Genomic DNA, 72089 nt, shown 5'->3' with positions numbered 1-72089 from the left:
TTTTACCTTTTGTAAAAATGGGGTTCAAATCATCACTTTGTTTACCAAATTCTTGAATGACAATTAAATCAAGTCCAATTTAATGACCCTGATTTAACCACTTGTAAGATCAACACCATTCACTACTATACAACCACTTGTAGGTTTAGTAATTCAAGCTCTTCAAACCTGTTTTTCAACCAATTACCATCTTTTGGTTGAATTCTCAAGGTGCCGATTCCTACTCCTCGCTTACAAACCTGGGAGTTCCGGCAAGTCCTGCAACTTTTCAAACAGATTTAGAAAGATGCCGATTCATGATCCACAATACCATCTTGGGATCTCCGGCAAGTCAGGTTTTCATTCTTGGAAAAATATATCCACCCAAGCCTGACCTTCCTTGGGTGTAACCTCATCGTTTTCATTGTTTCTTTCAACCGACCTGTAAACCCATCCTTTGGAAGCATAAAAATCCTGAATGCTTTGGGCCTTACCACTGACCATTTTTCCAAAGATGCGTTTTACATTTCCATTAAAAGTTTTTTCAACATCAATTTTCTTCTTGTCAGAATAAAACTGATTTGATATTTCAACTTTTCCGATTTTAGATTTGTAATTTTTAGCACTTAGTGGCGGAAAATTCACATCGTCCACTTTTGAAACTTTCTTTTCAATCTTTTTCTCAACACGTGGCTCCTCTGATTTTATGGAATCAGATTCATCACCAGACTTGTTACCTGAACCTTTTACAACCCATTTCTAATTTGTAGCATTTTCTATTCTTTTGGAAGCACTCTTTGAAGATTCTCCTTTTTCATAAGTCGAATTCTCAAAGCCTGTGAATTTCCGGGTTGACAGTTCAGTCGTTTCAACAACTTTTTCTTTCATTTTTCTTGAGACCTCTTGTTTTGGTCCAAATGTCTTCGGACAATCTTTCGCAACATGACCCACAGCTTTACACTGAAAACAAGATCTCTTTTCAACCTTCTTTGGATCCTTCTTCTTCATATCCTCTTGCTTCTTAGCAAGGAATTCTTGATTCGTCTGATTTCTGAATGATTTCTCTTTGTCAGCTTCTGTTGTTTTTCCTGCAACAAACATTGTTTTTGGTTTATAAACTTTTTCATTTTTATAGTTTTTCTGTGAAATAAAACCGAGACCTTTCTTTTTGTAATTACGATCATGGTTTGGTTTCTTTTGGAAACTATAACCACAATTGTAACCCATTTTCTTGTTGATTCTCTGTTGATCTCTTGAAGTGTATTGTTTAGGCTTTCCATTAAGATTGAAATCGTTTATTTCAGAAATATGAATTTCTGTGATTTTGAAAACCTTTTGAATCATTTCAAATCTGACACTTCTTATTGGAAAACTTTCATCTGAATATAATTTGTCAGAACCTTTCAAAGTATATGCCACTTTGACTGATTCATCATTCAAATTAGATTTCGAAAGTAAAAATTCTTTATCATAAACCCGTTTGTCCTTTTTGACTGTTTGCTTTGACGTACTGGACCCAGACTTTGACTCGGGTTTAGACTTCGGTTTTGATTCCTCATTGTCATCTGTGTCTAACACCTGATCGACCATAATTTTTATCAACTTTGACTCATGATCAGTGTCTGATGACGTATATGTGACATCAATACTTTCTGGTAAGTTATCCGACGACCCAGACTCCCATTTCAAATTGATTGCTTGATTAACTCTTTCTGAATTTGGATTTCGAGGTGAATATCCATTTTCGACCAGGGGCGGACATCTATTGTAGGATACACTCGGTTTCTTACCAGAAGTCTTCAATTTTTCTTCATCTTTTGTCACGGATTTTTCTTCTTCAAATATCTTCACTTCTTCAAAAATCTTCAAATCTTTCACCACTGGATAAATCATGTCAACAACAAAAGTAGAACATGAGTAACTGTCTAATAATTTCTTAACTTTCTCAGTTTCTATCTTTTGTGTTGCCAACTCAAGCTCGAGATCTGCACATTTCTTTATGTTATAGTTTGCCGTATCAAGCTGTCTTAGGTAAGCTATCTTCAAAGTATTCATCGCTTCAGCTTGTTCACCATCAGAATCAGTATATTTGTTGATTTCTCTGTTCATAGTATCATACGATTCTTTCAACTTGTGAATATTGTGCAACAGCTCATTGTTCTGTTTAATCAGCAAATCACAGTTCATGCATTTTTCTTGGACCATGACCGGTTCAGCATCCACTTTAATCTCAAATTCAGGAACTTCTTTCACTGTCCTGCCTGAATTTAAAAAATGAGCTCTTCTCAATTTTTCAGCTTTCGCTTCTTCCTTCAATCTCTCTTCCTCTTCAGCCTCCTCTTGAATCTTTCTTCGTCTCTCTTCAGCAGCTTCCATGACTTTTCTGCACCTTTCTGCACATTTCAAATCATAAGCATTAGCAAAGAAAGCATGAGAAGTATTTTTGGCCATAAAGTCTTGATCTGTACGGAAATCATCCCAAGTAAATCCTTCAGCCAACTTCTCGTCATTTTGTTCAGCTACACACACTTTGCTTTCTTTCGGAAGATACTTTTCCCAGGAGAAATTATCATATTTTCCCTCACTAACAACACAAGACTTTTTATCAACGACATCTCTCCCATGAGCTGTTTGTGCTTGATGCTGCTGTGCTGGTTGAGTGATTTGATGATAAATGGCCTTCTTGTGATAATCATTGTTTCCGAACGGATTCTGGGCACCGGTAGCTTCACGGTTTTTGCATTCTCTCTTGAAATGCCCCTTCTCCCTGCAACGAAAACATGTAACTTTAGATTTGTCAAAACCTAAAGCTGAAACATTTGCATCACGAAAATCATCACGGCCGGTAATTTGTTTAAACTTTTCAGCGCGTCTCATCACACTCGCCATACACCATTTTATATCCATTAATTCCATTTCTTCAGCATCAATTTGATCGTAATCCTCTTTTGTGAGCATTGGATTTCCGATCTTTCCTGCAACAAAACAACTATAAGATTCTAAAATCATCCCTAACAAAGACATTTGATTTTTAGCAATATCTTCAGTGTAGTCTTGATCATTTTCAAGGCTTAACACAATGTTACACTGAAGTTTTCTACCATTCTTTGTTACAGAGATGTTAGGATCAAAAGATGAAAATCTTGTGCTGTTGCTTGATCCTTGAGATGTCTTCTTTTCAACAGAATCTTTAACACTGTAAGCAGTTTCGATCTTAGGAGAGAACTTTGTTGAATCAGTAACACCATGCTTGTAGTATAAACTGATATCCTGCTCTCCATCGTAATTCTTCATCCTAGCGATCTTTCTCTGCTCCATCTCTTGAGCTTCTAAATGCTTGATAAAATCCCCCAAGGTCATAGCTCTGAAATCTTTTCTGTTAGATTTTAGCATCATCAGAAAAGTTCCCCATGTTTCGTGTGGAAGAGCATCTGCAAGTTTTTCAATTAATTCATCAGTATCTTTCTTAACACCTAACTTTGTCATATTTCTCACCAAATTACAGTATCGATCAATAATTTGTTTGGTGGTTTCATTTTTCAATCCCCGAAACAAGTCAAATTCTTTCTTCATGAGAGACATTTTGTTTTTTAACATATCGTCACTTCCCGTAAACTTGGCTTCCAATTCTGTCCAAATTGAATATGCAGTTCCGTCATGTTGAAGCAAGATCAGAATATCTTCTTTTATCGCCTGTTGAAGCAGACTGACCATCAATTTTTCATCTCGATATTTCTTTTTTTGTGCAGTATTCATATCTCTAAGTGTTAGCGGAGTACCATTCACAACATCATCCTTTGTGGGTTTAACATATTGTTCCTCGGTGTGTTCCCACGCATCAAGATGATAAGCTTCAACCCAATTTCCGAATCGTTCTGACCACACATTGTAATCATCAATATCCATGAGTTTCGGTGGTTTCTGAGACGTTCCGGTTTCATTTTCAATCAAAGCACTTTAGGTAATTGAGGCCGGAGTAGCAAAGGCATTATAAAATTCAGAGTCCATTGTTCACAATTTTCAAAACTTGTCAAACTATTCAAATGAGCGAACTATCTTAATTAACGGTCCAGACAATGTCCAAATAAGTGGTTCAAACTAATCCAGATGAGCGGTCCAGACAGTTAATCGTTCGAGCGGTCCAACAATGTCACTAAAAGCGATCCAAAAACTTGTTCGTTCGAGCGGTTTACACAATGTCTGTTCGAGCGGTTCAACTGTTTGAGTTCGAGCGGTCTAACTGTTACAAGCGGTCCAGAAAAACTGTCAAATAAGCGATCCAAGATTATATTTTCGAGCGGTCCAACTAAAACTGTTCCTTGGAGCGGTCCTGACACGTAATTTGGAGCGGTCCAGAGGCTTACGTCACCTCACGAGCGATCCTGAATTAACAAAACACCTAAAATCTTGGTTTCTACTTCGATTTTAGTTCTGAAAACTTCAAGGATTTGTTAATTCATGTTTTCGAGTGATCCGTGTGATTTTGAGCTTGTTTTAACGAAAAAATTTTTGAAAAAGTGAAGAAAGTGTAGAAAAATAGAAGAATAGCAGCTACAATGGCAAGAACTCCTCCTCCTGAGCTCTGATACCACTTGTAGGATCGTTTTCTGACCTCACGAGTCATTTAGAGAAGCTCGTATCCGAATTAAGAGGCGGAAACTAATAATTCGGTGCAATTGAAGCTGTATTCACTTTAATATTGCTGTTGTATTGATTTCTTGCAAGTTTACACGATCACACAGCACTTCGGCAGAGTACCGGAACAATACACCTCTATCTCTATGCTTGGATCGCCCCTACTATATATAGACTAGCTGGGCCGCTTATACGACATGTCCGTATGAGCGGTTCTACATAGAGCCATATAAGCGGTCCACCTATATTACCCTATGAGCGATCCATGACTAATATTGACACAAAAGCGATCCTAGAACTATGTACACATAAGCGATCCATATACACATAACCTATTCTAGGATTCCGTGTCATTTCCAATTCTATTCAATCTTCAAGACTTGATAGAAGACGTAGTCAGCAGACGTAGGTGCACTAACATCTTTGTTGGGATTGTTAGTTTTTATATTTATGTATATTATGGTTGATTTGTGATTTTTCTGTTTCTGTTCTATTTTGGTGCACATGTGACATACTTGCAGGTTTTGGGCTATTGGATCTTGGACCGGAGCACGTGACAGATACAGCTTCGGAAGTCTCGTTGCATCAACATCATCTTGAGGGGAGTATTGTTATCCTTTTCTCTATATTTCGGGTCTCGCATTGGGGACAATGCGAAGTTCAAGTGTGGGGAGGGGGTTAACTTTGTTTGTCCTCATCAAAAAAAAAAATCAGAAAATCAGAAAAATCATTCAAAAATACCTGTATTTTGTTTATATTTTAGTAAATAAACCGGTTGGTTGTGTTTTAGAAAGCTTCGGACTTGATAAAAACTCGACAAGCAAAATATTTTTGAAAAAGGAAACCGGAAAGCGTGACAAACAAAGAAAGACTTACATGATAGTTTTCACACTTTTACCCATTCCATCTGTTACGTGAGCATATTTGAGCCTATTGTTATATATTTGTTCATTTCGGATATAGGAGTGAGCCGGATGTTATGTGTAATTTAGAACTTGTCACTAGTATGCTTGTTAAGACCATGAACTTGTGGATTTGTGTAAAAGTGATAGAGGCACTTAGATTACCCCTTTGTTGTAAACCTTGTTCTTTGTGTTGTGCTCCCCGTTCACCTTATATTACCCTTTAGGATTAACCATGTCGAGTCTTCCCGTTTACCTTTGTTTACCCACATTATCGCCCACTTAGCCAAATTTAGCCTTTGTATGTTTTAACCCTTTTTAGTGTTGAAACTCGGACAAAATAATCGTTTAACTAGCGTTTGTTTCAGTTTATTGTATAATTAATTATGCTAAAAAAAACAGAAAATAAAATACCCTAAAATAGGGCGAAGTTGATAAAAATCGAGCAATTTTGAATGCTTAAATGTTAAAATTTCGTTGATAAGCTCGATTGCGCAATAGTCGCCTTTTTAAGGCATTTGTATGTATAGTTGTATTTTTTTGTTGCTAGTTAAACGCTACTACCGAGTTTTAACCATTTTCGCCACTTTATATGTCCACTTCCATACCCTTCGCCCAAGCCTAATGTTACAACCCATAAAGACCTCTTGATTTACACTTGTTTGCATGTTAGTTGGTGGAGACGAGATCTTATGACAAGCTTATGATATTGCATATTTCATTGACGAGGCATTGAGTGTTTGCACATACACATTTTGTGTATGTTTCATAAATAAAACCGAGTGTGTGTGAACATTGTGAGTCGGGTGGAGATTAACATGTTGAGTCAATTAAATGTGAAGTCATGGCTTTTTGGTTGTCGCTATTATAATTGCATATGCTTGTTGGGTTTGAGTCTTTTGATGTTGTCTTTCGACAAACCGGCTAACCGTTTATAGTAGTTTTTAATAAAATAGTGTTTAAATTATCGTTCTTGTTTGTTTCTGTCTTTTATTGCTTTTTAGTTCAGCTTGCTTGAGGACAAGCAAGGTTCAAGTGTGGGGAGATTTGATATTCGCTAATTTACACATATTTTAGTCCCCCGTTTTACCCCTATTTTATGCGTTTTCGGCCGTAAAACCGTCATTCGGATACTTAATTATCTACACTTTTGTTTACAGGCCTAAAACAACATACCAGACAAGATGATAGCGAAAACGAGGACTTTCCGGACAAAACGATGAAGCTGCGAACCTTCTGTTAGAAAAACCGACCTGGGCGTGTGGAACGGTCGTGCGACCTGATGCACGACCGTGCATATCCGATAACTCATGAAGAGCCCGGCACTGAACGAGGGTGCAACTCCGCGTGCAGGGCATTGAAGGCCAACCCGGAAATGCACGGTCGTTCCAGATCTTGCACCCCGTGCGGATCCGATGATCAAGCCAACCTCGGAACTGAACGACCAGTGCGACCAGGCGTGCAACAGGAACCCGGTGATGAACAACCATGCCATATGAAGAACGGTCGTGCCATATCGAATCCGGTCAACGATCTGATGACATCATGCAGTATGGTGGACCCAATAATTGCTTAAAGTGCACGGTCGTGCGATCCGTGCACGACCGTGCGACATCGAAAAAGCATAAAAACAGAACAGAACCATTCTGTTAGTAACTCTGGAATTTTGGAGAGCTTTGCAGGCGATTTTGGAGGCTCCGAAGGCTTCTGCGGTCACCCGGATTCAAGCCACATTGCCCGGTTTAGCTCGGTTACTATCCGGATTCTCATTCTTATGCTTGTTTATGGTTTGGTTTCTCAAATCTTTCCATAATTTTGTTATGTTTCAAGCATTTAGACTGATTATTATGTATTAATGTAAGCCTTTGGGCAAAAACACAACAATCCCTTGCTTGATTATAGCCATTAGTATGCTAATCTTTGTTTGTAATGACATTTTGAAGTATTTTCTATGATTATCTTTGATGATTAGTTTGCAACCTTGTTATTGATATTGATTTCTTGATTATAAGTAATTGTGTCGGATGATTGGTACTTGGTTAGTTAAGATAGTTGAAAAATGAAGCTTAATTAATCATTTATTAGTAAACTTTTAATTTGGTTAACTAGTTTGACTTGGTTAAAATGTGGGCACCATGATACTAGAAATGGTTAGTGGTTTAATAAAATGTAATTATTGTTAATCAAGAGAGCTTGCCCTCACGGAAGGACTCTAACGGGTTAGATGGTGTTGTTATGAATTCTTGCCATGATTTGTTAGCTTAGTTAGTAGTTTCGGCCAAAATTGCTTTCTTGGTGAATTTATGTGCAAGATTTGTAAAATGAACTCGGTTGTGATTTAATCTAGTTTATGCTTGTCTCGGTGGTTGCATTGTGTTTATCGGTGTCGCTTTCCTTGATTAAGTGAGGTTAGAAAACTCCTAACGGATGATAACTTATTTTTAGGAGATTTTTGTAGACATTAATCAATTGCATGTTAAAGAACAATTTTAGGTGGTTAAAGTGTGTTTATCGTTTTAACTTTCCGAATGATTGTCATGTTAGGATTCCCGAAAGGGATACTAATTGTCTTAAATTGGAAAATTGATCGAATGCTTCTAGTGCCAAAACTGACTTAGTTGACATGCTTTGGTTGTGTATTAAGCAAGGCTATTTATATATAATTTACTATGTTTTATAAGTATTTATTTATGCTTACTTTAGATTAATTAAAACCAAAACAACTTATGTTTTTACCGGTAATTTAGTGACAAAGGTCTAGTATTATTTCCCCGCCCATTTCCGCGGACCGATACTTGGTTCTTACCGATACTCTACTACATATATGACGGGGTACACTTGCCTTTTTCGTGTGTGTTTTGATGTAAAAGTAATAATCACTTTTATAAATTTAAAACCAAATCGTGTGTAATTTCATTGTAAAAATATGTGCAGTCGCGCACACGTCAGTAGGCGACGCCAGGCATAATAGCAACATGGTAGCTTGTAAGGGTAATTAATCGCTTCGCCTCTGTCCTGTTTAACCCTGTTACCCATTGAAACGAAACCTGTTGTGAAAACGGCTGATGGCAAGGCAATGGAAACCTCATATGTTCGTTGGGATGCAAACTCGACCTTGTGGGACAAGTGTTTGACATCGACTTTCCTTCTGCTATCCTTGATGGTCTCGATGCAGTAGTTGGGTAAGCTGGTCGTCTAGATATCGCGTAGATATACCCTGTGGGAAGAAAATTTTGCGTCGTTTTATACTCTGAAGTGTCAGAGTGGTGTAAAGATTAGCATCATATCAGCAATGAAGACCCAGGAGTATCTACGGAAGGATTACCCTGCTATGTTGGCAGTTGTTAATGATGTGACGGTTAAGGAAAGGAGGATCAAGGATCCACCAACTGCCCGTGATTTCTCTCCATGTTCTACCCGTAGAATTTACCGGTCAACTTCCACAATTGTAGAGGAGAATCTCAGTTGATCTCGCGCCAGATGCAACCTGATTACTTGTACTCTTACCGTCTTGCACCAGGAGGGTTGCAAGGATTGTTTACACCAACTGTAACATTTAGTTTGATTGATCAAGCCTCATCATTGTAACCATTTTTTATACCAATATTAGTGGAGCTGTGTAGTTTCCAGCTCCCGTTTTTTTTCCACCGGAGATCAACTTCACGAAGAAGATCAAGGCTTTTCCCTGTGATAAATCTCTTGTGTGTGGCACATTCCTTTAAACTAGTCGTATTCAGGTTCGCAAACTGTTTTCTTAAATCCAGGATCTTGACTGTAAATTCAGGATCTTGAACACAATATTCCTTATTTTCACAAGCATCTTACCTCACTATCTAAATTTGGTTCTAAAGTTTGATTTATCAATTTTTGACCACAACAACTAGGATCCTGAAATTCCTGCAAGAGTATGCCTCCTACAATTTTGACCGTTACATGACCCATTATGTGTGCTCTTTAATGTGTCTCTGGAAAATTAGCATATGTTAAGTCATTAGCCTTTGGGATTTGCCTGTAAGAACAAGCTAATGAGAAAGAAACAATAATCGTTAGTATACAGATACTGGACTAACTCAGGATCTTGGGAAAAGTCGAAATCTAGGAGCCTGAACTAACTCAAGATCCTTCGATACTCAGGATTTTGGACCGTAGAATTTCACCCATAACAGTAGTGATGAAAATAATGAAGGTGGCTCAGAAAGAGGAATGCATAAGTTGCATTCCTTGCCAACTCATTGAGAGTCGTCTGAACATATAGCTCGAGGACCTGAGGAAATCCAGACAGAATATACATTTTTTCCAAATTGGTGTCAATGTTGATGATAATAATCCCTCCTTCTTAGAAGATAGGAACATTAGCAAACAACCTGACAAAACAGAGAGCAAGTTCTCTGGCGAGTTAGCAAGTATTAAAGCACGTGTTACTAAAATACAGTTACCTCGAGATCTTGTTTCAAAAACTGACTTATCAAAATTTGAAAATAAGCTTTTAGCATCAATAACTACCCTTAAGTAGTCTATTAAATATTAAAATCTGAATATTACACAAGCAAAAAGAAAAGAAAAAAAAAGGAAGATTGAGATTTGATGAAAGGGCTCCTGACAAAGATAAAATAAAATGAAGCGGCCATCCAACAAATTCAAGAAAACATCCAGAAGATAAGTCAATATAAGGTACCTAAAGATGATAAAGAAAGAACCTTTCAAAAACAGAAGAGCGAGAAGCTAGAAGAAATGCTCAAGACTCTCTGGAGAAATTGGTTAAAGAAAAGGATGGTCATAAGAAAACTGAAGTAGCCAAAGTTGATAAAAATTGTTGGAAGGATATGCAAAGTAAAGTCTATGTAGTTGAAAAAATTAACAGTAAGTACCTATGGCTCCAAGACAAATGGACCATGTGGGAAAAATCATCCAAGTAGCAGATAGAGCAGTTGAATAATAGGAGACACACGAGAAGATGACTGCTCAACAGGTTGTTGAACCGAAGCAAATGGTAAAAGATACTATTAAGAATTTGTCAACTACAACAGATAACCCTCCATTCAAGGAAACAACCCATGTACAACCAACACATCTCTTTTCAAATAAGGAACAATATAATTTAAGAAAATGACTTAGTGAATGAAAAGACAAAGGAAAAGGAATTGTTAATTCAAAATCAGAAACATAAAAAAGACAACTTCAACAAGAATTTGGAAGCAATTTCATTATTGGTCCTCCTAAACCTAAGGAAATTTATGTTCCCTGAATAGAAGAAGAAGAGCTGGAAGAGCATACACGGCAATCAAGATGACATTTATTGAGGAATAATTGCAAAAGAAACAAAGAGCAAAAATTGGTTTCTCCACCCAACTTAAAGTACCCAAAATAGAAGAATCAACTATGTTCGAGCTTACTCAAACTCAAAACACCTCCCAACCAGACGATTTTCAAAAGAAAACATAAGCTTATCTCTACCAAAGAGATAATGCAACATATCATGAGAGTCCGAACATCATGAGAACTTATCTCTGTTTCGTTAATGAAGATGAATGGAGAAGTCAAAGAGCAACTTTCTGGAGTCTAAGCCCAATGAAGACAATGCTTAGAATCACAAAAAAAGTATTCTTGGAAAACGGTTCAGAAAATGTATAATGTCTATGAGGTACTAAGACATGATGGAAAGATTGATTTCTTCATAGATGAATACCTGGATGATATGCACCATAGAGACCTCATTGATCTAAGGGCACACTTTGAAGACAAACGTTCCATAATGCTCAAACACAGAAGAGCAATCCACAATATTATCGACGCTAGAAAGGGGTATTTTTGAAATTTGCAATACACGATGTGGAACTTGCCATTGAAACAAATGACAAAATTGATAAAATATCAATGACCCCTCCAAGAGATACAATTTTTGAGAATATGAAGAAATCTAGATCTGGGGAGATCTTCAAAGGGTTTGGAGAACATAACGATTCAGATTCAAGGATAAGAAAAGAATAATGTACTTAGAAGAAGAAATCAGAAAATACTCATATATGACACTAAAGTACATAAAAAAGAGAATACTACAGTACATCAAAAACCCTGCGAAGCTAAGGGACAATATTGTCCAAAATATTGATGCATCTATAGCTCACAAAGAAAAACTGAAGGTACTTTAGAAGATATGCCAAAAGACCATACACCTAGGGGCTGTTTGGTAGCCTCTGAATGGTCATTAAGAGGCTACCTTTTAATGGAACCATTAAGAATTTTACCAATGAGAAGGTAGAAGAATGTGACATGTGATGATTTACCATTCAGAGGTTACCTCTTAACCATTCAGACTTGAGGTTACCTCTTATTCATTCAGAGGTTTTAAATCATTAAGATGCAGCATCTGAATGGTCATTCAGAGGCTACCAAACATCCCCCTAGACTTTCAGTTGAAAGTTGACCCAAGAACGTGTACTGAGTCTTAACTTGTAATCCTTATTTTTCTTCTCTATTTGTCATTTAAAGTTCTAGTATATTATTTCTTTTACAACACTTAGGGAGATTGTTAGCCCGTTTTAATGTAAGTGTAGAAAAGAAAACTTCAAGAGGAATGTAAGCAGCTTAGGAGCGACCGATAACAGAACACACCTAAGCTTAGGAACGAAGCATCTGAAGTCCACCCAACAACATCTGAAGTTCTCCAGAAGCATACTGCCAATGTTGAAGAGCTTTATATGAGGTAAAGTAGAAGTGACATCAGACGAACTGAGCCAAAGATTACACGACGAACTGAGCCAAAGATCAGACGACTGAAGCTTATCTTTAAACGTCTAATAACGACTTCAGACGAGGAAGGAAATTATCACGAAGAAAAGCTTCAGAAGACTTTAGTAATTATTAGAAGACATCTGTTGTTGGACTCGTCGTTCAAAAAAAATCTGTTGTTGGACTAAGGTTAAAGTCATCAATCATAATACGAGATTCTTGAAGTATAAACAATCAGTACACTTGGAGCCTACACTTGGAGCCTCACTGATGGAAGACTGTAAGTGTAAGTCTTCTAGAAGCAAAGGAAGTCAGCGTAAGTGGACAATTTGCGCACGAACTCCAAAGGGATAAAAAGCAAGTTGACTAATTGGATAAATAAACAAATAGTTCATTTATGCCACATGCTTGAATCTTTATCCTATAAATAGTAATACAACAAAAGGTAGAAGACAACTGATTTGAAGAGAGCATTTGTACAGTTCAAAATCTTTTCTCTCATCCATCAAAACACCCGAAACATATTTTGTTCCACATGGGTAGAATTTTTGTGTATATTCATTATTGTAAATCTTTTACAGACTGAATAACAACATAAAAATTCTATATCTCCAAGATTATCATGTATTGATTTCAATTTCCGCTTAAAACAAACTGGCTAGAATACTGTTTTATCGGACTAACATGTAGACATCGTTAAAGAGAAATAGAGGATCGCAATCGAAAATTCATAAATTTGAAAAAAAGGTATGTGGGAATCATTAAATCAAAGAAAAATAATTTGGATGTAAAACCATAATATTCGATCGACAACCTACGATAAGATAAGATAAGATTAAACTCGAGAGGATAAAAGTGAGTCAGAAAGTCGCGTTCAAAATAATTGATAAAACCAATTCCAAATTGTCGTTCAAAAAAGAATTGAAAAATGCCTAAATAGGTCAACGTGCCACTCATTTAGAAAACAAAATACGGGTCAACATGAATTTCATAATTCCATTGTTTTAGGTTGATTAGTTATTCGTATGAACAATTAGGATTATATTTACTATATGTTTTCTTGGGCCTGGTGGATGGTGGGCACATTCCGACCCTAGTAAGCATGTGCATCTGCTATTGAATACAAGCATGGTTGTGAAACAGTTAAACACACATATAATGATAAATTTACAACAACGTTAACCTGGTGTAATCGTGAACCGTCCCGTGTCCTCATTATCATCTTTGTATCTCAATGTGTCTCAAACATGTCATATTTCATGTTTAGTACAACTTTCATCATGTTAAAGAGTCATGTCATATTACATCTCCGCTTATTTCCATTTCATCATGGTCATATCACCTTATAGCATAAGCAATTTATCATATAAGCCTTTGTGGCATTAACCAACTATCCTAGATTTGTCTATTTGATCATTGTTTCTTTTTCCATTAAGCATGCAACTCATCACGTGTCCATAAAACTGTGCTTTCTTTTATTCATGGGAAGGGATCATTTTAAATCTTGGTATCATTTCTTTCACTCCTAATCTAAGCGAGATAAAAATATATTGGTTATGTCCATTGAATCCTAAACCACTTACATGTATGTCATTCTTCCATGTCAACGTAAGTTTAGTTAGTCATGTCTAGCTCGAGAATCATTAGCTCGCTCAAAATATATTAATTCACAAATATTTAGACTTCATTACAACATTGGTAAGTCATATTGATTTGTTCAAATAGATTCAAACAAACTTTGAATTCACATGATGTCATTTGTGTATTATCATACCAAATTTTTAATTTTAAAAGGTTAGAGTCATTGTAAAGCCGAGATACTCTAGTTATAGAAAACCCTTCCTTATATTCTTGACAAAGGCGATGTGCCAAAAGTAATAACAATACATATTTGTCAAAAAGTTCGTGTTCCTAACACAAAAGCATTCTTCCTAACATATATTATAAAAAGTTGCTTAATGCCATTTATATCTGTAAACCAAAATTGATCCAAACAGATTTGTAATCATTTTTGGTATGGCTTGTATAAAGCAAACCTCAAAAGCTACATTTACAAGTGTTGTTTAGCATATCAAAGACATGTTTAATAAAACCAATTTTTAAAAAATCATGATAATACCATAGTATTTGTATTTGTCTCTAGTGCCGGTTATATAATCATCTTATACACAACATTCAAAACAAATATCTATACAGTTCTCTAAGTCTACCTGTTAGACTCACTTCCAGGTGATGTTGTAGCCCGGGGCGTGAGAGGGGCCTTAACACCGATCCGTGGTGGCATGAAATATGCGTGAAAGCTGGAGGTGTGATAGGGGTACCGACGTGCAGGAGAAAGTGAAGGAAAAAAAGGAGGTGAATTAATTTCGATGGACCAATAACAAAAAAACAAGTGTCTTACTTTTTGATTTCCACCAATCATATTTTTACACACTTTTTAATTATATAATTTATACATTGTTTTAATGAGGTAGCGAGTAGTTAAAACTTGTGAAATCATTACACACCAAAGATGAAAAAAAGCGAGTGAGAGCTCGTGCTAAATAGCAGTGATGTGACCAATACTTTATGATATAACGGTTAAAAAAGTAAAATCATAACACATAACTTAACACTTTATGATACAAAATTAAAATACAAAATTAAATACAAAATTAAGGGGCTGTTTGGTAGCCTCTGAATGGTCATTAAGAGGCTACCTCTTAATGGAACCATTAAGAATTTTACCAATGAGAAGGTAGAAGAATGTGACATGTGATGATTTAGCATTCAGAGGTTACCTCTTAACCATTCAGATTTGAGGTTTCCTCTTATTCATTTAGAGGTTTTAAACCATTAAGAGGTAGCATCTGAATGGTCATTAAGAGGCTACCAAACAACCCCTAAGAAATACATAAGTTAAGTTCTAAGGGTTAAACATAACATAATAATCTTTATTTACTATGCCGTACAAAGTTTCAACCCTTTTCTCTCTCACTTGATGAGTCGCGTTGGGGTCGAAATACGTTGCTTCTTGCTTCTCGGCGTCGTGCACAAATCCTGACCAAATCAATCAAGGTATTCTCACTACGATCTATCCTTAATCTCCGCTTAATTATCGCTTTAATTCATTCAATTTCAATTTCGCCTAATTCAATTACCGTTTCCTGCAATCAGAATCCCTTGTTTCAACGAACGATTCGATTCGATTCACGTTCTTTATATGCAGATGATTACTGTAGCTAAATTTAGGTTTTCAATTTATATTTGAAATAGTCGAAGAGTTTAGGTTTTTGGAGAATTAGTTTTAGGAATTGTTTGTATATGTGAATCGAAGCTGCAGTTATGATGTTTTTGTGTTTAGGTTTTGAATTTGTAGATGAAATAGTTGATTTGATGCACGTAGAGTTTAGGTTTTTGGAGAATTAGTTTTAGATAGGTGTGAATTGAAGCTGCAGTTGTAAATTTATGATTTTTTGTGTTTAGAGGTTTTGAATTGGTGATTGGATTGTAGGTTTTGTGTTTTGGTTGTGTTGTGAGTTGTGAATGTGGTGTGGAGGTTTGGTTGGAGATAGTTGAGGTTTTGGTCCGGTAGGGTTTGATGTTTGGGATTGTTAGATGTGGATTTGAATGTTGAGTTATTGTAGGTGATTGATTTTGGCCGAAAACGCACGCTTTTGTCATTTATGTTACATGTTTGTAGCATTTGACTTGAAATTTGTTCGATTTTTGAATAATATGATGAAAGATGTATGGTATTGTACACTTGTATATCCACATGCGCTTATCGATGTATAACTTGGAGAGAATTTGAACAAGTCCTTGTATTGACTTTTGAGATGCATCATGCATCCTATTACTTTTTTGATGTCTTGACTGAAAAAGAAATGTGTTGTTAGTGTGATTTTGATTATATTCAACCTTTATTTATTGTTTTTGCTGCTCTGATTTTATTAGCGAAAAGTTAAGCTGAATCTTTATACACCTGGAGTTGTTACATTTTGTTATGAAATATATTGTTGCTAGAAGGCAGGAGGATTTAAATGAATTTACAAGCTCCAATAGCAGGACAGTACTCAAGGCAGGTTTCCAATCAAGGCGGAGCTTCATTGCCTGCCATCCCACAGCAACAGAATATGATGCAGAACTCTGAAGGTGGTCCCCGTGCTCCAGTAACTATGGAGCAAGCAAGGCAGTTTATACGAGATAGAATGTAAGTTATTTTTTACATGTATCTATATGTCTCGTGTATTTTGTGTGTGACTAAAATGTCTGTTTGTTACTATACTAGTGTTTGATGTAGTTATTGTAAGTGTAGAGAAGTAGAGAACTATAGACAATATTTAGTTAGGATTTCCAATTCTCTTAACTTCGTATACTGCCTAGTTTATTCATTGTTTTCTTCACATCTATGCTTGAAGGTATTCCTAAATAAATTGATCGTTTCACTTTCACTCTTAATATTTTCATGATGTTAGTCCTATGTACAATCACAGGAGATATGACTTTCATCTTCTAGGTTACAGACACTTATATTCATCTACATTACTTGTGTACAAATTTTATGAAGTAATTTGCTGTTGTGTTAATAAGTATTTTAGGAAGTCAAAAAAAGCAACACGCATTGAAAATCAATGGTAATAATATTTAATTAATTCCCTTCTCTTGCATAAACATTGTGTCGAGTTTGTTATTCTGTCTTATCTCGTAATCATGTTCACGGCCTTTTGATTCTGTTTGTTTTCATGCTTTCTCTTTATATTTATAGCTCAGAAATTTTTGTAAAGTGCTTCATGAATTAGAGTTATACCATGACTTTTGGTGGATCATATAGATTAAATCCTGATGAAATATCTTAATATTTTTCTAGCTATAAGTTCCTCACGCAGCGACTAACTCGGGAAATGCCTCCAAAGAATTATCTGGATATTGTTAGACGCTTGGAGGAAGGCCTGTTTAAAAGTGCTCAATCAAAGGTTTTTTCTTTTTATATTTACTTTTATCGTACGATATATTTTCACTTGCTGTATACATATTATATTAATTTGTATTGATGGTATTTGGAAAGTTCTATGGACGATAAGTTTTAAAAAAGAAGAAAAAGAAATGGATATTATTTTTAATTTGTTTATATTATGAACCATTAATACATATATACACACATGTCACATAATATGATTTTTTTTCCTATTTAGGAGGAATATTTGAATTTAGATACATTGGAAAACCGTTTGCAAGCTCTGCTCAAACGAAACTCAATGAACAATCAAAATCAACGATATCAGCAACAAAGTAATGCGAATGCCTCAATGGGAACAATGATTCCAACTCCTGGCTTCCCTCAAAACGGGAACTCAGGTAACATGATGTCATCAGTTGTCAATCAGGGAAGCTTTTCCATGACTACCCCTGGGCCTTCTAGAAGCATGCACACTGGTTCATTTGATGGTATTTGTTCTCTTTTTACAATTTTTTGAGTAAAATGCCATTTTCGTCCCTAAGGTTTGGCCAGTTTTGCGACTTTCATCGAGAAGTTTGTATTTCCTCATCAGGATCCAAAAGGTTTGAAATCTTGCCATTTTCGTCCGGCTCGTTAACTCCATTCATTTTTCTCTGTTAAGGCAAGGGTATTTTTGTCTTTTTTGTTAACTTAAGGGTATTTTGTTTTTTTCAATACTTGTACATCTGCTAAATGTTTGTACATAAAGTAAAAAGACCGTATTGCCCTTTAAGTTAACAAAAAAGACAAAAATGCCCCTGCCTTTACAGTGAAAAATGGATGGAGTTAACGAGCCGGATGAAAATGACAAGATTTTAAACCTTTTGGATCCAGATGCGGAAAAACAAACCTTTGGACGAAAGTCGCAAAACTGGCCAAATCTCAGGGACGAAAATGCCATTTTACCTCTTTATTTTTTATACAAGTGTTATCAACTTTTATTAGAAAAATGTTCAACTGGATCTGCTTTTACAGGAGGTTTATCTGATGGATCTCAACAGGCGATGTCTAATTTTTCATTAACGGGTGGACAAAGAATCGGCAGCCAAATGATGCCTACTCCTGGATTAAATAATAGTAATAATATTAATAGCGCGAGTAATCAATCATATGTGAAGCTGGAGCCAACTAATAATGTTTCGGTTATTTCAAATGCTGACTCAGCAATGGTGTCTCAGCCACTGCAACAGAAGCAACAAGTTGGTGGTCAAAACAGCAGGATCTTGCATAGCCTGGGAAGTCATATGGGCGGGGGGATCAGGTCAACTTTGACTCAAAAATCGTATGGGTTTCCAAATGGATCAGTAAACAGTAACTTAGGGATGATGGGTAAAAGTTCACCGATGGTTAATAGTTTGGGTAACTCCGAAGGATATTTGACAGACTCTCATTATGGAAACTCTCCTAAACTAGTATCACAGTATTTTGATCAACATCAAGGACAGATATCCCAGGGTAATTTATTCTGCACACACACATATATGCTTGATTTTTTTTTTGTTTGTGTCTATGTTGTCAAAGACGCAAGGCGCAGGCGAGGAGCATCGGCCTCGCCCGGAGCCTAGGCGCAAGGCGCAAAAAAAGCGTGGGCTTTTTTAAGAAAAGCGCACATAGAGAAAAAAAATATAAAAAATATGTTATGCTTTGAAAATAAATAAGATTCCACATATAAAATAAAAAAAAGCTATTATATATGCCATTTAAGATCATGTAGCTAATAGTTAGTAGCAAAAGTTTAGGACTTATACACACGTAGTGATACCAAAAGTTACTAGGACTTGCACAAACGTTTGCGGTTACTAAAACATTTAAACTTTAAAAAGGAATGGTTTACAGCTGCAAAAAAAAACTTTAAAAAATAACATCAAAACAGAAAAGTGCGCCTGATAGAAAAAAGCCCGCGTTTTTTACTTGTTGCGTCTTGTTCCGGGCGCGCGCCTGAGCACCGTTTTTACAAAATAAAGCCCATATTTGCACCTAAGCTACCACCAGGCGCTATAGCCTCGCTGCGCCCGAGCGCGCTGCGCTTTTGACAACTATGGTTTGTGTGTTGTGTGTGTGTGTGGGGGGGGGGGGTAACTGGTCGAAACAGATATAGGTCAACGGGACAATGGGTCATGTTCGGTTGATCCGGAAACGTTTTTGGCCCATTAATCAAAACATTTTTTTTTGCAATCTCTACTTCGTGTGTTAAAAATATGATTACAGAGAATATTGCTTTAACAACAATAATCCAGTTTGTGAATAATTTGATTTAGTAGGTTGTATGTTAACAAACAATGCACTTCGAATGGCTTTTGGCTCATTTTCCTTTTCTGCTATGATTTATCTTGTTTGATCCTTTAGGGATAAAACATGATCTGAATTAACCCTTTCATTTGGTAAAGTAGTAGTTCTTATGTTTATATGGTTAAATTTTGTAGGTGATGGATCAGGAAACCTCTTTGTTCCAACAACCTCATCTACATCACTAATGAACATGAACCCAAATTTATCGACATTACAAAGAACAAACTCTCCCTTGGTGGTCAATCAGTCAAACTTACACAATTCTGATCAGCCTGCAAACATAAAACCTTCAATAGATCAATCATATGCACAACCTTCTGATCAGCAACAACTCATTCAATCTCAAAGACAACAAAATCAGCAGAATCAATGGTTACCATATGGGCAGTCTCAGCTGATATCTGATATGGGCAATCGAATTAAATCTGAACCACAAGCGTATGAACATTTTCAGTCATCCAGAGGTAGTCAGTTGCATGCTATTTCATCTGGTTCTCAAGACATGTCTTCATCAATGCAACAAACTTCAGTGCAGCAACAGCAGATAGGTGGTCAAGGTCAACCACCTCAAGGTCAATGGCATTCCAGACTACATGAACCATCGAATCATTTAGGTAATTCATCAAATGAGATGAAAACCGAAGAGGGATTTCAAGATCAGATTCAGCGCAACAGTTTATCTTCAGAAGCATCAATGGCTGCCAATGCATCAGCAGACCTACCATCTGGCCGTGAGTTGCAGTTCAAGAATCAACAAAGATGGCTTTTGCTCATGCTGCACGCTCGGAAATGTGGTTATCCACCTGGAAAATGCCCTGAAAGATATTGCATTGTTGTTCAGAAACTTTGGAAACATATTATGTCACATAGTGATGTCACTCAGTGTCAATATCCTCGTTGTCATAGGTCTACGACATTACTTCATCATCATAAGCAATGCAAGGATGAAAGTTGTCCTGTGTGTGTTCCTGTAAAGCTCTTTGTGCAACAAAAGGGGGTCCGCCAAACAAGCTTCCCACAAACAGGAAACGGCTCACATGATTATACTTCAGAAGATTTGCATCCTTCCATTAAACGGTTAAAGATCGAGCAGTCACCCGCTGCTCAAAACCAAGACCAAAGCGAAAACGAAAACCGAAACCAAGACCAAAACCCAAACCCGATCATACCAGTTTCCATCTCTGCTACGTCTGAACGTCTTCCGGAACCTGAGACACGTCATCCGTTAAAATATGATGTTGCTGGAGTGAAACAAGAAGTTCCTACAAGTTCTATGCAAGGAACAATGAAGATCACTAAGGAGAACAATGATGGTGTATCACTCTTGTCAAATGAAGGCACAGGTTTTCCTAAGCAAGAGTTTTTTAAGGCAGAGAAAGAGGTGGGCCCAACTAAACAGGATGATGTGGCACTTGTTGCTGAGACGTCTGCTGCTGGAACCAAATCTGGGAAGCCGAAAATTAAGGGGGTATCGATGATAGAACTGTTCACACCAGAGCAGGTTCAAGAGCATATAACTGGTCTCCGGCAGTGGGTTGGCCAGGTCAGCATCTTAATATAATAGATAATTGTTTCATATAGGTTCTCTTTTAGAATCATCGTCCAAAGGTTATTGTTCAGTAAAATGGCTTGTGATATCTATTCTTTGTTCTGTTACAGAGTAAAGCAAAGGTAGAAAAGAATCAAGCTATGGAGCACTTAATGAACGAGAATTCTTGTCAGTTATGTGCAGTTGAAAAGCTCAATTTTGAACCACCACCAACATATTGCTCTCCTTGTGGGGCCCGAATTAAAAGAAATGCAATGTTTTATACTTGGGGGAGCGGTGAAACGCGTCATTTTTTCTGTATTCCCTGTTATAACGAGTCTCGAGGAGACACCATAAGTGTTGATGGAACTAATATTTTGAAAGCAAGACTAGAGAAAAAGAAAAATGATGAGGAGACTGAAGAACCGGTATTATGCTATATCTGTTCTTTAAATAATTACAAATTTTGTGTAATTATTTAGATGAATTTCTAATTCTTTTCTTTCTTTTTATAGTGGGTTCAATGTGACAAATGTGAAGCTTGGCAACATCAAATTTGTGCATTATTTAATGGTCGTAGAGATGACGGGGGTCAAGCAGAGTACACTTGCCCTAATTGCTATGTGGAAGAAGTTGAAAGAGGAGAGCGGGTCCCACTACCTCAGAGTGCTCTTCTTGGAGCTAAAGATTTACCAAGAACCATACTTAGTGATCACATAGAGAACAGATTGTTTAAGAGACTGAAGCAGGAAAGGTCAGATAGAGCAAGATTCCAAGGGAAAAGTTATGATGAGGTACTATTATCGTAACCTTCCACTAGCTGATCCTTCTTTTTATAATTTAAGAAATTGATCCAAACTAGAATTAAGCCCCCCTGCGTTGCGGCGGGGGCGTAAAACTGTGCCACACCATCGCTAGCGACCACCAACACTGAGTCGATCTAGGTACTGCGCATTGTGACGAACCTGTCAAATGGGAAAAAATAGACGTAAAAACGTTGAACCACACATGCACATTGCACCGTGTTAACTCACAAAATTTTGAACAAAACGTAAAAACTTTGATGCGCTGTGTGAACTCGTAAAATTTAGAACGAAACGTAAAACGGAAATTTGCGAAAGATGAAAAGTATAGGGGACTAAAGTTGAAAGTAAAAAAGTTGTGAGGTTAAATTGCATATAATGAAAAGTTTTGGGTTAAATAAAAAAAGTAACAGATTTGTGGGGTTAAAATTGCAAAAGATGAAAAGCTTTGGGTTAAAAGTAAAAAGTCAACTTTTTTTTTTCTGAAAAAACCCCAAAGCATGAGGTATAATCCCATCATGCATAAAAATGTTGCTAATTGAGAGTATGCAAATTATGATATGTTATTAGGTTCCTGGAGCGGAATCACTTGTTGTCAGAGTTGTTTCATCTGTGGACAAAAAGTTGGAAGTTAAACCGCGATTCCTTGAGATTTTTCAAGAGGAAAATTACCCGTCAGAATTTGCATATAAATCAAAGGTATGTAACAATATTAGTATTTTAACTTTTAAGTGTTACCGTGTTCATTTGATTGAAGTTCAAGGATTAAGATTGACCAACTACTGAACCCACTGTTGCTTCTTTTAGGTTGTTTTGTTATTTCAGAGAATAGAAGGGGTAGAAGTATGCCTTTTTGGCATGTATGTTCAAGAATTTGGAGCGGAATGTGAGCAGCCAAATCATCGTCGCGTTTATCTTTCGTATTTGGATTCAGTCAAATACTTTAGGCCTGAGATAAGAACAGTTACAGGAGAAGCTCTGCGTACATTTGTATATCATGAAATTCTGGCAAGTTTTTTTATTTGTATTTCCAAATTATTCTCAAGTTTATTGTTACATTAATCGAAATAGTCAAATACCATGATTTTGTATTTATATTTTTTTCGAATCATCCTATTTTTTCAGATTGGTTACCTAGAATATTGCAAGTTACGTGGTTTCACTAGTTGTTATATATGGGCTTGCCCTCCGTTGAAGGGTGAAGATTATATCTTGTATTGCCATCCCGAAATTCAGAAGACACCAAAATCTGATAAACTAAGAGAATGGTAAGTGGGTGTGTTAAATACAAAGTGTGAAGTATTATGCAAGGATTTCAGGACCGGACGTCGAACCGGTCTCGTTACTGGTCCATTGGTCGGGCCGGTCGGATCGGATGTTAGAACCAGGTTATGTCGCAGTTGTTATAATTATAAAAATAAATAGGGTAAAATCAAAAAAAAAAAAAATTAAGCAAAATCCGGTTCAATCTTTAAGAATCCGGTTCGATCACCCGTTTTTTCGGTCCAACCAGCTGGTTCGACTCAAAACTGGTCTGATAGGGTGGAGCGGACAGGTCTGACCCCCAGTTCCTGGTTCGGCCGACCGGTCTGGCTTTCTAAACATTGCTGTATTATGGACCATCTGACATGGATTATTGATTTTTATCATCAGGTATCTGTCAATGTTGAGAAAGGCTACAAAGGAAAATATTGTAGTTGACCTGACAAATTTATACGACCATTTCTTTGTACAATCTGGTGAATGTAAAGCTAAAGTGACTGCATCCCGTTTGCCGTATTTTGACGGAGATTATTGGCCCGGTGCTGCTGAGGATATAATTTATGAAATTCGTCAAGAAGAGGAGGGAAGAAAACATAATAGAAAAGGGCCAATGAAAAGGACCATTACAAAAAGAGCTCTCAAAGCTTCCGGTCAAACCGATCTTTCTTCAAACGCTTCTAAAGATCTGTTACTCATGCATAGGGTAATTTTCTTCTTCATTATATATTCACAAAACAAAAAAGAAAAAATAGAAAAAAAAAAACTCAATATCAAATATACCCGTTCAAAATACTTAAAATTTCATATTTACTCATTTCATTTAATACACTTTATTATATGATTGTTATACCTTTCTTTTTCTCCTTACACTCCAAACTCTGATATCTTAATGCAAGTTTTAAGGTAAAGGTATTGAGGTCATAAATTAAAAAAATTGGTATATTTGATATTATTGTTTTTTTAGTTGGGTAAATATGATATTATACCAAGTTTTAAAGGGATATATGAATTTACTCTCAGAAAAGGAAAAAATCATAGTTATTGCATCGTATATTAGCAAGAGTTTTTTTTATTGTAGTAAGATAGACAAGTCTGCTAGTGTTTGAACATGTACTTTAAAACTCATAAATAATAAAAATGAATAGATTTGATTTTTTATCAAATTATGCATTTGTAATTTTGTATATTGTATATTGTCATTTGTCACTATTCATACCCTACTTTATGTCTTTATCAACCTTGTGGTTCATCTTTTTTTTTTTTTTTACATGTTCTTTTTACAGCTTGGTGAAACAATATCCCCGATGAAGGAAGATTTCATCATGGTTCACTTGCAGCACCCATGTACTCATTGCTGTATCCTTATGGTCTCTGGAACACGTTGGGTTTGCAACAACTGCAAAAATTTTCAGCTCTGCACTAGGTAGCCAGCCACATGTATAGTTGTATGCATGGAATATGCATTCATATATTGTATGTGACATTAATTAATCATTATGTATGTTTGTTTCAGTTGTTATGAAATTGAACAAACTCGGGAAGAGAGGGAGAGACATCCTATTAACCAAAGGATCAAACATCAACTTTATCCTGTAAGTTGGTATTTTTTTGACGGTTAGATTTTCTTTCTTTTTTTTTGTGTCTGTTCTAGGGTTCGTAATCTTGAATTTGCTCACACTTTGGTTCTTTTGATTCCGAGCAAGATTCTGGCTTGAAAGCGACAAATCAAACCCGGCCAGTTTGGGTTGGTTGGCCGGTTTAAGTGGTTGACGGTTCAGTCATAATTCTTTGGCGGTTTGAACTGAAATTTTGTTTCAAAATCGTTAGCATGTATTAAAAGTGGTTCATGAGAATATACGTATACATAACTGCATATTCAAAAAATAAAAAAATACAAATAGATAAAAAAAAGACTGAATCAGATCGTCGGCCAGCTCGTTAAACCGCCAAAATCAAACCATGAACAAAACACATAAATCTCACAATGGCGGCTTTCTTTGGTTTGGATGGTTTGGTTGGTTTCAACGGGTTATGTACACCGCTATTTTGTGTAACTAAATTTTGATACTATTTACGGTGATGTCCATGACTTAAAATAAGGGTGCTAAACGGGTCGTGTTCGCGGGTTGACACAATGACACCCGAAAATCGTGTCATACATATGAACCCGAATATTCGCGGGTTGACCCAAACACGACTCGAGCAACCCATAGTTGTTAAAAGCCATCGCCTCTTGCGCCTAGGCCCAATTTCCTAGCAAGGCGAGGCAATTGCGCCTTAAGTCAAGGCAATTGCGCTTTAATTCTCCAGGTGATGGTTCATGCGCATATTCCAGTGAGATTCCTAGATTCTAGAGAGTTTCCGGCCAAGTTCTTTAAATTCTGGCAAGATTCCAGCTAGATTTCCTACTTTTATCTAACGAAAACTATTTTTCTACACTTATAAACAAGCATTTATAACTTTTGGTACTAAATAGACGATATAAAATGTTATATAATAGCTTTAGTTTTATTTTATTTGAAGAATAGTATTAACTTTCTATTATATAAAAATATTTTAAGTTTTTTTGTTGTGCACTTTTTTTTTTCTCAGGCCCGCACTTTTTTTGCGCCTTGCGCCTAGGCCACAGGCGAGACTTATGCGCCTTGAGTGCGCCTAACGTCTTTAATAACTATGGTTCAACCCAATTTTTTTAGTTTTTTTTCGCAAATTAATATATTAAAATTAAAATTTACTACAAAAAACACAAATGTATATAATACAATTACATTTAGATTATAAAATATTATGTCGATTTCTCTTTTTAAGTTATAAACTTGTAATTATGTTATAAAATACACACCCAATTCAGTTTATGACATAAAACATATTGTAAAAAAAATATAATATACATGGGTAAAACGGGTCAGCCTGCCAAGCTCGCGAATTTCGTGTTAGGTTCGTGTCGTGTTAGAAATTCACACCCCTAACTTGAAATGATCAAGAATTTAAATGGATTAAAATTAACTATGCAGATGGAAATCAATGATGTGCCTACTGATACGAAAGATAGAGACGAAATTCTCGAGAGTGAATTCTTTGATACGAGACAAGCCTTTCTTAACCTTTGCCAAGGAAATCACTATCAATATGATACGCTGAGACGCGCTAAACATTCATCAATGATGGCATTATATCATCTTCACAACCCAACAGCTCCTGCATTTGTCATAAATTGCATTATATGCCGTCTTGATATTGAAACAGGCCAAGGTTGGCGATGCGAGATCTGCCCCGATTACGACATATGCAATTCATGTTATCTCAAAGGTAGAGGTCGTGATCATCCTCACAAGCTGACTCATCATCCCTCAATTGCTGAGCGTGATGCACAAAACACAGAAGCTCGACAACAACGAGTTCTTCAGGTAATATATACAAATAAGTTAAACAAGTTTGACTTTTTTATTATTTGTAACATGACAATTTAGGGGTGCACGGTTCAGTTTGGTTATTAGCCTTAACTGAAATCGTAACCAAGTTGTTGGTTAATTGGTTCAGTTTATTTGGTTAATTTGTCGGTTTTCGGTTCAGTTAATAACCAAACCATACTTGGGCTAAAATTTACTTTGTATAAATACATGAAATGGTAGTATAAATACATAAAAACTTTGGTATAAATACAAGAATTGGATGTATAAATATATGAAATGGAGGTATAAAACATAAAATACATGAAATGGAGGTATAAAAGCTAGATATATTTATAAAATATGAATTGTACGGTTTGGTTAACCAAGAGTACAAAAAATAACCGATAACCGATCTTAGGTTAATTTTGGTTTGGTTTTGTCGGTTTTCGGTTCGGTTTCAATTAACGGTTTGGGTTTTTGCTCACCCCGATATGACATGGTTGAATTCATTGCAGCTAAGGAAGATGCTTGATCTTTTGGTGCACGCTTCCCAATGTAAATCGGGTCAATGCCAGTATCCAAATTGTAGAAAAGTGAAGGGACTTTTCAGACATGGAATGCAATGTAAGATACGCGCTTCTGGTGGTTGCCTCCTCTGCAAGAAAATGTGGGATCTTCTTCAGCTTCATGCACGCTCTTGTAAAGACTCCCCATGCACCGTTCCCCGCTGCAGGTCCGTTTTCAGTTTATATATATATAGGATCAAGATCAAGAGAAAACCCTCTTGAGTTGTGAGAACTTAGAGACAAGTTTTACCCCCATTCTTTGCACACATGTAGATTAAAATGTTACAAATACAACTGTAAAAAAAAAGAAAAATTTCGAAGCGGCGTTTTCAGCCCTTTTACGCTGCTGTAAAAAGCTGCTGACATCAGCATGAATCAGCATTTACACCAACTGTAAGGGTTTTTTACGGGTGGTGTAAATCAACAAAAAAACTACTATTTTTTTTGGACAAGTTAATTTTTTTAGGATTTTAGGGTTTTTTTTTTTAAAAGTCTTTTACTAGCAAATGCCTGAATGGTTTAGACGTTTGCCTCTGAATGGTTAAGCATTATACAGAGTCTGAATGGTTAAGACCTCTAATCTGAATTGGTCAGACATTTGCCTCTGAACGGTTAAGCATTATACTGGCTCTTAATGGTTCAAACCTCTTACTGGTTCAGCACTTAATGATTCAGACCTCTTACTGGTTCAGCACTTAACCATTAAGAAGTTGTCAAACAACCCTAGTTCTCACAACTTGTAGGAGTTTTCATTTTTACCTTAACCATATATATATATATATATATATATATATATATATATATTACCTTAACCATATATAACCAAGTATATATGATTTGATAAATGATTAATACAGGGATCTGAGGGAACATCTGAGAAGGCTGACCCAACAGGCGGATAGCAGGCGGAGGGCAGCAGTTATGGAGATGATGAGGCAGCGGGCGGCAGAGGTTGCTAGCAGCAGTTAATGATGGGATCAAACTGTATATATACACCAGTTCCGTGATAAGTTAGTGTACAGTTACAGTTTTGATTAGTTGGATTTTCAAGTATATTTTTTTTTTTGGAATGGGGCAACAGCAGCAGCAGGTAGCTGGGCAACATAGGGATAGAACAAGTACAGACTATAGGCAGGTTTGACTAACTTTATTTCAACAATTAAGACATGGGATTTTGTTTTTAAATTTTTTTTTTTTGCTTGGTAGTGACCTTAGGTCATGCAAATATTTCTCCCACTTTGTTTTATAGTGATTGTTCATTTAAAGTCGTGTGAAGTTGCTCGATCTATGCCAGTTTGAAGATCAAAACTCACAAAGAAATCACCCCTTTTTTTGTAAAAGAAGTTGCCCATTTTGACCCGTTAATGAATCTGATCCGGTTTATTCATCAAACCGGTTCGATTAAAATGGTGAACCTAAATAATTTATATTAAACGTGAATTGTATTGGTTGAATAAAGATTACATACTAAAGGCTTTATATATAGGGCATGATATTACATTACAGTTTGATACATTATACAACGAACTATTTAAAATACTATTCCGGCTTAAATAATAGTCTAACATTCCCCTGCTAATCGAGGGCGGGGAACAACTTGCAACTTGGGCCGTAAAAAAAGAAAACGTTGTGAAGATAACGACTAAGTGAACACATCAGCAATTTGATCACTTGTAGATATGAACTTAACATTTAGATCACTTGAGCCACTGGTTCACGAACAAAAAGAAAAATCTACTTCAACATGTTTCCAAATAAGCAATTAGAAACAAGAAATGGCTCAACCATAGCCTTCCAATATCCATAGTTGGTGTGGAGAGGGTGAAGGCAAACCTGTGAGAATTGTGATTGGTTTTCTCTTGAGAAGTAAAAGGAGCAAGATTGACCATGGTGATTGGTTTCAATAGGTTGGTAGTGTTTCAGTAGAGTAGAGATGGAAGTGTTAGGGTAGCCGGAAAAGAAATTTTGTGTGACAGGTAGGGTAGGGGTTAGCGATAGGTTAATTAACCTAGCTGTGATACCATATTAAACGTGAATTGTATTGATTGAATAAAGATTACAATTTAATACCCTATACAATGAACTATATAAAATACGATTCTAAGTTGAATAATATAGTCTAACAATTTATCTGGACAATTTACTAAGGAGGTGAATGTTAGGGTCGATGGTGATTCCTTACTCCACATGTGAGCAAGTTGAAACATTAAGTGAGTTTACATGCGGCATTAATTGCATAATTCCACACCCTTGCGTGTGCACACTACGATTATGGATAATGGGCGCAACGTGGTGTTTTGATGGTACACTTGTGGATGATATATGAAACTATTCATGAAAGAGGTTTACAATGTATAATATCATTGTTGACACTAGTGGTTACTCATTATGGTTCATGACTTCCATGAATTGTTCATACACCGGATGTGTTTAAGACATGAAGTTTACGTTTAAAACATGAACATTTATCTCATGCTCAAGGGTCGAGAACTATGTCAACGTTTTCATGCTCTAAACTGCAATCAATGTCTTCATTCTCATAACATCGCCGTGCAACTATATTCACACTTGGAAGCGCATAGATATGATCATATGGCACATGCCTCGCAAATGCGAATATTCATCCACCTTCTAGTGTAATTAATGTATGAAAAGTTCGATCAAAGTTTTGTAGATTTCTTACAGTGTACTTTTTTCATGTAATAAAATACTAGTTTTTGTCACTTTCTATTTGTTAGATCCGATCCAAATCGAAACTACTGACACTAGTCACCTATACGGTTCAGACTTTGCAATGACAACAAATGTTTTAACAATCAGATTAAGAATCATCGCAACGAAACAACATTCTTACAACCATGGTCTAAAAGAGCAAAGGTTGTATGAATAAACAAATTCGAGTTATTATGATCTATACGGGTCAAACTTTGCAATGACAACATATGTTATAATAATCAAATTAAGAATCATCGCAACGAAACAATTTTCTTATAACCACAATCTAAAAGAGAAAAGGTTGTATGAACAAACAAACAACTCGAGTTATTACGATCTTCTAGAATGTCCTGGAGAACTTTCTGATTTCATACATAATGGACGATATGGAAACAAGATCCTTGTTAAGGGCGGACCCACCATCGATTTTCTTCATGCAATCGGAGAGTCTTGTATAGTAAAGTAGAAGTTGCGTCAAGGCGGCTCTTAATATCTCCATTCCACATAGGAAGTTGCTGAACGACGTGATTACATCACTGTGCATCAATTCTATTGCTGCTTTCCATCTACTTCCAAAATCCTTCACGAGTGGTTCAACTTCAGCCACCGTGATTGGTTTGTCAGATCCGGAATTCGGGTCCTCAGCTGCAATTCAAAACGTCAACCTTAGTCTGACCTATTTTGACCAATATAATCGATAACAAACACAGAATGTGATGAAAATTCATAAACTCACAGGCACGGGTTTTTACAAACTTTATCAGATTGCCAAAATGTTCCAACAGCAATTCTTCCTGTGAGAAACAGATTTTATATCATATTATGTGCTAAATATGATTACAAAAACTAAACAAAATTATGACAAAGCTACATGTATATGCATTTAAGGATATTATGTAGTTAAAAACTCACCACATAAACAGCAGTATAGTTCTTCAGAAGGTCTTCAAAATGGGCCTGAATTTTGCCACCTTCTGGGCCCGCTTCCTAGAAATGAAATCACATTATAGCTAATACATAAATAAATGTACAATGTAAGCGTAAAAGAAAAATTTTATTGATATATCTAGTATGTTAATGCAAAACTCTAACCCTAATACGAGCACATTCCTGTGAAGCAAGCCCAACAGTGAGAAAGGGAACATAATATTAGAGGCGGAAAATAGTGAGACGGAACGGGTCAAATAGAATAAATTTATGGTATGGGTCAAAAAAGGTTGGTTAGGATTTGGTTGACCTAAACAGTCCCCAAAACTTAGCTTTTTTATAAATAACTTGTGTATCCAATATGATTGCAGAAATATATATTTTACTTTTTTTTAAGTAAATGGTAGACATCAGAAAAAACAAAAGGCTAATTTATTGAAATAATAAGATAGTTGGCCGGATTCGAGTTGGCTAATCTCCAATACAAAACACTGAATAATCAAAGTAAACAAGACATAGGAAACTAGAATAGGAAATGGATACTTAAATAAGAAATATAGTAGTTACTAATCCTAAATTTCAGCCCCTACATTCAGCCTCTTGACTTTGACTTTGACTTCCCTAAAATTCAGCCCCCTGATTTCTTGCCTTCTTTCCCACCACCCCACATCAGCTGGGTCTGACCCGACCCAGTTTGACCCTGATCCAGTATTGGATTCCTATCAGTAAACTTCAGACCATTTAACCCGTTTCTTATTCAGTGAACTATTATTTAGCAGTTTGACCCATTTCAGGTAAAACGTAACCCGAATTGATCCATTCACAAGTAAATGGATCGAAATTGCAATCACTACATGAAACAACACAATACACAGTTTGATCTGACAAAAAAAAGCTTCGTACCTTCAAAACCGCAATTGTCATGTCATAGTTATTAATAAGAAAAACCGTCTGCAGTTTCGGTTTTGTGAACATTTTGGCAAGCTTAATTAGCAAGTCATCAATAGCCATTTTCAGTCTTTCCATGTTCAGGTCAAGCTGTGAATGGAACAGAAAGTTAAAAGCTAATGCCTCTCGGGTTTACATAACAAATGTATTAGACACATGAGTTTCTGAATCAAACCTGTCCATCCCCGTAGTCAACATTAAGTTGAATAAGCGAAGCTGTAAACTCAGCGTAACGCCTCATGACGTAATGCGGGTGCACATCATCTTCCCACAATGTTTTTACATTTGCGTTGCGCAAACTGTTTATGTGCATATCAAATACCATCTTGAAACGTGGCCATAATGATATATTCACCTAACCACAATCATGTAATGTTAATTACAGCAATATAAACAAAAATACAAAAAACTTTATTCACATTAACAAAAAATACACGTTACCTTGTCTAAATAAGAATCAAGACATGGAATCCGTCGCCTAGACATTATGAGCTGAAAGTGGTATAAAAAAATGATGTATTATACGAAGAAAAGAAGTGTTATTATTATGTTTAGTATTATCATCATTATTATTATAAACTTGAGTTGTTACCTGGTGTTGATGGGTGATGCGGATCATAAGCATTATACCAATTGCATCAAAGGAGTTTGGAAGAACCGTACCAAAGTGCTCATCCATTACAGCAAATGGCCCTGACAAGAATTTAAAATTAAAAAATGTTACTGGTGAATATATGCTATTGAAATTAGACAAATGTGTTCTAGAGAATTTGATCAATACCTGAAAATATTTCGTAAAATACAGATTCTTCTCCAAAGAAATCACCACAGAACACATATCTGCAAAACATTATAAAAGTTAAACGGTGTATTCCTGGTTCAAAAGACACATTTGTACATGTGTGTGTGTGTGTGTGGGTGGGGGGGGGGGGGGGGGGGGTTAAAACATATATACAGTACTCTGAAGTGGCAGTATCCATAAGCAGCTTATGCAAGCTCCTGAAGAGAACTTCATAAGGATATTTTTTTGAGCTTGCTTCAGCAATATGTGGAATTAACGAAGGCTCATCAATTTCCTAAATCAGTAGCAACTAAATAAGAAAACTGGGATGCCAGGTGGCAAGAAAACAAACAGAAATAAGTTGAAATCAGTTATAAGACCTTGAGAATGCTTATCCTATCTCCGAGAGCAAAGATAGCAGACCGGTTTTTCAGAGGTTCTCTTCCTCTTGAAAAAAGGCTCGTGCTTCTGGTGTCAACACCTATCAGATCTGTAGGTCCCGCTATATCTAGTTGTAGTTTCTCTAATGCTTGAATATAAGCACGGAAATGAGCGCTTAGGACCTGAATAATAAAAAGATGTCACTTTCAAGTTATAAAAAGGTCACACCATGACCTGATTATATGTTTATATACCATGTAAAAATGTAACCAAAAGTACACAATAAAAATAATCGACGTCTTAGAGAAATTTAATTAGTCTACCTTGTTCATGGTATCAGTATATGCTGCCCGAACTTCATTATAAACATCCTTCCCATGCTCTTTGAGAAAGGAAATAGCATACCTGCATGAGTAATAGACCCGATAATACATGATTAATCTAAATAATAAAGTTATTACAAGATATCCTATATAGATAAATATATAAGATTATGTATTAGTCCAGTATGTATAGCCCAATCGGCCCTAGGGTTTAGTTTAGATGTGGTTCCTTTATACATGCCCCCTCCATGATCTAAATACACAAGACATATACATTACAATCATTTATATTCCTTCATCAGTTCATCTTGTCTCTGATTGCAAGAGGCTAAAATAGATTGGATGCTAAGCCAATGCAATTGTATGAAATTATATAGTCGGGGGGACAATCATGAGAACTATGTTGTCAAAAGCGCAAAAAGCGAGCGCCTAGGCGCTCGGGCGCAGCGAGGCGCACCTATAGCGCCTGGTGGTAGCCTAGGCGCAAAAATGTTTTTTTTTTTTTTTTAAACGGTGCTGAGGCGCAAAAAGGCATGCGACTAGGCGCAGAAGCAGAAAACAAAAGGTAACGCATAAAAAAACGAAACCGCGCGGGCCCGGGTTTTCGGAGCTGCATTCGTGTCCGCAGGACGTGCGGGCACGCACGAGTTCATATCCACTAGATACCATAATTACTGGATATATCATACTGAAGACAGTTAAGAGAGAAAACTGACTTGTATTTTAACAGGATGCTCTGCTGAAGAATCTGGATATTTGTTTTAGGTTTCCGCAATGCATAAAGCTTCTGAATCATGAATTCAAATACCTGAAAGTTCAAACGAAAATTAAAAATAAAATAAAATAAAATAAACAAAGAGAGACAATCAACAAAAATCAAACATGCCAATAAGTTTACCTTCGAAATTGCTTTCTGTCTAAGTCTTTCTAACTCAGGCTGAACATCTTTTAGAGCATTTGACGTTTTAACCATGGAATCTACTTCCACAAACTTCAACTTCTTACTCAGGATCTCCAGAGTCCTAAGGTATTCCTCATTTACCTAAAGTCATATTTGGAATCAAAGATCAAACAAATAATATGCATTGCAGTATGTTTGCCACATAAATGTAAATCAAACGTCACAGAAGATCTCAAGACGTTGCAGTATATCAAATTTCTTGCTTTTCTAACAAAAATACAAGCTGGTACGAGTCGGCAATTTTAAAACCTCCATTAAGTTAGCAAAATCGGCATTTCCAGCTCCATCAAAACAAAATTAACAAAAATCCAAGAAACATGTTGCAGCCCAAAACTAATTACCTCTCCATCAACAATTATGTCTATCATCCTTGGTGGTACAATAATTTCTTCAACAAATTTCGCCAATTTTGATTCTGCGACCTGTGACATATGGCACAAACTGTAAATCATAGTGGATTAGAGAAAACTTTTAATTAATATAAAACACGCAAAGTTGCATTTGAAAGATATGTTTAAAACATTAGGCACCTATTTGGCTATTTCACACAAATGACACACACGTAGACTTGCAGTATACCCACATTATATAGCTGGAGGCCCACACATATATAGACTAGCAGGCCCACACTTGATAACAATGCAGCAAATCCTAATGTTAGTAAATGACTTGAATCAGAGTTGAGATGATAGATTTATTATTTCACTTTGTAACTACAATTATTTTTCAGGTAGTAGGTAAAGACTTCTATGACGTCGACTTAATGTTGTTAAATCACGAGAGGCCTGAAATAGTTTATCAATAACCAGTGAATTTACAGAACATAACGGTGATACCTTGCGATTTTTGAGCTTGAGCCCCATATCCAAAGATTTCTCCTGAAGAATTTTTATGTCTGAACTAATAGAGCCAATCTCAACCTACCACAATATATATGGAATAATTTGAAGAATGCAATATAAAAGTATGATCATAATTTCCACGATCTTAGCATAAGAAACCTGCAATACACTTTTGTCTGAAACATAAACCATTACCTGAAATCCACCAAGTAAAGTTTCCATTTGTGAAAGAATGATGTCACAATCACGGATTTGATCATGCAGTGACACTAGATTATCACTCTCTGTTATGTACTCCTGTTAATAAGAAATTAAGAAGTTAGGTCAACGTAAATATGCAAATAATGGTAGCATGGTACCTTAAATGCAAACATGAATAGAAAAAACAATAATAGATGCAGAATTCAGAAATTAGAGAATATAAATTAAAAAAAAACAAACAAATAACTGCAGCTGGGCCACCTGCCTGTATTGAGTCCAATTCTACTTGGCGTAAATTGTTTTCAACTCCCTTAGTATACTCCCGCAATTTCACACCTTTTGATAATATGTTTGCAACAACCTAAAAGCAAACAAGTAAACACCACATTATGCAAAAGTACATACGTGTCAAAATACAAATTTCAGTTGCCATTACAGTTAGAACTACATAAAATCATGAATAAATCCTCACAATAAGAGATGAAAACACTTATAAACACCAAATTTCAAATAGAAATGGTCCAGTTATTTTTTAACAACTGTACACATGCATGGTTTTAGCCAGGAAATATTTTGACATATATCAAAGAAGTGTACATGAAACGATATACATCTAATAAATAATTAATTATCGAATAACCAACCGAATAAGTGTTGATATAAGTAAAGGTACCTCGTCGGCTTTGCACTCTTCAAGCTCTTGTTGTAGGCCTTCCAATGATATATCATTGCTGTAATAAACCAATCATTGATTCAAAAAGCTCAAAATCAAGCTTTTGACTTCATTACATAATAACAACATTTAAAATCAATCAATACTAAAACTAAAAGTCTAAAACTATAAACACAAACTATTATCTTAACTTTCGGCTGGACCAAGGGTAAAGAAGTGTACCTGCCTGCATCTTCTTCAATAGTTAAATCACCAACAACCGACCCTAAATTAAAAACAGATTTGCTGGAATCCATGGTTTCACCTTCTGATTTATGCTGAGAACACCAAAATATCCACACACATGTCACACATAGATAAAAAATGAACCGAAAAAGCTGCGCTAAGCAACCACTTTCAACTAACTATATACAAATGAGGGAGTACCAATTCATCTGTTGCCATTTTTCCAGTCAATACAACAATCACTGGCCTGCTATCTGTATGCAATTAGAACCAACGCAGAACTAAGTTAACAAAACTAGAGGGTTACAAAGTACAAACCACCAAAATATACACAAAAATACACAGCTAAGTTAACTTATCATTCAATTTGGTGCTATTCACAAAGTAGCATTTGAACTAAAACTATGACATTATCAATCACATTTCGATATCCCGATCAATATCTACTGATGGTGGAAATATAAATCTATGTAGCCTACAGGAAGCAAAATGGCAGACAAGTTTATAGTAGAGCAAGGTGCTAAGAAGATCACTGCAGCGCCTCTTCATTTCGACACCAAACCCCAAATTCTAATCCAAATTCTGATCCGAACAAATTAACCACCAAATTCTGATCAAATACACACCAAAAACACACACAGATCCGAACAAATTAACCAACTACGGCCCTAACAAAGTCAAAATTGGCATAAGTTTAGTCAAAACCACATGAATTCGACTCCAAAAACAACTTCAATTAAACAAAATCGGTCAAATCGGAAGTATACAGCCAAAATCGCGATATAAACAGCATGAACAATTTGAGAATTGAATGTTAGTTACAGATAGATGAAAACTGACCTGTAATCGACGGTTAGGATTGAACAATTTGAGAATTGAAAGATGAAGAAAATCTAGGGTTTGATTTGATTGATCCTGTTGTTCTGTGATGTGATGGATCTTGAAGGAGGTGGTGGTGTTGTGTAAAGCTGTTGAGAGGTGATTTATTATTAATCGAGCACGTAAAAACACAAAATACTCTCATGTGTATTTTTCGACTCCATACTTTTTTTTTTCGAAAATTAAACTTCATTAACACACCTTCGACCCAATAGGCAAAAGGGCAAACAAACTACCACACCCTCGACCCAAACGGGCAAAGGAAAAAGAAATTACAACATGTACAACGGATATTTACACCACTCCTCCCATCTAATATAATTACATGAAGTTCTGAGGCAAAACATCTCGCCTTTATCTCCCCTATGATATCTTGCGTACTACATTTTTTCTGGTTGAACACCACATCGTTCCTTTCTTTCCATATGCACCAACAATCTATCATCGCCAACCCGTGAATGATATTATCCGCCTTCTTACCACACTTAATGAAATTATGGATGTCTAAGATGTCATTGTACTCAAAAAAGAAAAGCGGAGGAATATTGCACCAAACGCTGAAGGCCGCCCACACCCTAGTAGCCACCATGCAAGCAGTAAACAGATGCTCCACCGTTTCCTCGAATTCGACACACATAGGACACAAGACCGAAGATATATCTATATTCCTCTCCAATTCTTGTAGGAAGCCTATCTAAATTGTCTCTCCAATTCATAATGTTGCATTTAATGGGCACCCATTTGCACCAAACGAAGTTTGGAGGATGGCTATTACCTCTATCATTAATCAGAGCCTTTTTAACCATCCTCACCGATAAACCGTTCTGACTATCATCAATCCAATACCAGGCATCCTTAATGTTGGAGAGTCTCAAGAGATTGAGGGTCTCGCAACATTCCTTCCATTCCTTTAACATACTTAGCTAAAAGATCTGAGTTAGGCTCAAATGACAAACCGTGCAAGATTTTGAAACATAAAGTACAAAACTCGTTAACTTTTGCGCTAAAGGATAACGCCTGCAATTTGGTGTAAACATAAAGGACAAAACTTGTAATTTACTCTTTTTTATTATACAACTTTGTTTACTTGGTTTTGATGGGTTTTTTTTTTTGATAAAACTGTAAGCTGATCGGAGTGTCGCGCTCGGGTCAAAGATAATATTTATAATCCCAAATTACCCTTAACAATGCGTCAGTGGTAGCAAGGGGTCGAACCACGAAGAGTTTGTGGTTTGCGTATGGATGTGATTGATTTTAGATGTTGTCACTTTAACTATGAAGCTTGCTATGAATTTTATTGATTTGTTTGTTTGGAAGTGTGTCGAAATGAACCAACAAGTTTGTTTTGGATTATTGAACTAATAAAAGCTTAAATGATTGTACGAAAACTTAATGAACGGTTTAAAACAATATATGAAAACAAGGTTCACACCCGGTTCGGTAATTGAAGTCATAGGGTTTCTACACGTTTTAGATTCAATTCAATTGCAAATATGACTAACGAATTTAGTGTTGCGAGGCTTAGATGCCAATAGCTATCAACGCTACAAAGAACGGACAAAGATGTACTTCGTTACCAAGAACATGTAAAATTTAACCTAGATAAGGCATGATTGCACATAAACATTTCGTAAAGTCAAATTTAATCTTCACTCGACAATTTACGAATTCAATATAAATGCAAGACAATTGTCATAAGTTTCAAAATCAAATTGCAACTTGTCACAAAATCAAACTAAACACAATGTTTAAACCCTAGACACTTACAAAAACCTACACCGGGGTGAAACCCACAAGAATCTAGCCGCTCATAATCGATGAACGCGATCACCGGATGTTAAGAACTTGAACATCATCATCTTGAAGCTTTGAAGTGGTGAAAATGATGCTTAGGGTTTAGGATGATTGGTGGTGATGAATGGATTGAAGGATGGATGGTGATTAGGGTTGTGGAATGAAGATGAATGGTGAAATCGAATCAAGATGGATGTTGTGGATGGATTGGGAATGATTGGTGTTGAGTTCTAGGCTCCAAGGGATGATTCAAAACTTAAAATGAAGTGTAACCCCCGAAAAAGGACCCCAGGATGTTTTAAACTCGTCCAACAAATGAAAAAACAAGAATTTCGCGTCGGCACGCAGGAGGATGCGTCGCCGACGCCATCCCCTGCATCGCCGACGCCCATCCGTTAACCCATTTTCTGCCGACGTGCTTTCTCACTGCCTACGCCATTTTCTGCATATGCGACCCAAACATCGGCGTCGACGACGGCCCTTAGGCGTCGTCGACGCCCCCTGTATGTTGGTTTTCCTGTTTTTTTCATTTCTCGCTCCCGGTTGACCCGTGTTCCATCCCGATGCTCTGTTTGGCTCTCAAATAGCTCCTTAAACTCCGTTAGACCTGCAAAACACAACTCCAATCAAAAGTAGGCTATTTGAAACTAAAAGTCACGTAAAAACATCAACTTAAACATAAACGAACACCGGTTTTCGACCACGCATCACATCCCCACACTTGTCTTTTGCTTGCCCTCAAGCAAATCTGTTTTTCACTTTCACGTGGGTCGAATGAGAAACACACATCCCATTCTCGAGACTAAAGTTAAGGTCTAATGTCATACCCGTTCATGATTTTTACAAATTTCAAAACATTTAGCGGTAAAGTGAATAATCACATAAGAAATGGTTACCTAAGATTAACCCGCCCTTGAAACTAACAAACCATGCACATCCCTCACAATGTTCTCTCCACTCGGTTTAAAGTTGGCTAATATATGATGTATTAGCGCTTTTGAAATAATCACTTAAACCGATTAGAACTCGTACCCGCATATGCTTGCAACTCAATCATTCTCCACCACCGAACACAAATACTAAGCACAAGTTAAAAGGTCTTTAAAGGGTTGTAACGGGGCTAGGCTAAGGGTATGGAATAGGATATTTTGAAGTGGCTAAGGTGATGAAAACTTGATTTTTATTACCAAACTACTACTCTAAACAAAACTAACTATAAACATCAAGCTAGGAGGCAACAATTTTTGCCTTTTATTCAACAAACTAAAAGAACATATTTTTGTATTTTTCTCAGCGCTTTTCTGTTCTTTTTTCCCAACGTTTTCTGTATTTTCGATTTTTTATATATAACTAACAACTATACAAATAAATAATCCTAAAATTGAATTTTCATCACACAGGTTTAAAAATAAAAGGTTTAGGGTCGTGGGCTAAATGGGTTGGTCAAACGAAAGGTTTAAGCTCAAAGTGGGTGACTAGGGGATTTATTTGGGTAAGGATAGATAAATGGTGTAAAGGGAAAAGGTTTATGTAACGCCTCGCATTTCGCAGCTTTCCGTTTTTAGAAAGTTCATCTTGTAATTCTATTTTCGGAAACTCGTTTTCTTTGTAATCGTACTTCGTTTCAAGCCATTGTAAATCCAAGACTTGGATTGTAATGAAATGAATCTTTTATATAAAATATACATTGCTTATACATTGATACATGCATTCGTTTGATACATAATTCATAATTATCATAAACGTAAGTTTAACTCGTAAACAATTATCGTATATTCGTGATCCTTGAATTTCCATACATTCCAACGCTTGATTATCCAATTACAAGACTAAGTTATATGTTTTTCCCTTGGTTATACCTAGCTTTAAACCATACATACTTGTTACATTTGATGTGTTATACACACCTACTTTATCACACTTTTTGCTTAATTAGAACATGTTATTTATACATTTTGGACCTTGTTACAAGTTAGATACTTAATAAACATCTTGTAACACATTAAATAACAACAAACACATGTCTTATAATGTCAAAAAAATAATAATAAAATAAAAAGTTTAGGGCTGTTAACAGCCTTGTATCAGCCTTAAATCTTTTTTTTAATGCTCAAACACCTAACTAACTTGCATTAAAGACCCAACCACCTAAACCCTAAACCCTTCCCGACAAATACCACTCGTTTCCAGCTATTTTCCCACTCTTGCAACACTCTAAATCCTTCAAAACATCCTCTAAACACAGCTGAGTTTCAGCAACAACAACAGAAACTTTCAGCCATTAAAAGTGAGTTCTAACTCACTTCTTCTTCTACTTCTTCTTTGTTCTTTTTTCTAAAACACTTGGATAAGCTCTAAACAGGTTGATAACGCTAGTTCTAATAAATTACCGGGTACACGACATGAGATGCATGGACTTTGCTAGACTTGATGACTTAACTACTAATGCACGTTTGTGAAATAAAGCATGTTTAGATTAGTGCACAGAATTGACCTAGAAATTTGCCGAGTGTCACAGTAAGTCCAATAGATGTACCACCGCCAACCTTGAGCGTTTGATGAAGGCATTTGAGAAAATTTTGAATGTAAGAGAAAAAGTGAGAGTTTTTTTAGCGGGTTTTGATTGTTTTTGCGAGTAGAGAGCTTTTTTCACTGTTGTGATTTAACCAAAACCTTACGTATAATAAAAAACGGTCACCCCCCCCCCCCCCCCCCCCTCTCTCCCGATGATCATATTGGGTGAGTTAATGACACAAACCGGTTTTAAATTTGCTTTTAACAAATCAAAACTTGTTTTGAGTGAAACCGGTATTTCTTTGGAAAATATCCAAACTAGTCTCAAATAGGTGGGTCGGGTTGGACCCAAACCAAAACTGGTTTTTTACTTGGGTCGGGCCAGTTTCTCCCGTTTACCGCTTTTACACCTTTAACATAAAGTAACAAATTTTGGGCCTTAACCATCTATTTAACTTAGTATCACACACTTAGGCCTAAGTAACCATCAATTTAACTTAGTATTACACACTTAGGCCTAAAGCTTTTTAAGTTTTACCATTTCGTTATATATCATTTAACATCCAGACAAAAGATTATATAATCATAAACATTCAAAATTTCAAACAAGTTTGATGTGATTTAGTTTCTAGGTTCATTTGCTAAGTTAGGTACAATTCGAGGATGAATCAAGATATAACCAAAACAGAACCACAATCTTCGGATTTCATAAAAAAGAAAAATAAAACGTTGCTTGTTAGTTTGGGTTGGTTATTTCGGTGCAGTTTTGTCGTTTTATCAGTTTTTGCTCACCCCTAGCAAAACCATGTAATCACGCCTAAATGTATATATATTTCGAAGAGGAAAAACAAAATTTATAAACCTCGTACATAATATTGTAAGACCAATATCTTAACTACAAATTATTCAAAGATTCATATTCTATATCAAAATAATTTGAGAGTTTATTGGCGTACAGGATCTACCGAAGACTGATCACAATTGTCAATCTGCAAAGACGCGTCTGTACTGCTTTCTGGATGGGTAGTTACGGTGTCATTGGTCGGCTGTGGCTCAGTTGGAGAAGAAGCAAGAAGAGACAGGCGGCAAAGAGGGCATGTCGTGTGAGTAGAAAGCCAGTTATCAATGCATTCCACATGAAACGCGTGCTTGCAAGCAGGTATCTGTTGCAGCCTATCCTCTGCCTGGTAGTCTCCTAAGCATACCGAACATCTGCACATTATATAAATAATACTCTTAATATTTTGAAATCATTTGGGAGATTTTGGACCTTTTTGATCCATTTGACATGCTTCCACCCGTTTGACCCATTAGAGAAAAAGTCATAAAACATAACCCGAATTGACCCGTTCGTAAATTGTAAGTACATGTCACAAAATTGGCACACTGAATAATTGAAGCTATTGCTAGCACACGAAAACAGAGATATAATCATCGGCCATTTAAGTAGTTTGTGACAGTTCTTAATTCTTATATTGTTCTAAAGAGGAAAAACGGTGTTTGGTGGATCTTGGATATTGAGATGTCTCATGGCACCCAATGCTTAGGTGGACAGTTAAGACTTACGCTGACATATTTGGTGATTCATTCTGTGTGTACAAATAACCGTTGTAATTAATCGATTCGGAAATTTCGTATTTTGCATTGTTCCAGTGTTTCATAGTCTTGTTAACATTGTGTTACGAATGGTTTACTTGATAAAAGGCTATTAGGAATTTAGGCTAATATATAAAAGAGGTGAGAGAGATGCAGCTTCTAGTTGTACATAGAGCAACGCCTTGCGTATATGAAGCTCACACCTCAACTTTTGGGACCTAAATGTTAGGTATATGGCACAAGAACACGAACAATAAAGCAGTAAAGCAGTAAATAGCACGAGAAATTTAACGTGGTTCAGTTAGTGTGACCTACGTCCACGAGCTGCAACTAGGGTCATGATACAAATTGAGGTGATGACAAATTACACTGAACATATCAACAACGAAACGTCAAATATGGAAGCGAGATAATAAGCCCCATCGGTTAGGCTAGGCCGGCTGCCTTAGCCAATTTGACCGAAGCCAACATATTAACACTAAATGCCTAGGAGGCGCCCCACGCTTTTAAAAACCAAGCTGCCAAGCCATATAACATGAATCACACCATCTTTATAACCTATGTTTTCAAAAACCCAAGGCGCATAGGCCAAGCCTGTAGCCTAGAGCGAGGGCTTTTTTAAGCTAGGTGCATAGTATAAACTATAAAATACCATTTTTAGGGGTTTAAGACATGTTTAGGCTTATTTAAGGTTGATTCCATGCCTGTTTAGGCAGTTTTAGGTTGATTCCAGCCTTATTTAGGTTTTTTTTTTCTTTTTTACCAATTATGGCCAGATTTTAGCCAAAAAATGCCTCTAAGCAGTGCCCGAGAGCCTGAAAGCTCGGCTTTCAGGGCGCACGCACCACATTTGGTGCGCCTAGGGGACTTTTGACAACATTGTTTATGACCATATAACACACGTCCTAAAATCAAACCAACTACTATATCAATACAAAGTTCCAAACCAACAAAACTTGTGCTATAAATTTAACCACAAAAATTGAAATTCCAGGTTATCATTTCAATTAACCGAAGAACCAACCGGTTAATCAATCCCCCCCCCCCCCCCAATTTCCACAAGTCATTACTTGTAATCATGCAACACATCCACAAATGCGTAACAAGTAATCAGAAGACTCACATTGTATCAGTAACCGAAAAGCTCTCCTTAAACACAACAACAGGCAGCATCTCCCTCAACTCTTTCTTCACCCCTAACTCCACCTGTTCCTACACAATCAACAACCAGATCACAAACAACATTCACAACACAATCTCAAAAAAAAAAAAAAAAAAAAAAAAAAAAACCCTAGATCAACAAATTCAAGCAGCGATTGATTACCGCAGATAACGCATTGGAGGCAGACGAGGGTGGTTCCGGCTGCTGTACGGACCAGGGCGGCGTACGGCGGAGGCGGCGGAGGCGGAGGTAGAAGAGATAGAAGGAGAGGAAGAGGAGTAAGGTGAAGGCGAGAGTAAATGCAAAGGCTAACCCTCGAAAGAGCTTCATTTCAGCTGATAATGCTTTTCTCCAGTCCCAACAGGCTTCTGTATCGGTTGATTGAGATGAAGATGAAGATGATGAAGTAGGTGGAGAACAAGCCATTTGGGATGTGTGTGTGGGGATTTGGAAGAGACTGGAAGCATAATATTAAGTAAGTGATGAGATCAGTGCTGCCATTTTAGCTATTCTTATTCTGCACTAGATAGATCGAGTATATTAATTAATTTAGAAAGTAACACTAACTTATATCTATTTGCTATTTTATTATAGAAATTATTTCCGTAAATTATTTTTTATAAGTTAATTGTCATTACGACCATACTTTTTAAGTTTTATCTAAAAGTGTTATTTTTTTTAATTTTCTGAATGTTTGATGTGATTTGGCCAGATTTCATCTTTAGTTTATATCTTTTTAAAATTATATGTTTATTTCCTATGGTTTACATGTTTGTTACTCGAATGCTCTCCAAAGTAGATGGACGTTAATTTTTACAGTTAACTCTATGTGAAATAACTAAATTGCCCTTATATATTATAAAAGAAATTTAAAATCAATAAACTAAAGACAAATTGGATTTAAATAATCTCAACCTTCTCAATTTGGCCAAATTCAAACTCAGTTAATTGCCGATAATAATCCGAACTGGTCCACTTTTGGTCGATAATAGTCCGCGTTAAAAATAACTTAAAGGAGTTAAGTTGTTTTCCGAATTATAAACCGATGATTTAGGGCTTTTGATTAGAACGAGGATACAAGTTGATTGACGTAAAATTTACCTCAAGATACTGCCCCAAACGACGATACCCGTGCTTCAATTCGGGTGTTTAAACTTCCAATTAACAAAAATCAAGCCGTTTGGAGCACTGTTTCGAGTTAAGTTTTACGTAAATCGACTCGTATCCTCGTTCTGATCAAAATCCCTAAAACACAGGTTTGTAATTCGGAAAAAAACTTAACTCCGTTAAGCTATTTTTAACAACGGACTATTATTGGCCAAAAGTGGACCAGTTTGGATTATTATCGATAAATAACTGGGTTGTGATTATTATCGGCCAAATTGAGAAATTGAGATTATTTGAATCCAATTTGCCTAAACTAAAAGAGATGAGACCTAACTACATTAAAAAAAACAATTAATTTCACACAAGAGGGCCCCGCCTCGAATCCTTTCTTCTTTATCTAGTCTTTCCTCTCCAACAAATCTCACTGGCAGCCATCTCGAGCATCGAGTAGTCGACTAAAAATTGAAAGGATTACGATTTTGGCCGCTGTGGTTATATCATTTTTATCCTAGTAGCCCAAAATAGATTTTTTTTAACATCTGTGCCCCCATGGTCTCTATAACTAACTATTTTAGCCCCTGAGTCTAACTCAACACATTACCCTGGTTAAAAAATTGTCACATGTAACTCACGTGATGGGTATTGATGTGTGTAAAATGCAACATATAAATCACATCAATTAAGGCATAAAACTAACCCTTTTTAAGTACTAATGTTGGAAAAAGAGTGTTTTTGTCTTCCTTTTGTATTTTCAGGATGAAATGAGCTCAAATTCACAAAAGAAGCAAAAAGACAGCTAATTCTAACATAAATACAAGAAAAGGAACAAAAGTAGACTGCCTGTACCCTCAACGGCACCCTCCAAGGCAAAGAAGAGAAAACAGAAGACTGAACACGCCCCGTGTCCAGCGAACACGGGGCCGTGCCCAAGAAGCAGCAGAAAAGACAAACTAGTAGAAGCTTCCATTGCCCACCACGGGGCCGTGTCCAGCGGGCATGGGGGCGTGGTGAAAGTACAGCAGGCGCATTAATTGTAATTGCGAATTACAATTAATGAAGAGAGAGAGTGTCAGACGGGCACGGGGGCGTGTCCAGCGGACACGGGGCCGTGCCCAGCCTTCTGTTCAGCCTATAAATAGGGGTGCTTGGTTTCATTCCATCTCATCCCTTGGCACACCACCTCTCTCACACTTCATCCACCACCCACCACCACCATAACACCATCATCCACCACCATCATCCATTGTCCATCATAGAGTGTGTGAGTCGTCTCGGGATCCAAGATTGATCGTAAGAGTTCTTGACAATCAAGGCCATGTTTGCCTAAGTCTCTTACATCACTTGGTGAAGACAAGTGTTTAGTATAATACTTTTTATTTTTAATCTTTTGCACTTTTTATTTGGTTTTGTATTAATGACTTTAATAACTAGTTACTTATGTTGAAGGTGATCTTTCCTTATCGTTTGTCCGTGGTGTCTTGGCATTATTTTACTGTCTATATAAAATAAAAGATTTTCACCATTCATATCTCCACGGTCTATATGGAGGTATGTTGGCTACCTGGTCGGGGGTTAAGGGAACGGTTTGGTAAGGGTCTTGCCCTTGTTCAGCGTTTAGAGGTCCTGCTTGGGACCTGGGTCAAATTTAGTAGGATCTCCTTCAATGCCCATAGGTATTGGATGGCGGGGATCCAAACTCTTTGACCCCCTCATAAGTTAACTACTATTAATACTATAACCCGGCTATTTAGGACTGTATCCCTGCTGACTCAGACTACTTAGCCGAGGGTAACGTCACCGCCGAAAGCGGGGCCTACCACAATTTGCATTAATAACTTAATTCATTATCTTTCAATAATCCGACCCTTTAGGATTGTATCCTTGCTGACTCAAACTACTGGGTTGAGGGTAACGTCGCCTTCAAAAGAGGGGCCTACTACAATAACTAAGATAATCTCTTAAACAAGTGCAAAAGTGCGAAAATAATCAAAGGTTATACTAACACACGTGTCGGATCCAAGTGATTCATCTTGTCTATCTGTTTTTATTTTATTTTATTTTTCAGCATTTAGTTAGTTTTTATTTTTCTTAGTTTAAAACATTTTTCTCACTTTTTGATTTGATTAGACGTTGAGGATAAACCGGTATTAAAAGCTCTTGTGTCCTTGGACGACCTCGGTATCTTACCAACACTATACTACGTCCACGATGGGTGCACTTGCCCATATGTGTGTTTAGTGTTAGTAAATATCGTGTTTTATAAATTTAAAACTTGGCTAAAAGTGTAAAAAGGGGCTTAAATATACATCTAAATTATATACACACTAGCACGCATCAAGTTTTTGGCGCCGTTGCCGGGGACACAAGGATTTTAAGAAAGTTAGGAATCAACGGCCTAATCATATTTTTATTTTTCTTTAATTTTTTAGGATTTTTTCTTAGATTTTCAGCTTCTGCAGAGCTCAACACGGGGCCGTGCCTGCTGAACACGCCCCCGTGCTCAATCATTGGAACTGGCAATCCTGTTTTAAGTCAGACAGTAAGCTGAACACGGGGCCGTGTCCACTCAACACGCCCCCGTGCCCAAGATTCTCTTACTGAAAACAGAACCGTTAGATCCCGGCGGTTGGTAATTTCTGACACAAACATGAGTGATAGTAATTCTTTTTACTTCCGGCACTCTTATGGTATGTGGTGTCGATTATGTGGAGGCGAACATGAGGAATTAAAATGTTATTTTCTCAATTATAGGCCCCACTATATAGACCCACCGATTCCTTGTAACCTTAAGAGGGGCGAAAGTAAAAATAAGCACTATCTCTCCCTCGAATGCGCCCAGCCAGATATTCTGAGAGAAATGCTCCTTGACGAGTTATTTCAACTAGAAGAGCTAATTCTCAATTGGTCAAAAGAACTTAGGAAGGATTTTATAGATCCATCCCAAGATGATGACCATGAGGAAATGTTGGAACCGCATTCCGACAACCTCGTTGCTCCCGAAAATACCTTCATACCTAGAAAAGACTTGGACGATAGTCGTCCCTGTGTCGATTGTGCCGTGAAGGACTCCCCATCGACTTCGTTCGATGCATACATAGACCTGAGCGATTCGGCATACACCTTCTTTAACGAGAGCCCGGAAAAGGGTTGGACTTGTCCACCTAGAATGAAAATAGGAATTACCCTCACCGATAACCTCTTGCGTTCTCGCCTTAGTATAGGACAATTAAGGTATCTTAGGGACTTTGGGGTTGTTCCAACAAATCAACAACCACCCGATGTAAATAAACTCCTTAGTAGCAACAAACTCCATGAAACAGCCTACCGACACGGGGCCGTGCCCGGTCAACACGCCCCCGTGTTCACTCAGAAGATTCTCTGCTGATTCTGTCAGAATACGGACAAAATGTGTCAGGATTTTCTCCGGGGCCGTGTCTAGCGAACATGGGGCCGTGTCCAGTGTGCTGTCGTTTTCTTTAAATGCAGCCTGATTCCTGCTCATTTTTTACCACTTCACTAAGCAGAGATTCCTGGGATCTTCACATATACCATCCTAGGTAAGTGCTAAAAGAAGGTTCCTAAGGACCATCTTGTCTTTTCCACTTTTGTTCATTTCTCCTTCTTCCAAAAATTTTTCAAACAACTCCTCCATGGAAGCTTGGAAACCCCATGATTCCAATCTTCTATGTAAGGTTTGTAGGATTTTTGGCTGCGAATTCTTGTTTAAAGTTAGTTCTATAACTTTGTTTTAAATTATCTAAGCTTGGAACACGGTAAAAGAATGTTAAAATACTTTAAAAATCTAGAATCGTTAGACAAAAATCCTGCAGACAGCTGAACACGGGGCCGTGCTCACTAAGCACGGGGCCGTGTTCGAGGTACTGTTCTGCAAAAGTTTAGTTATCTTCGGCTTCTTTCGCAGAAAATGGCCAGCAGAAATAGCGGATCATCTTCGAGTAATACCCGAAATGGAAGAAGGTCGTCCACGGCAGAAGATTCCCTAGTAAACTACGTTTACGCTTTGAGGGAAGCCATAGACGAGATGACGGGAGTGGAAGAAGCATTAGTGGACCGTATTAATCATCTGACGGTAGGGTTGGAGGGCTGTCTACGAGAAGTAAACCTCCTGCACCAGAGGTTAAACCTTCTCGCTTCCCCGCCTTTGGTTCCAGTAATAACCCAAAGAGCGTGGAATGTAGTACCCGAGGTCATCATTCCGGCCGAATGGCACGCCATGCACCAAATGCCTCAACCAAGGGTGGTGCAAGGAGTCCCGGTGAGCGTTCCTCCTCAAGACACCGAAGAGAATGAAGCTACCTTCTACCTCCCAAGGGAGATAGAAGAATGGCTTTGAACGACAACCGAGGAGCCGTCGGCTAGAGAGTGTTACTACATCGGGAAGCTATTCCCGAAATTTTCCTAAATAAGTAGAACCCTTATGATAACCTCATGTATCCCCTAGTTATTTAGCTAACTTTATGTAATATCTCTCTATATTTGCAATGTTATGATGGTTTTTAAGATTGATGGTTGCTTAGCAAATAAAACACACTCAGGGTGGTAATAGATAAAAAGGGGAACGAGAAAAATAGACCTATGCACAAAGAACAGAGCAACCCGACACAAATCTCCATCACAGAAGGCTCAACACGGGCCGTGCCCAACCAACACGGCCCCGTGCTGAGCCACCTGCAGAAAAACACCCAGTTCAGGTAACTGGACACGGGCCGTGTTCAGCGGACACGCCCCCGTGTCCAGGCTTCTGTTTTAATTCTTTAATTTTTGTTACTGGCACCTGACCACGGGGCCGTGCCCGGTCACCACGGGGCCGTGTCCAGGATGCCAGTAACATAAATCTTTGCTTTTTAACTTACTTTTACACATTCTAATCAACCAAAAACCTTATTTTTGGACACATTGAGGACAATGTGTAATTTAAGTATGGGGGGATGCTAAAACCTTGAATTTTGCAAATCCTAAATACAAGCCTTACACAAAACTCTATTGGAACCGCTAAACACCCCAAATTTTTTCAAAAACTTTTTCATTTTTTTTTATCATTTACTTGTCTTAGTTTAAGTTGGGAATAACAAGTTCTAAAAAGGTTATATTTTTACAAATTTACAACCGATAGCGTCGTGATAACAAAGAACCAACATAAGAAAATTACGAAACGGCATAACAAGTCTAGTTAAAAATTCGATTATATATATTTGATCACATTAAAAACCCATTCCCACAAAAGTGAGTTTTGAGCCTTTATTGAGCATAAAAATATACATATTTAGACTAAATGCTCATTTTTCGTTTCTTGTATGAATAGCCGCTTGGTTCTTACAACTCTAGAACTTGCCACGACAATACATTCCCGGTCCTTACCAACTTAAACCCAAGTAAGTAAGTGATGGAGGCATTAGGACTAACCATATTTTTCTTTCTAAACCATTATTTTTCATTTTTTTTTACCACCTACCCAAAATCCCCCTAGATAGCCCCTTTGAGCCTAAACCTTTCATTTCATTACCCCAAAAACCCTTTTTACCCACCAAAAAAACCCTTTTTATTTTTCACCCTTTATTTTAGTAACAAGCTCGGTTTTTCGTAAACTCGCCTTTTTATGTGATGAAAAAAAAAAACAATGATGAAGTCAAAAACAAACAAAAGCTATATAAAAGCTTGTTTGGAGAAATACTTCAAAATAAAAAGTCACTAAAAACAAGGTATGTCACGGAAACCGACGCTTTTTACGATTTTCATCCTTTTTTCTAACTAACCCAACCAACCACCTTTAACCCAAGCCTAACCCTTCACCCCAAAAGTCCTCTTGATATTTACAAAGGTAAAAAGTTAAAAAAGGAGGAGGATTGATTGCTTGACAAGCCTATGGAAGGCGTAAGTTCCATGCCGCTCTCGAGTGATTCACTAAAAATTACACATTCGGCCGAGTGTTGAGTGATCTCCCGTGAGGTATGTGAACTTGTATATAAATGGAATTTTAATAAGGCATGCTATGCCCAAATAAGTAAATTATCTTATGAAACGTTCAAAATAAATCATAACGAATAGGATTGTAAATAAATAAAAATAAAACTTACAAAGACCTTGGATTCCCGACACTCTAGGACAAGCTAAAAACTTTCTCTTCTACCTATTCCATTTGGGAGTGTAAGCCACATTTAAAGAGTTTTGCTTGAGGACAAGCAAAAGTTCAAGTGTGGGGGTATTTGATGTGTGTAAAATGCAACATATAAATCACATCAATTAAGGCATAAAACTAACCCTTTTTAAGTACTAATATTGGAAAAAGAGTGTTTTTGTCTTCCTTTTGTATTTTCAGGATGAAATGAGCTCAAATTCACAAAAGAAGCAAAAAGACAGCTAATTCTAACATAAATACAAGAAAAGGAACAAAAGTAGACTGCCCGGACCCTCAACGGCACCCTCCAAGGCAAAGAAGAGAAAACAGAAGACTGAACACGCCCCGTATCCAGCGAACACGGGGCCGTGCCCAAGAAGCAGCAGAAAAGACAAACTAGTAGAAGCTTCCATTGCCCACCACGGGGCCGTGTCCAGCGGGCACGGGGGCGTGGTGAAAGTACAGCAGGCGCATTAATTGTAATTGCGAATTACAATTAATGAAGAGAGAGAGTGTCAGACGGGCACGGGGGCGTGTCCAGCGGACACGGGGCCGTGCCCAGCCTTCTGTTCAGCCTATAAATAGGGGTGCTTGGTTTCATTCCATCTCATCCCTTGGCACACCACCTCTCTCACACTTCATCCACCACCCACCACCACCATAACACCATCATCCACCACCATCATCCATTGTCCATCATAGAGTGTGTGAGTCGTCTCGGGATCCAAGATTGATCGTAAGAGTTCTTGACAATCAAGGCCATGTTTGCCTAAGTCTCTTACATCACTTGGTGAAGACAAGTGTTTAGTATAATACTTTTTATTTTTAATCTTTTGCACTTTTTATTTGGTTTTGTATTAATGACTTTAATAACTAGTTACTTATGTTGAAGGTGATCTTTCCTTATCGTTTGTCCGTGGTGTCTTGGCATTATTTTACTGTCTATATAAAATAAAAGATTTTCACCATTCATATCTCCACGGTCTATATGGAGGTATGTTGGCTACCTGGTCGGGGGTTAAGGGAACGGTTTGGTAAGGGTCTTGCCCTTGTTCAGCGTTTAGAGGTCCTGCTTGGGACCTGGGTCAAATTTAGTAGGATCTCCTTCAATGCCCATAGGTATTGGATGGCGGGGATCCAAACTCTTTGACCCCCTCATAAGTTAACTACTATTAATACTATAACCCGGCTATTTAGGACTGTATCCCTGCTGACTCAGACTACTTAGCCGAGGGTAACGTCACCGCCGAAAGCGGGGCCTACCACAATTTGCATTAATAACTTAATTCATCATCTTTCAATAATCCGACCCTTTAGGATTGTATCCTTGCTGACTCAAACTACTGGGTTGAGGGTAACGTCGCCTTCAAAAGAGGGGCCTACTACAATAACTAAGATAATCTCTTAAACAAGTGCAAAAGTGCGAAAATAATCAAAGGTTATACTAACACACGTGTCGGATCCAAGTGATTCATCTTGTCTATCTGTTTTTATTTTATTTTATTTTTCAGCATTTAGTTAGTTTTTATTTTTCTTAGTTTAAAACATTTTTCTCACTTTTTGATTTGATTAGACGTTGAGGATAAACCGGTATTAAAAGCTCTTGTGTCCTTGGACGACCTCGGTATCTTACCAACACTATACTACGTCCACGATGGGTGCACTTGCCCATATGTGTGTTTAGTGTTAGTAAATATCGTGTTTTATAAATTTAAAACTTGGCTAAAAGTGTAAAAAGGGGCTTAAATATACATCTAAATTATATACACACTAGCACGCATCAGGTATATTAGTAAATTCGCCTCCCCACTTTACTGGCTTTATAAACAAAAGTCTAACCCTTTCTTTATCACTTCATCTTCTTCACCATTCCCTCTCAAATCCTAATCATGATTTTGTTTTGTAATGGGTTCAATATATGTATATCAAGACATGGATATGGAACCTTAACCAGTGCGGTCGGTGTTTGTCACCTCACCTTAGTCAAAAATCGCAAGGGACGAGTCATAAGTTTTAGCTTTTACATGATAGAAAATAGAACTTGAAAGGGTTAACAATTCGAGTAACAACCAGAAACAAAGAAGATAGCATCACAGTTCAAAAAAGAAACACAAGTTGGCGAACATCGTTAGTGTGATTGAACTAAATGGCGCTTGCGCTTTTGCCTTTGCTTTTGCTCTTGAGCTTGAGTTTAGAGAAATTCTTGAAAATAGCAGCACCACAGAATAGCCCTGTTCGACAATACAATAAGTTGTTGGAGATCATAGATACACTCAAAAGACGTAGGGTAGAGATAGCGTGCCTTCAGGAGACTAGATGGAAGGGACATAAGGGGGATGAGCGCAATGGGTACAAGTTGTTATATTCAGGGTCTGATGGGGTAAAGAATGGGGTAGGATTTCTAGTAGATGTAAACTTGTACAAAAATGTGATAGAGGTGATACGTCACAACGATAGGATCATGGTGTTGAGATTAGTACTAGGAGAGGAAGTGGTGACAGTTATTTGCGCATATGCTCCACAAGTGGGTTTAGGGGATCAAGAGAAAAGAGATTTTTGGGACTGCCTAGACGGAGTTGTGAGGGCCATACCTAGGGAAGAAAGAATTTTCATAGGAGGCGATTTTAATGGACATATTGGTAGGCATAGTGATGGTTTTAGTGAAGTGCATGGGGGCTTTGCTTTTGGTGATAGAAACAACCCTGGTAGGGATTTGTTAGAGTTTGCGGTGGCCCACAACCTAGGTATTTTGAATTCTTTCTTTAAGAAGAAAGAATCATAGTTGATTACTTTTAGCAGTTGCGGACGTAACACTCAGATTGACTATATTTTGATGAGGCTAGGAGATCGAAGGTGGTGGAGGGACTGCAAGGTTATACCAGGGGAGGCAGCAGTGACTCAACACCGCTTATTGGTGGCGGATATAGTCATGAGAGGAAAGCTGACCAAGGGAGAGAGGGTAATGCGACCTAGGGTTAGATGGGGTATGTTAAAGGGTGACAAAATCGAAGTGTTTAGAGATAAGGTCCTCTTAATGACAATGCCTAGAGTAGATGGGGACGCTAACCAAATGTGGGAGGACATGGCAAACACCATGACTAATGTGGCGAAGGAAACGCTAGGGGTCGTAAAAGGAAAGAGGTGTGGCCATAAGGAGTCATGGTGGTGGAATGAGGATGTGCATACTAAATTAAGGATTAAACAAGGGTGCTTTAGGGATCTTTTGAGGTGTACAGTCGAGGAGGAGCAAGCGGTTTTAAGGGAGAGATATAAAGAGGCTAAGAGAGAGGCGAAGAAGGCAGTGTCAGAGGCGAAGAACGCAGCTTACAAGCAGATGTATGATCGACTGGAAACAAAGGAGGGAACATGACATGTTCAAGATCGCAAAGGCTAGAGAGCGTAGAAGGCAAGACTTAGGAGCAGTGAAGTTTTTAAAGGGAGAGGACGGATGCGTTTTGGTCAAAGAACACGACATTAAGATGAGATGGCAAGTGTACTTCTACAATCTTTTCAATGGCGGGAGGAATTACCAACAAGAAAATGAAGAAAATGATGATTCATCTACTCAAAGGCGACTACGGAATAACGGTTACTGTCGACGTATCACACGGGAGGAGGTGAGAACAGCCCTTAGTAAGATGGGAAGGGCTAAGGCAGTTGGGCCTGATAACATACCAATTGAGGTATGGAAGTGCTTGGGAGAAGAAGGAGTTCATTGGCTAACTATTTTATTCAATCTTATCTTCAAATCTGGGAAAATGCCAGATCAATGGAGGAATAGTGTAGTAGTACCTGTGTATAAGAACAAAGGGGACGCCCAATGTTGTGGGAATTATAGAGGGATTAAGTTACTAGGGCACACTATGAAACTATGGGAGAGAATAATTGAGACGAGAATCCGAAGAGAAACTCAAGTCACGGTAAACCAATTTGGTTTTATGCCAGGGCGATCGACTACGGAAGCAATACATATTCTAAGGAGATTGATGGAGAAGTATAGGGAGAAGAAAAGGGACCTACACATGGTGTTCATTGATCTTGAAAAGGCCTATGACAGTGTGCCACGTAGACTGATTTGGGATAGTTTGGAGAGTAGAGGGATTTCTAGGAAGTATATAGACTTAATTAGGGATATGTATGTTAGGACTGAAACTAGTGTCCGAGCGCCTGTGGGGGATACTGATTCTTTCCCGGTGGAGGTGGGACTCCACCAAGGGTCTGCTTTGAGCCCTTTTCTATTGCAGTTATCCTAGATGAGTTGACAAAGTTAATTCAGGGGGCTCTTCCGTGGTGTCTGCTTTTTGCAGATGATATTGTGTTACTTGCTGATAGTAAACAAAGCCTGAATGCGAGGCTAGAAGAGTGGCGAGCAGCTTTAGAGGGCAGGGGTTTAAGGATTAGTCGATCTAAGACTGAGTACTTATATTGCGACTTTAGTGGAGTGGACAACGATGAGGACATTCAGATCACCATTGACGGTCAAGCGGTTCCGCAGGTGACTAAGTTCAAGTATCTAGGATCGTTTGTCCAGAGGGATGGGGAGATAGATAGTGACGTTGCCCACCGCATCCAGGTTGGATGGTGTAGGTGGAGAGCTGCCACTTGGGTATTGTGCGATAGGAGGTTCCCAACAAAATTGAAAGGGAAATTTTATAGGGTTGCAATTAGACCTGCTATGTTATATGGAACCGAATGTTGGGCCATTAAGGAAGTACAGGCACGTAAGATGGAGGTAGCAGAGATGAGAATGCTAAGATGGATGTGTGGGCACACAAGGTTAGACCGGATAAGAAATAATGTTTTTAGGGAGCGATTAGAAGTAGCTAGTATATCAGATAAGATAAAGGAGGGAAGATTGAGATGGTTTGGGCATGTGAAGAGGAGGCAGACGATAGAACCAGTTAGAGTGATTGAAACCCTCGAGGTGGAGGGGAGGAGGAGTAGAGGTAGACCCAAAATTACGTGGGATGAGCGGATTAAGCAGGATTTGCAAAGATTGCACCTCTCTGAGAACATGGTCCATGATAGGAACTCGTGGAGACGTAGGATTAAGGTTAAGGATTTCTAGGAGAGGTACAATTGTATTTCTAGGTGTAGTGTATGGTCGTACATATGTAACTATGTGTATACGATGTTTTGTACAATTGTGTTTTTAGGTGTAGTGTATGGTCGTAGATATGTAACTATGTGTATAGGCTGTTTTGTGTTGTCACACTTGTTCTGTTTTACCATGCACTCTTTCACAACTCATGCTACATTGGTAACTTCATACACACACACACACACACCTCATGTTCTATTTATTTCTTTCCTGGGTGTTTTGGAGCCGAGGGTCTCTCTGGAAGCAGCCTCTCTATCCCTAGGGGTAGAGGTAAGGTGTGCCTACATCCCACCCTCCCCAGACCCTACAAATAGCTTTGCTATTTGTGGGATTTTACTGGGTATGATTGATTGATTGAACAATACAATAATGTCTGTATTAATAAACTGAAGCAAATAAGAAATAAAGTCTACACATGAGAGCTTTATGCCACTTACTAGTATGTGCAGAATCATAAGGTCTATTTACAAAATTCCCTTTACTTCCCAAATGCTCATCCTCACTATGTGTTAGAAATATAAACCAAAATAAAGACACGCTCAATCGCCAAGGTTGCATTAATGTTTTTGATCTTAAAAATATGTTGTTCTCATTAATAAAAACGTGTGACATGTATCAAGTGGTTGTTACACTTTTGTCTAGTTAGATAGCTAAACACAAACATTTTTACAAGACTTACTTGGAAGAATCTTGTGAGACCAGACAACCCAATAATTTCATCTTCTGACCATTTTATTAAAAGAGTCTATAAGTTCCGGGACGTATAAACCAACAGCTTCCCGGAACTCATGTGAGCAGCCAACCCTTGTTACCCACACTACCGACAACAAGTCCGGCTCTCAGGTCCTGCTCATAAACTATACACGCCTATAGAATATCAAACACACGATTTCGAAAATGCCCAATTGCTAAAGCCTCAAAGTCCTGCATCATTCACCATCCACAACATCTCATTAGTTAACCACCCATACATACTAGGAAGAATAAAAACACAAAACCTTACCTTGGGAGGTTTTTTCATGACACCCATCATTATTTTGAGCGACTTTATCAGGACGTTCCCGTTGTAGAGTAAAGAAAAGTATTCTGAGACCACAGAGGGTCCGCACTCTACAAATCCAGGTTGGTGGAACAAAGGGTCAGCGTTCAAAATTAATAACTTGATAAATAAAATAATTGCCTAGCAAAACTAGCCCGCAGTTTGCATTCAATCGCCGTTTGCCGTTTGAATCAAATTCACCATAACCCAAACCACAACACCATAACCAGTTAACCACCAAACATATCTCAACACCCAATAACCAAAACAACAAACAAACACACACAGAATATTATTACCTGCATATTCACCGGTGCCAGTTTAAACACTAACAACTTCTTAGAATGCTTCCACGGCTGAACCACCACTTCCGCATCGAACACCTTCACCACAAACACAATTCCTAGAAAAAGTAAGTGAATACCATTGTTTCATGTATTATTTAATCTTGAAATATACAGATCAACAAACTAGAGGCCCTAAAAACTACTAAATGATACCTTTTTCATCAACAGTATCAAGAGAGCAATGAACTATATGGTGAAGCTTGAGAGCATCACCTGCTTCGGTGAAGAGGCGCTGTATGGACAACGGATTATTCTGTCCTCCCCAGTTAAACACAAAATATTAATCAAACTATATTCATGAAATAAAACAACAAGCAAGCAAATAGACAGATAAACCTGATACCCAGCGACAGGGATGCAGACAATCATCTTCTCCTCAATCTGCACTTTCGTTTGTGTTTTAGAAAATTCCATTTACAATACAAAAGTCTCCATCAAAACTGGTCTATCTGGTTCCAGCAATCAGACTGAAACTGCGCAGAACCAGACCAGTAATGCAGTGTCCATTTGCAAGCTCCCTTTTCTCCTCATCAGTTCATGAAATTTATCTGTCTTCCTCAGTACTATCTCAATCTAAACAATCATTTAATCACTTTTTGTGTGAGGTATCATGGGTTAGGTAACATGTTTTTGTTTTAGGGGAACTAAATTTAGGGCTAATCACCATCATCACCGAACATCCGCTCAACCACCATCCTCCGCCGTATTTACCCAATTTCAACATCGTCACCTACACCCTCACGTTTTCTCCAGTTTAACAAACAAGATGTCCAGAATCCAGATTCACCAAGTTTAATAAAAAAATAGAAGTAGAATACAGAATGGGATGGAGATTACCTTTGTTGTTGGAAACGACTAGAGGAGGTCGAACTTGGAAAGGGTGAACTCGATTTTGTATTTAGTTGTCAATATGAAATTCTGAATTTGAATTTAGCTCAATTTAGGAGAGGGGAAAGTGGATGAAGGAGACGATGAATTTTACTTTTATTTAAGAGTAAACTGCCATTTTGGTCCCTGTGGTTTGGCCAGTTTTGCCACTTTAGTCCAAATCTCAACTTATTACATCCAGGCCCTGTGGTTTGGTTTTTGTTGCCATTTTGGTCCAAATTTCAAATTTGACCAGATTTTCCATTAATGACCTGCTATTTTGTCTTTACCCTCAGGGGCATTTTGGTCATTTTAGATTTATTATCTCTTTATAATAACTCATTTATAATAAAACCCTTAGATCATCATCTTCAACCTCATCTCAGACATCTCTCTCTCTCTCTCTCTCTCTCTCTCTCTTTCTTAACATAAAATCTGCTCTCTCTCTAAAATACCACCACCACACCACCACCACCCCCACCACCGCATCATCCCCACCACCACCATCCCACTGCCGCCAACACCACCATCTCTCTCTTCTCTCTCTCCTCTGCACACACACACACTCTCTTTCTCTCTCCAAACACCCATCTCCAAACTCTGCTCTCTCTCTCTAAAATACCACCACCCCCACCAGTCACCACCGCATCATCCCCACCACCACCACCCCACTGCCGCCAACACCACCCACAAACTTAAAAAACAAACCCACAAACAAAATCAAATCTTGATCAAAACCCAATAACCGTATCCAAATTACAAACAAGCCCGCTAAATCAAATCGAAATCAGATCAAAATTTACAGTCAAGTTTCAAACAAACCCCACAAGCAATTACAGCCACAAATCAATTATACAAAAATTAAGCAAGAAATAAAATTAAACAGAAACCTGTAGAAGCAGATAGTGTGGCTGCATAGGCGGTTCAAGGCGCCGGCGGTGGTGCGGTCGTGGCGGGGCGGCGACGGACGGTGGTGCTCTGGCTGCACAAATCAGTTTTGGGATCCTGACCTCAGGCTCAACATATCTGCTTCTTTTTTTCAGGAGGGGATTTGACGGAGGAAGATAAGCGACGAAAGGGGGGTCACCCTCCTCCCACCGCTCTCTCTCTCTCCTCGTACCTGACCACCGCCACCTGACCACCTCCACTAAATCAAATCGGCTCCCCCTTCTCCCACCGTTATCTCTCTCCTCGTACTCTCTCTCTTCGTCAATCTCTTTCTCTCTCTTCTTCGATCTCCCAACCGACACCACCCACCACAGTTGGATGGTGGTTGTTGGGGTTTTGAGAGGATCGTGGTGTTGGTGGTTGTCCAGAGGTGGCGGCGTGGTGGTGGTCGGAGACGGTAGGAAAATGGAGGTGGTGATGAATTTGGGGGTTAGGGTTTTGGAAAGTGGAGGGGGCGACGGTTGGGAGAGAGTGTTATTGAGAGAGAGAGAGTCAGTCTTTAGAGAGAGAGGGAGAGAGAGAATGCAGATACTTTATAGATGTGTATTTTAGGTTTTTTTTATTTCTTATAATAACTTATAAATAGAAAAAGATTTAATTAATATTTAGTTATAATAATTCTAAAATGACAAAAATACCCCTGAGGGTATGGACAAAACAGGGGGTTTTAATTTGGGGATTCTGGTCAAATTTCATTTTTGGACTAAAATGGCAACAAAATGCAAACTACAGGACCCTGGATGTAATAAGTTTGAGATTTGGACTAAAGTGGCAAAACTGGCCAAACCACAGGGACCAAAATGGCAGTTTACTCTTTATTTAAGTTAAAAAATACTTTTGGGAAAAGAACTTATTGACTTATGATTTTTTGAAAAGGAGTTTTTAAAAAAAGTGTTTGAATTAGCTTATGGGGTTGGAAAAGCCAATAAGTTAATAAGTTGTTTTTTAAAAAGTGTTTGGCTTAGCTTATTGATGTAAAATGACTAAAAGCTAATAAGTCAATAAGTTAGTTCAAAAAGTCACAACATTCTAACTTTTCAAAAATGACTTTTTGATAACTTTTTCTCCTTCTCAAAAAGTCATTTTGAAAAGGACTTTTGCATTTGCCAAACACTAAAACTCCTTATTGGCTTTTTTATTAAGTCAATAAGTCAATAAGTTAGTTGGAAAAGCTTAGCCAAACATGCTTTTGTTTTTGTTTTAGGTGAACTAAATTTACACTGTGTTCCCGAGTTTCATTAAATGAGAGAAAAGCAAAGATTTGGAAGGAAATAATTTTTAGTTGTGTTCTAGAGTTTTATTAAAGGAGAGAAGAGAAGAGAAAATGAGAGGTTTTTTTGCCTAACTTAACTCGAATGTGAAATGTTGAATTACTTTAGTGGAGGAATTTTAGGATATAACTAGGTTATGCCTCGCCCGTATTGCGAGGCGATCCTTGAATAATTCTCAACCAATTAAAAAACTGTATTATAGTTTTGCAAGAAAAAAAAATAAAAAGCGTGTTAGACAACTCCTTACACGATTTTTAGCTAGGATCAAAGTCATATTTTTATTTTTATTTGGGAGAAAAATCAAATTTTTTTCCCGAGGGTAAAATCCTAATTTTTAGCTAGAGGAAAACCATATTTATATTTTGCACTGGGGGCAAAAAACGTAATTTTGAATTGAGGGTGATATCGTAATTTTTAACCGAGGGGAAAATCGTAAATTTTAGCTGCGGAAAAAACATAATTTTATTTTGAACTAGGAGCAAAGACGTAATTTTAAACTGGGGGTAAAACCGTAATTTTAAAGTTGGTATAAAATAATAAACTGGTGTAAAATCGTAATTTTGAGTTGGGGGGGGGGGAGGGGGGAACAAACTTTTATTTTGAACTGGGGCGAAAACATAATTTTGTATGAGGGTAAAAGCGTAATATTTTTACCGAGGGCGAAATCGTATTTTCAGTTTAGCTGGGTTTAAAGTCATATTTTTATTTTGAACCGGGGGAAAATCATAATTTTGAACCGATGGTAAAATCGTAATTTTGAGGTAGGGAAAACCATAATTTTATTTTTAGCTAGGGGCAAAAAAGTAATTTTAAAATGAGGGTAAAATCGTAATTTTGAACCGAGGGGAAAATCGTAATTTTGAGTTGGGGGCAAAAGCATAATTTTATTTTGAACTGAGGGCAAAGACGTAATTTTAAACTGGTGGCAAAACCATAATTTTAAAGCGGGTATAAAATAATAAGCTGTGGGTAAAATCGTAATTTTTGAACCAAGGAAAAAATCGTAATTTTGACATGCTGGCAAAAGGGTTATTATATTTTTAAGTTGGGAGAAAAGCGTAATTTTAAACCGGGGGCGAAACCGTAATTTTAAAGTGGATATTAAATAATAAACCGATTGGTCCAATAAAGGAATGTCGGCCGCCCATTTCGACCAATGACAGGGAAACACTATTCCCTGCCATGATCTTTGTATATGTTGAATAATGTGAAATTCGGACTTTAAAAATTCGGACTTTAAAAATAATACGAGAATGTGAAATTCTAACTTTAAAATAATATTAATATTAACATCAAAAATACTTCCTTTTACAAAAACTAAAAAAAATTGAATATATAATGTATCGTATATTATAGTATATAGTATATAGCATAGTATACTATAGTACATAACATACTATACGATAGTAATATAGTGTAGTATAGGTACATAGTGATCTATTAAGCCCTAATATGGTCGATTGAGACATGTATGGTGCACTATTGTCCATTGTGATCCATTTAGGCCCAATATGGTCTGTTGAGACATTTACGATCTACTATTGTCCATTGTGATCCAGTAAGGCCAGTATGGTCCATTAAAGCATGTATGATCTACTATTGTCCATCGTGATCCATTCATGCTCAATATAGTCTATTAAGGCATGTATGATCTACTATTGTTCATTGTGATCAACTAATGCCTAATCTAGTCCATTAGAACATGTAGAATCTACTATTGTCCATCGTGATCAATTAAAGCCAATATAGTCCGTTAAGACATGTATGATCTAATATTGTCTATTGTGATCCATTAACTCATATCAAAGAAACATACCGATGTGGCACAGGTTTGCTGAGTTGGAGATGATTACGTGGCGATTATTTGTCATATCACTATTCTCCTTCTTTATAACACAGAAAGTCCCATACAAGCCCTAATTTCCTCATCCCTCATTTGGGTTGCATTTTCTCATAACCCTAATCTAAACATAATCGATGAACACAGACACTCCCACAACCATCACCATCTGCACCTCCTGCAAACACCACCTCCTCCTGCCACCACCGGCACTGCCATAACTAGCTTACTTCACCACCTCAACAACAAATCGAATCGAAACAAATATTTCGATATCACCTCTGTTCTTCAAACCTAAAGGGTAACTAAATCTCTAATCTTTACCTTAATTTGCACTTAACCCACAATCATTCTGTCAATTTATGACCTATTTTCATCTTTATCTCACATCTGTTCTCCGGCGACCGGAAAGTCTTCTCACAATCCCACCGCCGCAAGCGACGGAGGAATTCGCCGGCCCTTGATTCAAGACCCCGAGTTGAAGAGACTATTGGACCCATGTCTCATTATGATTATATTCAGAGGTGGGGTTTGGTGATTTTATATATTGAATTTGAGGATGATTTATTGCATGTACATATACATACACATATTGTTATATATATAATTGGCCACCTCTTCATGACACCTGATAAAAAACAAGCCATGTCATCAAAAAATGGCCATGTCAGCAAAAAAACAAACCCAGTTAGTGCAGATTTAACTGGGTGGTGCCATTGGAAACAAAAAGTCTAGTTGGGGGTGCCGGGTGTCAAAGTGTTAGTTGCGGGTGGCAGCGGCCAAAGGCCGATAGTTGGGGGGTGATATCCAACAACCCTAATTTAATCAAACCCTAAATGTAATTAAAGCAAGTTTGATGAAAGCGCAAAAAACTACTGCTAAAGGTTGTACCGCTGTAGTGAGGATTGAAACAACACTGAGTCGAGCAGTGATGACGGGTTGTTCGTGGGTCGTTTGTGGTGCAGTGGCGGTTCGTCGGTCACTCAACTGCGCCTCATCAACGGTGTAGTGGTGGGAATCGATAGGAGGAGAAAACCGTCTGGAATAGGGATCATAATCGAGCGGATGAGAGGATCGATCTAGGTTGAGGGAGAGAACACCGATTTTGGTGGGTGATGCGGGAGATAGAATTATAAAATTGAGAATGAGAGGGAAATCTAAATTATTTGGGGGAATAGGGGAAACTAAAATAAAAGTAATTGTATAAACTGATTTATAAATATATAATCCATTGTAGAAAATGAAAACCATAGTTTTTAAATGAAGATTTAGATGTAAAGCTTATAAATATAAAACATGTTAATAAATATTTTGTATTTAGATATACTAAAACTAATATTATTTATAAATAATTATAACTAGATTTCATATATTACTAATCAGTTTCATCAATAATTCATTATCATCTAAGGGGTTGTTTGACAACTTCTGAATGGTTAGGTGCTGAATCAGTAAGAGGTCTGAACCATTAAGTGCTGAACCAATAAGAAGTCTAAATCATTAAGAGACAGTATAATGCTTAAACGTTTAGATGCAAATGTCTGACCAACTCAGATTAGAGGTCTTAACCATTCAGACTCAGTATAAAACTTAACCATTCAGAGGCAAATGTCTGAAACATTCAGACATCTGCTCACGAAACAAACAGTCTGAACCATTAATTACTAAACTAGTAAGAGGTCCGAATCATTAAAAGTCTCATTAATAGCTAAACAAACAGCCCCTAAATCTAACTTATCCTCCATTACAATTAATTCCTAATAATCTTCCATTCGCCAACACTAATCAACAGGTTTTCAAATTATACCGACTTCATGCCATCGATCTCCGTTAATATATTATAATAGTTTTTTATTATATTTACTTTAATAACATATTTTTAATTTTCCCCTTTTTTTAAAACCATATATTTCCTATACCATTTTTTTAATAATTCATTTTTTTCTTTTTTTAAAACATATATTAATTTATCTATGAGTGAATTGCAAGTTTTGTCCTTTATCTTTAGGCCATTTTGCAAGTTTTGTCCTTTATGTTTAAATTTGACGAGTTTTATCCTTTATGTTTGAAAATCAAGCACGTTTTACACTTTGGGGCAAAACGTGCTTGATTTTTAAGGACAAAACGTGCTTATTTTTTAAACATAAAGGACAAAACGTGCTTGATTTTTAAACATAAAGGACAAAACGTGCTTGATTTTTAAGGCCCAAAGGGTAAAACGTGCTTGATTTTTAAACATAAAGGACAAAACTCGTCAAATTTAAACATAAAGGACAAAACTTGCAAAATGGCCTAAAGATAAAGGACAAAACTTGCAATTCACTCTTTATCTATTAACATGACTTTTATATGACAGCTGCATTTAAAATTTCATAACGCAACTTTTTTAACAAAAGTTGCAAATTTCAATTAAATTTGCAACCTTTCAAGAAAAAGATTGCAGTTTTTAATAAAATTTGCAAACTTTTAACAAAAAGGTTGCAAATTCAATATAATTTTGCAACATTTTTTGAAAAAAGGTTGCATTAGATCTTCTAATGCAACCTTTATGTTCAACAAAGTTGCATTAGAGTCAAATGCAACACATTTGAAAAAGGTTGCTAATAAAAAGTTGCATCAGGCCAATTTTCTAGTAGTGAGTTGAGTTGTTTTGTGAGAGTCAAGCTGCTATATCTATAGCAACTAATCCTGTCTTTCATGAAAGCACTAAACAATTTGAACTAGATTTACATTTTCTGAGAGTTAAAGTTTATAATGGGGTTATTAGTCCCTAAAAGATTGATTCAGATGGTCGATGGTCAACTGGCTAATATTTTTACTAAAGGTCTTAGTGTTTTACAACCAAGACTTTTGTGAAAAATTGAGGCTTGTTGACATGTTCTCACGTATTAATGAAGAGGGGATGTTCAAATGAGTTAATGCTGTTAACATTTGTTAACACTTGTTATCATTCATATGTTAAATAATTAGTTGTTGTAATTGTGTTATAAGTGTTGGTTAAGTTGGTTCAGGTTTATAAGCTGGAGGACTAGAGTGTAAGAAAAGAAGGAATAAAGGGTTTCAGTTGAAACATTATAAGGGCTATGATGATAAAGAGATAAGTTGGAAGTGCAAAGTGAAACTTCTGTTTGAAGCTGATATATAAGGAGAATTAGGGTTCACTGTTACGTAACCCTGGTTCAGTTTCTCTGGTACACTTTCTCTCTCTAGATTGTTATTAGTCTGTTAGAGATCTTATTGATCTCATCTTGTTGCGATCTATTTTTGATCAATGTATCTTGTATTGTCTTGATTGTGATCAACTGATATTTTATTAGTTGATCGTTGTATTGTTGCTTTTATCATAGATCTTATTATTGTAAGATCTAGGGTTTGGTTGGGATTTTTTCTGGGTTGGTTAATCAATAAAAGTTTTATGTCATGGTTTTGCCACTATATTCTTTGTATCTTGTTCATCCATACATTTCTACAATATTGATAGTAGCAAAATGGATTAAAATCACTAATAAACGCCAAATGGGTTTAGTTGGAACGATTGACCAACAATTCCATGAACGACCAACATAATGTACAGTGGCGGATCTAGACTAAATTTACAGGGGTAACGTTCAAAATATTTTTTTTTTACCATACTTCCATACGATGTAAGCAATTTTTTCTCTTGCATATCAGTATTAGCATTATGGATTTGGAGTTGGACCAATATTAGAATGTTAGTTTCAATCGTACATAAACCCTAAAATAATAAATGAACAATATAAAATTATGAACAATTTATAAATAAACAATATAATGTTATAACTTTAGAGTGAACAAGATACAATCATACAAACAACTAGTGACAAATACATAATTTTCTTGTAGGATGGGTATAATACGGGCCAACTAAATATTAGTTAAATATTTATATATAATAGAGAAATGAGTATATAAGAGAATAAAAACTATGCACCTGTTTTACCAATGTTTTTATGACGGTTGAACCCTTTCCCGCCGACTCAACATGGTTATTGCCGGTGGTAACGTAAAAGTACTAATGACGGAACCGGACTTTTATTACCAGAGGGTCATAATGTAACTTTTACATACATAAACACAAATTAACTACTTTTTTGGATGTACTACGACCTCTATAACGATTTTAACTTACTAACTAACGGTAACCTAGATTATATATTTTTACCAATAAAGTTTTGTTTTGAGTTCTTTTTAGAGTTTATTATGCAAATTACGTTTTCAGATTTTTTTAAAGTCATTATACAAATTACTTAAAAAAAAGCAAACAAACAAATCTATAGTATATAATAAAAGAAACCTGATTTGGGACACATGTCATTCAATGAGGGCATTAATAATTTATAGATAAATTTTAAATTTCAAATTAAAAAGATTTAAATATTATATTAGAATTTTATCTTGATAAATCTAAAGTCTAATATAAATTTCGTAAGTTTTACTTTCCCTTCTGGAATCAAATAAGAATTTTGTGATAATTAAAGTTTTGTCAAGAATAGAAAAAATCATTATTTAATCTATCTAATATATTAATATTCAAAATAATGTAACTTGACTTACGTCAAATGAGATAACAATATCAATTTGTTTTTTAGCAAAAAAGATGTGTTGAATAATAAAATGAAGAACTTAGGTTGTACATCAGTAGAACCTATTTCAAAAATGTTTATAAGGGGTAAACAAAAATATTAATTAATGTTTTTGGGTTTATACTTTTATTGTCGTGTTCAACTTTCAACTCAAATACGGTAATCACTATGTTTACGTGACATTTATAAGAACCATCACCGCAATCATCCATCCATCGTATATCAAGTATATCCGTTAGTTTTTTTAAGATATAAATTTTTATTAGATTCATTCAACCCGTGTGATAAACGAGATTTTTTAAAGATATAACATTTTTTTTTACTATACGAAATTACATTTATGCAACTCGTGTAATACACGGGATTTTTTAAAATATAACTTTTTTATTATGTATTATATAAAATTAGATTTATTCAATCCATATAATACATAGGGTTTATAAAGATATAATTTTTTATTGTTTGGTATATAAAATTACATGTGCTTAATCCGTATAACACATGAGATTCTTAAAAATGTAACTTTTTTCATTATTTAGTATATAAAATTAAATTACTCAACCCGTACAATACACGGGGTTCTTAAAAATACGACTTTTTTATTATTTAATATATAAAATTACATTTATTTAACCCATGTAATAAACGAGATTTTTAAATATATATTGTTTTATTATTTGATATAAAAAATTACATTTATTCAACCCGTGTAATAAACGAGATTTTTAAAAATATATATATGTTTATATTATTTGGTATATAACATTATATTTATTCGACCCGTGTAATACACGAGGTTCTAACCTAGTTACCACTCATATAAAATACAAGCTAAATTGAATTTTACGTCCTTTATGTTTCAAAGAAGTTGCAGGCGCTGTCCTTTAAGTATGAAAATTACACCGCATGTCCTTTATGTTTTTATCTTCTATCATACGATGTCTTTGTCTTATAACCTTGTTAGTTTTTGTTGTTAACTTCCCTCATGTGTCATGCACGTAAGGGTATTATAGTCATTTTATTCCCTCATTAAAAATGTATATTTAAAACATAAAATTAAAAAAAATTGAGCCTCATTACATACAATAAATTATCAATTAATTAATTAATATACAATAGGAATTATTTAATAAACAATCCTGAAAATGCCATTTCATCACCGGTCACCATCTCCGGCACCCCATCGCCTGAAAACGCCTTGCCACCATCAACAGCTTCACCATCTCTGGCACCTCCTTAAGAAATGATTTTCAAGCAAGAAATGATTTTCAAATCGTACAAACCGCATGAAAATGGAGATCACCAACTCGACAGGAAACCTGCAAATTCTCATCAAAGGTGGACAAAGGTGGCTGGATGGTTGAGCGATTGGTGGCTGGATCTGGGTGGGGATAGTGCGACAGTGGTTGGATGTGGGTGGAACAACAATGAAGAAGAATGCTCAGATTGATTTGGGAGGCGGGATGTTGGCCGACGGTGGGGTTCTCATGCTTTTTCGGCTTCCCCCATCCAAAACCGACATTGTAAATCTTAATCTTTGGGGTCCGGTGGTTTTAGGTGGTGGTGGAGGTAGGTGATGGTGGCTGGTGTTAAGTGGTGTTAAGTGGTGGTGGTTTGTTGTGGGTGTTGTTTACATAAAAAGAGAAAGTACAGGGAAGAAGTGAGAGAGAGGGGGAGAGATCAGCTTTTAATATAATAAAATATCTTTTAAGTAAATGTGGTAAAAGGACCAACTTGCCCTCAGGTCCAACCCTAAAATTTAACTTGGTTGGTGCAAAAGGATAGCGCCCGTTAATAGTGCAAACATAAAGGACATACAGTGTAATTTTTAAAGTTAAAAGACAACATTTGTTGAAATACTGAAACATAAAGGACGAAAAGTGCAATTTAGCCTAAAATACATCTTTACATCTCTAAGTAAAGGATTATATATAAACGGTAATAAATTAAATAGATTAGAAAATAATTATCTACATCGACAAAGACCATGGCAGGGAAGAGTGTTTTTCTGCCATTGGACCAAATATTTTAACAAGTTTAAAATTACGTTTTTGCCCTAGAATAGTGTTTCCCTATCATTGGTTCAAACCAGTTTTTTATTTTATATCCACTTTAAAATTACGTTTTTGCCCACAGTTAAAATATACGTTTTTGCCCCCAGTTAAAATATACGTTTTTGTCCCAACTTCAAAATACATTTACCCTTTTAACCCGAGCTAAGAAATACGATTTTGCCCTCGGTAAAAAATTACGTTTTTACCCTCAGCCAAAATTACGTTTTCACCCAAATTAAAAATAAAATTTTGTTTTTTCTCCCCGGCTCAAAATTACGATTTTACACCAGTTTATTATTTTATACCCACTTTAAAATTACGTTTTTGCCCTTAGTTTAAAATTACGTCTTTGCCTACAGTTAAAAATAAAATTATGCTTTTGCCCTCAGCTCAAAATTACGAATTTCCACTTGATACAAAAATACGATATCACCCTCAATTCAAAATTACATTTTTGCCCCCAGTGCAAAATAAAAATATGGTTTTCCCCTAGCTAAAAATTATGATTTTACCATCGGGAAAAAAAATTGATTTTCCCCAAGTAAAAATAAAAGCATTACTTTGCCCCCAGCTAAAAATTGTGTCAAGGAGCTGCCTAACACTCGCTCATTAGTTCTTACAAATTACTGTTTTGCCTTGAGCTCAAAATTACGATGTTTTCATCGTGTTGCTTTTTCTTTCTAGCAAAACTATAGTACTGTTTTTTAATTGGTTGAGAATTATTCAGACATCGCCCCGAACAACATCACCTAGTTAAGAAACAAAAGCCTAGTTGCGAGGTAATGAAAAATATCGTATTTACTAGGTTGTTTTTTTCTTTTTTTTTTTAAATTAGTTTTTATTAGGAATGAGATGGGCCACCCAGTAACAATAACAAATTAGGGCTATATCTTTATTTCCCTCTTTCGTCTTCATTATCCACACTTACAGCAGCACCGTTAACATCTAAACCACCATATCGTCGGAGAAATAGATTATGGTGCTGTTGCCTCCTCGTTTCTACTTTTCTTTCAACTAGGAATAGAAATGAAGCGTCCAAGTATCTGAGGGATAACGTAAATTTTTTTCAAGGGTAACGGAATATAAAAAACGAAAAAAATTACACTTCGTCGTAAAAGTTGAGGGGTAGCGTGTGCTGCTAGATCCGCCCCTGATAATATATGTAGTTATAAAAAGTGTAAGGGGCTGTTTGTTTACCTCTTAATGAGTCTCTTAATGGTTCAGACCTCTTACTGGTTCAGCACTTAATGATTCGGACTGTTTGTTTCACGAGCAGATGTCTGAATAGTTCAGACATTTGCCTCTGAATGGTTAAGTTTTATACAGAGTCTGAATGGTTAAGACCTCTAATCTGAATTTGTCAGACATTTGGTTTTGAACAGTTAAGCATTATACAGACTCTTAATGGTTCAGACCTCTTATTGGTTCAGCACTTAACTATTCAGATGTTGCCAAACAGCCTCTAATTGCCCATAGCCTAGTATTTTTATTGAACGGTGAGTCGGTGATTGTCCTTCATAAATGTGGTGTGGTAACGTGCAAATGCAAGTTGATTATGTGGTATTTAAGAATAAAAAGTGCTACTAAAAATAGCAATCGGATTTCTTAACATTCCAAACTAAAACACATTGGTCGATAATAATTAACTAGTTTTTTTAAGTCGTGCGTTGCAGCGAAACCGAGCAAATGATAATATAAAACAAACGTAATTTGAAAATAAAATATGTTTTAAGAAAGTCAAACCATTAGAACGCTTTAGTTTATGATTGTAGTGTTTTACGGTATCAAATAAATATTTTATTTTAAGTACAACTTCGTTTTTAACAAAACTTATAAAGGAATGTCGAGAGAAAAATCAAACAAAACTACGTACTTAAGTTTTAGAAAAAAGTTATAAACGTAAATTATTAAAAAAAGTATAAGTATCAAATTATTTGATAAATTAATAAATGTTCTAAAAAAAGAAAAAAAATATTAAAAAATGGTAAAGGAAATATAATGTTTTAAAAAAGGAAAAAAATAAAAATATGTTATTAAAAGTAAATATAATAATAAACTATTATAATATATTAAAAAACATAATAATAAAAAGCTATATACTATTTTAAATTAAAGTTACTATTCATCATACTTTGTTAAAAAATAATAATAAAAAGCTATATATTATTTAAAAAATAAGGTTAGTATTCATCATCCTTTATTAACTATTATATAATAAAAAATAAAAATATGTTATTAAAAGTAAATATAATAATAAACTATTATAATATATTAAAAAAATAATAATAAAAAGCTATATATTATTTTAAAACTAAAGTTACTATTCATCATAATTTGTTAAAAGATGATAATATACTTTTTTTATTTTAATTTAAAGTTACTATTCACCATACTTTGTTAAAAAATAATAATAAAAAACTATATATTATTTTAAAAATAAGGTTAGTATTCATCATCCTTTGTTAACTATTATATAATAAAAAATAAAAATATGTTATTAAAAGTAAATATAATAATAAACTATTATAATATATTAAAAATAAAAAATAATAATAAAAAGCTATATATTATTTTAAAAATAAGGTTACTATTCATCATCCTTTGTTAACTATTATATAATAAAAAATAAAAATATGTTATTAAAAGTAAATATAATAATAAACTATTATAATATATTAAAAAATAATAATAAAAAGCTATATATTATTTTAAAAATAAAGTTACTATTCATCATACTTTGTTAAAAAATAATAATAATAATATACTTTGTTAAAAAATAATAATAAAAA

General features: G+C 36.4%; 4 protein-coding genes across 12 annotated transcripts; 1 reads left to right on the top strand and 3 right to left on the bottom strand.

Annotated features, from left to right (window-relative positions):
- The first annotated feature begins 15180 nt into the window (after nucleotides 1-15180).
- LOC110941377 (histone acetyltransferase HAC1) lies at nucleotides 15181-28329 on the top strand. 2 transcript variants are annotated; one of them, XM_022182999.2, is made up of 17 exons: nucleotides 15181-15302; nucleotides 16254-16437; nucleotides 17095-17200; nucleotides 17420-17672; nucleotides 18199-18678; nucleotides 19647-21055; nucleotides 21172-21468; nucleotides 21556-21834; nucleotides 22414-22542; nucleotides 22651-22851; nucleotides 22969-23111; nucleotides 23497-23809; nucleotides 24390-24529; nucleotides 24620-24698; nucleotides 26121-26513; nucleotides 27014-27231; nucleotides 27922-28329. In XM_022182999.2, exons 2-17 carry the CDS (start codon nucleotides 16268-16270, stop codon nucleotides 28031-28033), a joined length of 4722 nt encoding a protein of 1573 aa, XP_022038691.1. In that variant the 5' UTR covers nucleotides 15181-15302; nucleotides 16254-16267; the 3' UTR covers nucleotides 28034-28329. The 2 variants fall into 2 exon arrangements, with proteins under 2 accessions (XP_022038691.1, XP_022038692.1); XM_022183000.2 differs by having other exon boundaries at nucleotides 15187-15302; nucleotides 16251-16437.
- A 1589-nt stretch (nucleotides 28330-29918) lies between these two features.
- On the bottom strand, nucleotides 29919-37062 carry LOC110941376 (vacuolar protein sorting-associated protein 52 A). Its single transcript, XM_022182998.2, has 21 exons — nucleotides 36882-37062; nucleotides 36243-36295; nucleotides 36039-36133; nucleotides 35817-35874; nucleotides 35409-35504; nucleotides 35138-35239; nucleotides 34937-35020; nucleotides 34442-34522; nucleotides 34038-34181; nucleotides 33856-33947; nucleotides 33140-33221; nucleotides 32816-32998; nucleotides 32615-32730; nucleotides 32436-32494; nucleotides 32247-32347; nucleotides 32096-32146; nucleotides 31830-32009; nucleotides 31610-31744; nucleotides 30692-30766; nucleotides 30516-30573; nucleotides 29919-30424 (listed from the first exon to the last, which is right to left on the bottom strand). Exons 2-21 carry the CDS (start codon nucleotides 36258-36260, stop codon nucleotides 30120-30122), a joined length of 2115 nt encoding a protein of 704 aa, XP_022038690.1. The 5' UTR covers nucleotides 36261-36295; nucleotides 36882-37062; the 3' UTR covers nucleotides 29919-30119.
- A 4974-nt stretch (nucleotides 37063-42036) lies between these two features.
- LOC110941375 (RING-H2 finger protein ATL58) lies at nucleotides 42037-44521 on the bottom strand. Of its 2 annotated transcripts, none has more exons than XM_022182996.2 (3): nucleotides 44149-44521; nucleotides 43948-44036; nucleotides 42037-42440 (listed from the first exon to the last, which is right to left on the bottom strand). In XM_022182996.2, the coding sequence occupies exons 1-3, from the start codon at nucleotides 44410-44412 to the stop codon at nucleotides 42173-42175; spliced, it is 621 nt and encodes a 206-aa protein (XP_022038688.1). In that variant the 5' UTR covers nucleotides 44413-44521; the 3' UTR covers nucleotides 42037-42172. The 2 variants fall into 2 exon arrangements, with proteins under 2 accessions (XP_022038688.1, XP_022038689.1); XM_022182997.2 differs by having other exon boundaries at nucleotides 43948-44030.
- Nucleotides 44522-57023: 12502 nt separating this feature from the next.
- LOC110941374 lies at nucleotides 57024-58670 on the bottom strand. 7 transcript variants are annotated; one of them, XM_022182994.2, is made up of 6 exons: nucleotides 58554-58670; nucleotides 58053-58446; nucleotides 57870-57969; nucleotides 57669-57772; nucleotides 57334-57440; nucleotides 57024-57254 (listed from the first exon to the last, which is right to left on the bottom strand). In XM_022182994.2, the coding sequence occupies exons 2-5, from the start codon at nucleotides 58128-58130 to the stop codon at nucleotides 57381-57383; spliced, it is 342 nt and encodes a 113-aa protein (XP_022038686.1). In that variant the 5' UTR covers nucleotides 58131-58446; nucleotides 58554-58670; the 3' UTR covers nucleotides 57024-57254; nucleotides 57334-57380. The 7 variants fall into 7 exon arrangements, 2 of the variants coding, with proteins under 2 accessions (XP_022038686.1, XP_022038687.1); XM_022182995.2 differs by having other exon boundaries at nucleotides 58053-58289; XR_004893284.1 differs by having other exon boundaries at nucleotides 57669-57752; nucleotides 58053-58664.
- Between the last annotated feature and the right edge of the window lie 13419 nt (nucleotides 58671-72089).

This window comes from Helianthus annuus, chromosome 5 (assembly GCF_002127325.2).
Source record: "Helianthus annuus cultivar XRQ/B chromosome 5, HanXRQr2.0-SUNRISE, whole genome shotgun sequence".
Classification (NCBI taxonomy): domain Eukaryota; kingdom Viridiplantae; phylum Streptophyta; class Magnoliopsida; order Asterales; family Asteraceae; genus Helianthus; species Helianthus annuus.
The sequence above is the reverse complement of the archived record's forward strand: the minus strand, read 5'-3'. Positions and strand labels throughout refer to the sequence as shown.

Excerpts from the sequence above, each read along its gene's own strand:
- LOC110941377 (XM_022182999.2), top strand. The coding sequence starts at position 16,268 with ATGAATTTACAAGCTCCAATAGCAGGACAGTACTCAAGGCAGGTTTCC. Across the intron at positions 17,673-18,198 it reads GCACACTGGTTCATTTGATG|GAGGTTTATCTGATGGATCT; the intron begins GTATTTGTTCTC and ends CTGCTTTTACAG. Across the intron at positions 21,056-21,171 it reads TCCGGCAGTGGGTTGGCCAG|AGTAAAGCAAAGGTAGAAAA; the intron begins GTCAGCATCTTA and ends GTTCTGTTACAG.
- LOC110941376 (XM_022182998.2), bottom strand. Across the intron at positions 35,240-35,408 it reads TAGAATTGGACTCAATACAG|GAGTACATAACAGAGAGTGA; the intron begins GCAGGTGGCCCA and ends TCTTATTAACAG. Across the intron at positions 32,999-33,139 it reads ATACTGATACCATGAACAAG|GTCCTAAGCGCTCATTTCCG; the intron begins GTAGACTAATTA and ends TTTATTATTCAG.
- LOC110941375 (XM_022182996.2), bottom strand. The coding sequence starts at position 44,412 with ATGGCTTGTTCTCCACCTACTTCATCATCTTCATCTTCATCTCAATCA. Across the intron at positions 44,037-44,148 it reads CCTCCAATGCGTTATCTGCG|GAACAGGTGGAGTTAGGGGT; the intron begins GTAATCAATCGC and ends TTGATTGTGTAG. Across the intron at positions 42,441-43,947 it reads TTTTCGGTTACTGATACAAT|ATGTTCGGTATGCTTAGGAG; the intron begins GTGAGTCTTCTG and ends TATAATGTGCAG.
- LOC110941374 (XM_022182994.2), bottom strand. The coding sequence starts at position 58,130 with ATGGAATTTTCTAAAACACAAACGAAAGTGCAGATTGAGGAGAAGATG. Across the intron at positions 57,773-57,869 it reads TGATACTGTTGATGAAAAAG|GAATTGTGTTTGTGGTGAAG; the intron begins GTATCATTTAGT and ends TACTTTTTCTAG. Across the intron at positions 57,441-57,668 it reads TGGCACCGGTGAATATGCAG|AGTGCGGACCCTCTGTGGTC; the intron begins GTAATAATATTC and ends CTGGATTTGTAG.